The following is a 72089-nucleotide window of genomic DNA, read 5'->3' as shown; positions in this document are numbered from 1 at the left end:
TTTTCACGCTGTGTAACTGCTGTGTGTACTGTTTAATTTTTACTGTGTATTCACCCAAGCAGTAGTGCTTATCTGAAAAAGGCACATTTGTGCCAGGGAGCAGGAAGACCAGGGCTGCCCCAGGAGGGAGCTGGCTGCCAAGGAGACCCCAGCCTGGCAGTGCCCTCGCGGGTAGGGTGCCATCCCCCACATCTGAGCAGGGGTGGGGTGTCTACAGGACCTGCTGATGGTCCAGTGGTCATCAGAGGAGGGGAGGTGACAAGTAACTCTGGCCCCTGGGCAGCAGGTGGGGATCCTGGCTGAGGGCAGTCAGGGCACCGCAGCCTGCCCGTGCGCTCAGGGCCCCGACAGTTTGGAAGAGGGAGGTTCTTCCAGTAAGACAATACCTAGTGTATTTGGTTTTGAAAGTGTACCTCCTGCATTCTCCCAAGCTGAATTTCATGCTGTTTAATTGCACTGCTGTTGTAATATAACCCATCTATTTCAGGAGTGAGGCTTGGGACGTGATGTGTGTAGGACCATGTGCAACTTTGTCCTGGCAGCCCAGGTTGGTACGTGCCTTTTGTCAGGCAGTGGTCCTTTTTCACTGTAGGCACTTCCATTTTAGCTTATTTGGAATGATTTATCACCAGAGCCAGCCAAAGGAGGCAACTGTGACAAATCCATGTAAATATTCTGAAAACAATCTCCGTTCGGGAACAGATAAAGCAAACAAGATGAGGAAAGCAGAAGACTCCTTGGATCCCTGTTTGGCTGACCCCAGCCAGTGGGTGGGATGAAGTTAATTCTGCCGCAGGAGGCGTTGCACAAAGTCATTAACATCTGCCGTAGGCGGAATGCATCTCCTGGGTTTTGGTAATGTTTGGAACTAATGCCAGACCTTTTCCTTCATTTAGCTTTTCCACTCTGAGGAACAATAAATGTTTAGGCTGTCTACAGTTCTTATAATCCAACCCACTTCTCTGCCCCTTCCTCAAGGAAAAAATATTTGATGTGTCTTGAAGCCAGTTCAGTAACTGCTATAGCACAGGTTGTAACAACATAGCAGCAGACCAGCTGGACATAGCAAGCCAGTCTCTGAAGTATGAGGATTTGGGGTTGGCTTCACCGTCTGCCAGTAGCACAGGCTGCTGCCCTCCACAGCTGACCTGTGGGCACTTGCCAGGGGCTACGCCAGCAGAGCCTGAACCTACTGCCGATTTTCTGGATACTGCGAAAGTCCTAGGCTTCCTTGCCCATGAGAGGGAAAAGCAAGCGGCCCTAGTGAGGGAGATTTTGTAGCAAGTTCATAATAACAAAAGGATTAAAAAAAAAAAGTCTGAAGAGGAATTAATTGTGAAAAACAAAACAAAACAAAAGTACTTGATTTTATTGCTTAAAGTTACTGGGCATCAATTTGATGAAGTCTTAAAGATGCATTCTTTTTAGTGAGTTTTAAATACCATAACCTTAAAGTGACAACATGCAGTAGGATAGTGCCAGTCTTCTTCCAGCAACCAGAGCCCCTCCAAGGGCCAGCCTCTCCTCTTGGGAACTAGTCTTGTCCTGGGAGAAACCTAGCAGAAAAAGGATTACCTGCACCTAAATAGCTCCTTCTGGAGACAGATCTCAATGTTAATAAATCCACTTCATAAGGAGGGGAATTCAGGCAGTATGCGTTTAAGTGTCTGAACATCTTTAATCTCATGGTAGGTCAGCCTCTGAAGTAGAAACAAGTCCAAATCAATGGGTAAAAGTGCCTTCTTGCATTACAGAGAGTGTCAGTCTCTCCACAACTAAGGTTTCACCAGTTCAGAGATTTATTTTCAGCCAAATAATAAACATTATCTGACCTTCCAGTAAAGATCTGTATTTGAACTCCTTGAATGTGACTATTTTCAACATGAATTTGTAACTTGTTAGCTTTACTTTTTTTTTTTTTTTTTTTTTTTAAAGCAGGAACATATAGGACAACACAGGAACAGTAAAGCCAGAGGCTGAGTTTATCTGATTTAGCTTTGTGTCTGTGAGCTTTACCCACAGCGGAACCGAGGTATAGAAAAGGACCACAACAATAACAGTGAAATTTATGCCATCTCACCTATCAATGAAGGCTCACAAATGCTGGATTTCATCAACAGAAAAAAAGCCGGTATCAGCAGTTCCAATTCACAGCTTTTTACTGATTTCCCAGGGTGAACAAGGGATATTCCTGAGACCCTTGAATAAGCCAATGAATTGCTTCTTGTTCAAAAACCAAAAAAAAAAAGTAGAAGAAAGGATTGCCCTTGTGTAGGGAAAATCCTTAGGGGGGCACAAGTTTAAATTTTTTGTAGCAGCGCACTGGGAAACAGCAGAACTGTCTTCATAGTGATACTGGATTCTATCATCATTTAAGGGAACTCGCAGCCTCTACACCCTGCCAATACACGTGATGATAGTTCTATATATACATTTTTAAACAAACCATATTTTTTCCATTCCTAATGCTGCCTGGAATGGTATGCCTTCAAGGAAACAATGTGTGAGTCATCCTCAAGAGACGTGCAGTTGAGGCACCTCCTTTGGAACAGAGTCATGTATATCCACCTAAAATATCCAATTATAAACACTATTATGTTACTCACATAATTGCCCAATGGCCTTAGAAGCAATCTGGTTTTTTTTTTTGTGACAGTAAGAATTAATGTTGAGTTGTTGATGTTAAAAGTTAGAATAACATCACAGGAAGATTAAAATGCCATTTCAGTGATAGTTTGTTCTGGATTATGTTAAGAAAAGAAGCGTGAGCCTGTGATCATTTAAGACTTGTAAAACTTTTACTCCTCGTTAAACAGTTATTTGAATGTCCTGGTGTAAAAGATACTTTAGTTCTCATGGGAACCTCAGAGTGGATGGAGGACTCGCTATGGATTTTGGTGGGTAAGATAGCAGCACTCACAAACTTGTGTGGATTGTTTTTTTTTCTGTGTACCTTTCTGTATTATGAAAATAGTATTATAGAATAGATTTTCACAATTTTCTGGTCATGCATGGCCTTAATGCTGGCGTGTTTCTCTGCCCCTTAGCTCTAGTTCCCCCACTCTGAGAGGTGTGGTAGGACTAATGCAAGGAAAGAAATGTTTGAAAAGAGGTAAGTATATGTTGGAGACTGCTCGTTGCAGATGTGGGATGGAGTCTCACAGATTGTAAACAAATTATATGGCTTATTTAGGAGGAGCAAAATCGTTTTGCATGAGCTGATGCATGAAATTCAATGAGTACGGAATCCATACATCCAGCCAGTGGAGTCCCCTGCTCTGCTGTAATACTTTCCTGTTATTGCTGCTGTTCCATCCTGCTGCTAGAGTAGGTCCTCTTGCTCTCTTCATTCCCAGGATGGCATGCATGTGCCATATGGAGCTAGGACAAGAGTGAATGATAAGCTTAACCTTACCCACTCTCCAGAGAATTCACAGGACCTAGGGTGAGTAGTAAGGGCTGTAGAACAGAACCCAGATAACACTGGTCGGTTAGCAAAGTAAAGGGACTACACAGTCCAGCTCCATCACTTTGTCGATTACTTGAAGAAAATAAAATACTTAGCCCCCCTAACTCTTGTCTCCCCAGTCACCCACCAGCCTGATTTTTTTTGAGATTTTTTATAGCACAGAGGCTGGAGACCTTGAGAGCCCAGCAGCAGCCTAGACTCTGAGCGACTGCTGAAGGAGTAGTGATCCTTGGTGTCAGTAACATGTGTGCTATTGGGAGTAACTAGCTTTGAGGAATCGTCTTGGAATGACATTGATGTATTCGTCATGTTCATTTGACTGCATGTTTGTTTTGTGGGTAGGAAGAAGCTGGTTTTGAAAGAAACAATGATTAATGATGATTAAAGGAAACTGTTCTGCAGTTGCTTGTAACTGCTTTCTGGAGCAGATCATGATGGCTGCTGGATTGCTGTCTTTCACTGAGTCCTCCCGTGACAGTGGTATCTCCCTGTTTCCCTACCTGTAATATTTTACGCCTCTCATTTTTTAATGTTATTCCTCTTGGATCCTCTTGGAGCCCCTACTCAACAATCCTACCTCTGTAATTTTCCTTTCCTTTACTTTGCCTGGACTTTCTCACAACTTCTGATCACAATCTAGCAATTCTCTTTGAAGTGTGAGCCAAGGTTATGCAGCTGGGCTGTATCAGAGTTAGACCTTGGATCCTTGGCACAGACAGTTAAACCCTTGGCGGGGTGGCAGAGGAGGTGACCAAGAGAGGGATAAAAGACGCACTGGATAGGAGGTTACAAGATGCAGTTGATCTGTTTGGATCCAAGCCCAGATGGTGCTAAGTGAGTACATGTTGCGGGGACGCTGAGAACAGTATGGCTGCTTTCAACAGCATAACTTATTATCCCTTCAGAAAATAATCCAAAGTTCAAACAAACTAATAAAAGTCTGAGTCACTTCTTCAGTCGTGGCAATGTGTTGATATCTCCCAATAATGCACATACACCTGGGATATAGGGAGGTTACTGGTTTCCACTGGGTGGTAAGCAAGGCTATGACAGAGTCACCAACCCACTTTTGTCTGAATCAAACAACCCTTCTCTCCCTCCCCTGCAAACAATAAGACTGTTAGATCCAAGGCCAGATCCATGTTGTTGGATGTAAATCTACTGACATCAGCAGAGCTGTAACCACTTAGTAAAACAGTGAGTCCAGCTCCTGGTGGTGGTTTGGATGAATTTCAGTGGAACAATTGCATTCTATCTATCTAAAATTCTCCTGAGGTTTTCTTTAGATGAAGATGTCTTTCCATGTCCCGTGTAGCACTGGCGCATGCTGCCAAGCAGCTGCTTGTGCCATGTCAGTGATTCTTGCAGCTCTGTACCTTACAAAGCAGATTAGAGTCTGGCTGGATGAACTGGCTACATCTTCAAAATGTATGAGATTGTAAAAGGTGAAGTAAAGCTTTGTGTCTCAAGGGCCCAAGAAACAGGATATCCCGCAACGCAGGAGCTATGAAGCATCCTAGAGAGGTACAGCCCTGCATGGCCAGCAAGAAGCATGACTGCAGTGTTCAGAGGGCTGCTCAAAATAGTTTTACTCTTGAAAGATGGAGTCTACTGTGGCTTGATCTTGCAAAGTGTCTAAAAGCATTAGTCCTATTGACGTAGAGTTACATAGATCTAGGTAAAGCAGAGAAGCAACAGCCCAGAAATTCAAACTTAAAAACAGTCACTGTTGATTGCAAAGACTTTTTTTTTTTTCTGTTTTCCTGAGAAGAAGGGAAACTGTAAATGGGAATGGAGAAAGAGCTGGGAGGACATACTGATCTCCAGTGGCTTCTACCCCAGCTTCCAGACCAATGTTGCTGTATCTGAAGTACAGTGGAGCAAGTTGTTTGACCTGTGGCACAAGAAATTACTTCTGATAGACTGTGTCTACATTAGATCAGATTGTGCTGACCCTATTCACTAATCACGGCAGCTGCACGGGAGTTGCACTCCAGTTCTTCCCATTGAAGTTGTATCTGTCTCAGAAGTTTGCATTCTCTGTGTTGAAATGGTAGATAAGTAAACAGGATCTTTTGGGGGAAAAAAAAATATTACTTCTTTAAATTTAGTCAAAATTAGTTTCTGTACAGATGTTTGTATAAGTAAGAAATTCTGATAGTGTAAGAACATTCACAGTTCTAATCTTCATTTAAGTTATACAATGAAGTATTTACAGACTACTATGGTAGACTTCCTAAGGCTGACATGAGCATAATACAATGTAAGTGATCAGGGTCTATTGATTATCTTCTTTATGGAGGGTCACATTTAGGCTGATCTTTGATCCAAGGAGTGTGAATGACAGTGGTTTGGGATCCTTACAATGCTCAACTGACAATGAGGAGGCATAATAAAGTTCTTAGCACTGAGATGCCACAATTTGATGAAAGATACATGTCTGGATCACGGAGGGAAAACACTTTATGCACAGGATGATTTTTGAGTGTCCTGTCTTCATGCAGCTTAGTCCAAGGCTGTGGGAATAGCAAACAAAGAACATGTCATTGTTCCCACACAAGAATAGACAAGCTCACGTAGAAAAGATAATGAGTGAAACTAGCAGATTCAGGGACATCACATTCTCCAAGGAGAAACAAACTTCAGTCTGAGACCTTGGAGATCAAAAGGAGTCAAAACATTTATAAACCCTTCGACACAGGAGAGAAAGACACAGGAGAGAAAGATCACCTTTCAGAAGCTCCCTGTGGACACAAACTGACAGAGACAGAAGGAGAGAGATTGCAAAGAGAATTTAAATACATCCAGCCTTTCTAAATCAGGAGAGTGGCAAGCCTAACAGTTGTATGTGTGGACAGTTTCACGGTTTTAGAGGTGTGCTTTATATTTCATATGTAAGTAACAGATAATACAATTTAAGCTGGCCATTCATTATCTCTGTCATTGATACTACAGAAAACAGAAATATAGTTATGCATGAAGGACCAGGGGAATCATAATTAATAGTCTGGAAAAGGCAAATGGGTCCCCAACAGAAAGCAGAAGCATTATGATATTTCATCACACAGAGAAAAAAAAAAAGATGATAGCTAGAGGCCTGGGATATGGGAAGAAACCTGCTCAGACTGAGGTCAGAGGTATTTTTCAAATACGGCAATACTAATAAGCAGCTTTTCCCCATTAAAAAAAAAAAAAAAAGAGTATGTTCTTCCCTCCCTGTCTTCTTCCTGCTCCGTATCTGTGACTTTACCTTTTTCTGTCTCCTCCTTTTTGATACATATAATCCTCCTAAGGGTAGTATTTTATGTATGGGGGTGTTAAATAGCTGTGTGTACTAGTAGTGCTTGTAACTACTACTCCAGCTATGTGGGAGAATCCGCCAAAGAAAAGGCACTAGTGTTTCCTAAAAGTGTGATTTAACTTAATTGTTGGCTAAGGGGAGTTGTTTGAAGAGCCTTTTGTCAAATCCTTTTGAAGCATCTTTTTTTTTTTCTTTTTAATAGAGGTACATAATTTGCTGGGGGTGTGGTGGTTGTGTGACTAGTACCTTTCAGGACGTTTCTAAGCTGCCAAGCATTGACGGCACATTTCTAGTCTGCCAGCCCTAATACCTTGGGCACTAGATGGCTGGGCTGCTTTTAGCACCAGCCATCTGCTGCCAAATTCCTTTGCCCGTGCTCTTCTGATATCTAGACGGCTTGAAATCCAGGACAGGCATGCTCAGGAAGTTTGGCAAAGGGCACATCAGGCTTCCTGCCATTTGTAGGGTGAGCAATTCTCAGCACATGTAGAGCACGGTTCTCTTCCTTGGTGGCCTCACAGCCACAGACATTGCTTCTTTCCAGTTTCTCCTGCATTATCTCCCATTGCTGTCAGGAGCAAGAGCTAATTTTGCACTTTGAATCCTTCAGTGTGTCTTTGCCTGTTGCTAAGTTTAAGATCTAGGGCCTTGCCATCAAAGCCCTCCATGATACCCATGTTAGTCTGCCTCCACTGTCTCATTTCAACTCCTCTTGCTTTCCGCTGCATTTCTCTCACCACTGATCCTTCATGTTCTTTTGTCTTCACGTCTCTCCGTTATTCCAGTGAATTTCCTTCATGTGGAAAAATTTCCTGATTTTGTATATTTTGATTTTCTGAAGAAGTCATTAATTTCAGACCACCCACTCATCTGCAGGCACCTGTTATTGTTTCTCTTCCTGCACTAGAAGGAAAGGGGGACTCCAGGAGGCAAAGAACCTTCTTTTGTTAAACTAAAGCCTCTTTTTTTTTTTGTTAGGTTTTCCAGTGAGTCTGAATTTGTCCCCTGTTAGGCTGCAAGCTTATTTGACCAGGACTGGTTTTGTTTGGTTTGGTTTTGTGGCAAAATCTGACCTCGTTTCCCAGGAAATTCTTCTATAAACATACTCAGCAACAGCCAGAATCCACATGCACCCTTTCCGTCCCAGATGCAGACTGAGCTTGCAGATATCACCCACTAGCACATGGCATTTGCCCCACAGCAAAGTCTCCATGAAAAGGGACTGAATGGAGTGAACAAGAGAACAATAGATGGATTTGGCACCTGCTGTCCCTTGTGCAGGCACTGGACCTCCTCAGGCTGGGAGGAGGCTGTAAAGGCGAGGCCATAGTCTGCGGTGATGAATGGGTTTAAAGGAAAACAAATGCACTTCCTTGCAAAACAATATTTTGAGAAAGCATCTGGAATGGTTGGCAACCCCAGTTTCATTTGAACAAATTGCAGAAACTAATTTTCAACAGAGGTTATATGAGATGCTGCAGAAAACATACTCATTCTCAATCATTCTTTTCAATGATTGTGAAGATCTATTTGCGTTTGCAAATATGAAGTGAAGATGTAGCAAGAATATACACTATTTTTTTCCATGTAAATGTGGTATTTTAGTTGTGGAGAAAATGAAAAACCGCACATGTAAAGCATTGCATGTATTTGCTTTTCAATTTATGCTGTTTTGCGTAACTGATTTCTAATATCTCATTTGTTTTAAGAAACTTGTGTTTCAGATTTACATATCTTTGGAGTGCCACAATAGTAAGTATTGTTCTAAAGTTAATGCTCATTTGTAGCTTTCAAGGGATATTTAACAAGTTTATTTCCTTTTCATCTAATTATTTAAAGATGTGGCTGGGCCATTTTTGTTTACACATAATAGACGAGGTTTGAATCATTTCCTATAATCTTTTTTTTTATCATGTGTCTTTTGAGGGAGTTAAAATTTAAAATATCAGGAACACTAACAATGTCACATTGCTTTCCACACATTTCAATACTGTAGCACTTCTCAAGTAGGTGAATTTGCCCCAACCCTACTGATGTTAGGAGCATTAACACTTGAGAGAGAAATCTGTGTTCAACCCTGTCCCTTCCAGTAGATGTCATCGTGACAACAGAGAATACTACTGGGGAAACTGGCGATGAGACCTCCTGTGCCAAGGCAGGAAAAAAGCTTGGCTTTAGCAGACCTGGTTTCTGTCAAAACAAGGTAGTTCTCTCAACGGTTAACATTCATAGAGAGCTTTTATTTTCTATAACGCTTTGAAAAACATGGTGACTATTAAAATGCAGTCACCAGTCAGACCACGCAGGGCTGTGGTTCATGGTAGTGGTGTCTATATGCTCTGAAGGTGGCCATATATATATATAGGCAGACATGCATGTGCAATACTCAGTTTGTCAACTGTCGTTTTTTTTTTCAGCTATGTATTTTCATTTATATGACACCCCTTCTCAAAGCCATCACATCCTTTCTGTTATACTTTTTTTTTTTTTTTTTCTCCCAGATCCTCTTTAGAAGTAATTTCTCCATAGGAAAACCCAAATCCTCCTAGTACATGTTTACCAAGAATGAATCTCTCCACACCCATCAGTACCTGAGCTGCTGGGCATCCAGTCAGTTTTAAGGTTCGTAGCTGCCTGAGTGAGGGAGGGATGGTTATCAAGTGGTGAGTAAATCCACAACCCTATATTATTACTAGGTATAATTTTAATCTCTCAAACAGAGAAAAAGTCCCCAGAAAAGGCAAGAGACAAGTCAGTCACTGGCAGTTTTACATGCACAAGGGCTGCAAGGCTGCAACATACACATCTACAAAAGAATTTGAAAAACATGTTGAAAATATATTTAGCTGTTGTTACATAGCTGATCTGAGTTTCTCAGGCGAGATCATGGAGACCTGGCTTAGGGAAAAAAAAAAAAATCAAACACATTTTCCTGCCTTATAAGTCCCAACAGTTTTGATTGAATATGCAATGCGTATCTAGTGTGGGTTGTCCCTTTTTAGTTTCAGCCAGTGCTGTACCTGTGTTCCTCATGACAGAATGATAATTTGTAAGATGTCTTTGGATAAAATAGAGCACAAGCTGAGCCAAGTGAAGTAAGAAAGCTGCTGAGCTGAAATGTGACTTTCTAAAAATCAACAGAGTGCAGTTATATCAAATAATAAGTCCATAATTTAAATGTTCTCTTTTGTCTAGATAATAGCCCTATGAATAATATGCTTTTCTTCTTTAAAATGTCAGGCTTTGGGAAGTACATGGCAAGAAAGAAGAGTGCTAATGGCCTGATTAACTTAAGAGTCTGCTTCTCCTCCTTAGTCCAGTCTTGGAGACTGAAGCAAGTCTCTGCAATCAACATTATACATTCTAGGGAAAATGGCCAAATGATTAGACCAAATCTGTGACCTCTCACACTAAAAGGAAAGCAAGTCTTATTGGCAGGATTTTTTTCATTGTTCATGTTCTTAAAAAAAACCTATTGGCTGGAATTTTGTCCTTGACCAAGTGGAAAGCCTCTCTTCTGGCAGGAAAACAAAATATTTAATCAAAACAAAGCAGCTGATGCTCTTGACAGAGCAAGAACAGACATCTGTCTGGCTGCTCTGAGTAAGCAAAACCATCTCAGATAAAATATCAGAAAAGCCCCACAAAATTATGTTAATATAAATGGAGTAATGAGAGGGGTGTAAAGAATGCACTTGTTTATAAGTTACCATCTCATTTGGGCACTGTCAAAGTAGTATAGAACCAGGGAAAAAAAGCATGTCTTTATCCTCAGGAAATTTAGAGTGTTTTACTATCAAAGTTAATAGCAAAAACAAACTTAAAAAAAACCCCCACAGTAACAATTTAAGAACTGGGAAGATGTAGCTAACAACTATAAAAGCAGGAGACAAACTTAGCTGTGATCTATCAGAAAAGGTAACAAAGATAACTACCTACTTCATGTTTGCTTTGGATTTTGCTTCAAATATTTGAGTTTTTTGTTACACCTATATTGCTCTTTAAGAATATTTATGTTCCCATTAACACTATTCCCATACTTATTCTAAAAGCGTGTCATGGTAATTTAGCACTCTGAGTTTCACTTAAGTCTTAAAATATTCATTCTGTAACCCATTACTTTGAGAGGAGAGAGTACACATGGCTTATAAAAACCTAGAAGACCAGAAGATAATAATCAAGGGACAGCACTCAGTTCTCTGTATCTGTCTTAAAGTGAGGTCAAATATACCTAAACTGCTCATAAAAAAACTGAACTGATGGTAATTCCACATTTTCTTCCAGCGATCAGCTCCAGTTGCAGTGCCATCTGTACAGTCAGAGCAGGACTTCCAAATGTCTACATTCTGTCCGCCTTGTTGCAATTTAGGCCTGTAATTTGTCACCCTATATTGTTTTAAAATAAACATTATCCTCTCTCAGGATTATGAACCTTAGTCATGTAGCTGAAGCCTTAGCTTTTCCCAGGGGAACTGCTGGAAACGTGAAGTCTTCAGACCAGTGCTGGTTCTTGTACCCTGGAAGAGGTACAGCTGGGAGTAGGATGGGGTCATGGCAGCTGGGTTGGGTCAGGCCAAAAAGATGTTGCTGTACACTTAAACAGTGATGCTGCTTTTTGGGGCTGCATCCACTGGTTCTGCATGGATCCAACCACAGTAGATGGGCCAAGGGCTTACGAACACAGGCCAGAGTGTCCAAGCAGGACAAGCCTCTTCTCCAGGCTAGCAGAGACATATGCACTTTGTAGACCTGGATCTAGCACCCTATTTTTCAGCCTGATGGGATTACATCAGAAGGGAGGGCTTCCATTATAAAAGTGCATGTGTGTGCTTCTAGCTCCTGTGATTCAAAGGAAAAGCTGACAAGCATAAGCCAAGAGCAGGCAGTAATGAAATGTCAGCTGGTAGCTCTGAGCCCAGCCGCAGCTTCTTCATCAGCTAACCACATGCCAAGGAAGGAAGTGGTGAGCACAACTCAGTCTTGGGTTTTGGTGGCGGGGGGGCTACAGGGGTGGCTTCTGTAAGAAGCTGCTAGAAGCTTCCCCTTTGTCCAGTGGGGCCAATGCCAGCCAGGTCCAACATGGACCTGCCACGGACCAAGCCTGTTAGCAACGGTGGTAGTGCCTCTGTGATAACATAGTTAAGAAGGAGGAAAAAAAACTGCACAACAGCAACTGCAGCCGGAGAGACGAGTGAGAATATGTGAGAGGAACAACTCTGCAGACACCAAGGTCAGTGAAGAAGGAGAGGGAGGAGGAGCTCAAGGTGCAGGAGCAGATTCTCCTGCAGCTGGTGGTGCAGCCCACGGTGAGGCAGGCTGTCCCTCTGCAGCCCATGGAGGCCCAAGAGCCTTTCATTATATTTTCTCTCCCCATCCACCTAGGGAAGGGGAGGGTGAGCAAGCGGCTACGTGGTGCTTAGGTGCCACCTGGGGCTAAACCACAACAACCAGGCCAGGCTTGCACACTGCAAAGCGGCTCTGCCTTGGCCCCAGCCACTGCCCCAGGGGTCAGGGCTGCTCACGGGACAGCCCCTGGGTCCCTTGGGAGGCAGAGTGGGATACGGGTTGGTTTGCTCATTGGGAGACAACTCCTAAGCTAACTTGAATATGACTGTAAGCATCATCTGGAAATAATATGGTTCTCGGGCTGGTCAGGGTGTCTGACAGCACTTGTAAACTGAGCTGTTCCTTTTCTATAGTCCAGCAGCAAGACAATAAATACACACACCCACTATACTGTCAACATGCCCAGGCACGCATGAGCCGGGAGAGAAAAAGAACCATAAAAATGTAAGAATCCTTGGATTGCCTTACATCATTTTTTCCTCTCATCTTTCTCCCTCTTAATTTCACAACATCACCACCAGCCCTTCCTGCTCCTCCTTGTTTATACAGTCAGGCACCACAAACCGTTGTGGTTAGGGAGAGGAAATCCAGCTCAGCTGTGATAATTAAAATAGCTGTGATACTTTAATTGAGCTGCTAATACCAATGTAGGGATGTTGCATAAAAGGCCTGGTGGTTAGCAGCCTTTCTTTTGCTACTTCCTTGAGCAGGAAGAACTGTAGTGCTGCAGAGGGAGTGGGCTGTAGGTGGATCATGGTCACCTTCTTCCAGCTTCCTCCTCCCAAATGCAGCCTTACCCGCTCTCAATTCTGTTGTGATGCTAGGTGTTTAGCTGTACTTCTTATGACAGCAATCTCCATGTAGTTCTCCTCTTTCCCCTCATTACCTCAAAGGCTCGTTTCTAGGATTCTGGACTACATGGGCTTTGGTGCAATGCTTGTGTCTTTCCCTTCTAACAGTCTTGTCAACTCCTGTGCTTTTAAGGTGTAAGAAAGAAGGAGCAATAGATTTCCCAGGTTTCATGTCATAAGGATAGTTTATGAATTTTTTTAATGTTTACTATGATTTGATTCCTATTTTTTTAAACTTTGGCTTACGTTAGTGGTACAATACGAATAAGCTTGTTCTGTTATCAGATCCTCTGAGTAGCTTCTCCTTAAAATGTAATAAAAATCAGGAGCTATTACATTTTATTTTCTGGTGTTGTAAGCATCATCTATTAGTGCAAAATACTGATATGGGACATGTTGTTTAGAGAATTGGCCTTCAACAGCAAGTCAAACGTGTTTTAAAATTTGAGTTAGATTAATTTAAACTTTTGGAAATAGAACAAATTAATTATTTTGTTTTTAATTCTACTGTAGTGTTTTTGTAATAAGTATTTCTCTATAAAATTAGCAAATCAAGGTATAGTGTTAAGCTAGCGTGTAAGGTTTGCCAAGAAAAACTATGAAAGGAAACCTAAGGAGAACTTCAGGTCAGTAAAAAGCATAAGATAAAAGCTATCTTTATTTAGAATAAATAAAGCTTGTCATGAATTATGAAGTAAAGTAAATGGGGTTTTTTTAATAGTTCTGTGCCAATGTATGATTTTTTAAAATATGAAGTTCTGTTAAAAGGAGTTTAATCAATTGATGAAAAGTGTTTTTAGAGGCCTTCTTTCTTGAACATTTTCTTTTAAGTGTTTTGTGGTAATACAAGAAATCTGAGACAGATCTTCACTGTTTCGGAGTCAAACAGATGTTAGTGATTTTTCACTTTCCTGGAAGATCTGGTAAAGAGCTTTCTGCTAGAACAATTTTCTGTCAAAACATGGATTTGATAAAACACAACTTTTTGTAGGAAGATATCAGTTTCAGTTATGTTTTCAAAAGAAAGTTATAAAAATATGTTATTGGTGGTTGAAACTAGAATATTAAAAGGTAAATCATAATACAAAACTACACATCTGACACCATCAAAATATTTTATTTGTCAGTTTTTTCAGAGCTCTCAAAATAAAAATTGCAGAATTTGTGTTTTTGCAGGAAGTATTGACTTCTTATTTCTATTTGAAAGGAAATTTCAGAATATCTGTTTTTTGTTCCTAGTCAGCATGATTTTCTTACTTCCCCCCACCCCCCCACTCCCGACTTTTTACATGCTTTAGTTAATGAAACTTTTTCATGGAGGATGTAAGAGCCAGAATCTCCAGAGCCCTCTGCATTTGATACAAAGCTCTTGGAACTCTGCTGACTTGAAGAACAACTTAATGCTTGCTCGTACTCCCAATTACTGGAGTTAGCAAAGGCTCTGTAGGGGAGCAATGTGAGTTCTGGGCGTCTTTGAAAATTCTAGCTGAATTTCTAATCAAGACTACGGACCGCTCTTAATTCTGCAGCAAGCATTGCTCCATCCTGGCTGAAACAGAAGGGCTGCTTCACAAAGGCGCTACTGTCTGCCTAGCAGCATGTGCAGTTGTTACAGTCAGAACCAGCCTGGCCTATGCTGGGACTGAGACAGAGGACCAACAAAATGTCATTTCTGGAGTTCTGTCCCTTTCCCTAAACCGTACCCTCCTCGGTTTCTTACAGGCTACAGATTTGCTATGAGATCAGATGACTGGAAATAACTGCTATTTTTTTCCCAAGGTCCAGATGGACTATATTTTTAAAATGGACTGTGTGTTGAATTGAGCTTTAAGAACGTGGTCATATGACAGAGATTACAGTTGTTAAGTATTTATTTATCAAGGATTTCTATTTTTAAAGAAGCTTACAACTCCATTATAGTTCACCATCTAAATATAAGAACTTATAATGAAAAGGCGCAGACAAAAAAAAATGAAGCAGGCTGAAGCTGTAGGTTCCAAATTATGTTCCTGAGCAATGAGAATGTTTTATGAAATCCAAAGGAAACTTCTTCCTGGAAGTACTGTTTTTTTGAAACAATACTGCACAGCACTGACTGCTGCTGGGGAAGTGGAACAAAAGTTTTGATTCTTTGTAGCCCCCCTCTTAGAGGGCAATTTGAAATGGATTGCTAATGGCAAAAAACCTGCCATAAACACAGGTCTAAAAGGCAGTAAGTTACGTGGACATCTATGCACAGAAACATAAACACGCTAAAAATGTATTGCATGTGGTTTTGTGCTTTTACAATATTTAAGGCTAATGTGGTAAGAATGCCTGAAACACTAAAATAATTTAGGAGTTATTAAAATCTGTGGAAGTAATATAAAGTGAACTATTTTATTTTGATAATGTGACTTGACACTGCAGAACAGTTAATATATGTCATATGCTGCGTGTGAAGAATTTGCCTGCCCTTTGTTTGTGGATGATTCATTACTTTTACTAATCATTAGTCATAACACATCAAAAATAGTAAAATTAATAACTAATGACAGTTTGATCTCACAACATCTCTTTGCAATTATCAGGGCTACTTAGTATGTCACCTGTGTCACAAGCCGCAGCAGTTCCCAGCCTCCCTCCTGACGCTGTACATGTACTGGGTCTGGTCGGGGGATGCAGGCTAACAAACTCCTCCTGCACTGCTGTATCTTTGCTCCCATTGCTTGTTCTCTCAGAGCTGTGGGACTGAGTGGTAAACTAGCTGAGGGAACAGAATAGTCTTTAAAAACATTGGGGTTTTTTGGTTTTTTTTTTGTTTTTTTTTTTTTTCTGCTTGGTTCACTTCAAATTGAATTGATTTGTTTTTGTGTAATTGTTGGGTCACAAAACCCAAAAGGGCCTCAGGATTAGGTACGGGCAGCAGGTGGGAAACACATTGTGATAGGAGCTGAGTATGCCCGCGCTGTTGTTGGCAGAAGTAGTGGCGGAAATGCAGAGAAGCTCCGATAAAGAGCTTAAAAAAACCAAACCCGAACAGTATTCTATCTGTGATTCAGATGTATATTCTTCCTAAGGTAGAAATTTATTATCTCAATCATAAAGTTCCATTTGGTTGTTCCTAAGATTATGGCATTTAATTGTCTGTCTTCATCGTAGTAAAATAATAAAGCTCTCTTACATCTTTGGAACTAATATCATCTTTCTTTTCAGGAAAACAGACCTATTTTATCCAGTGTCATAGAAACTGATGCCAGAATGAATTTAGACGGTAACACAGTGGGAGTATTCTAAAGACAAATGGCTTAGTAAGAAAGACATTTATATTCTAAAAGGAATTTTTATGTATTATCATTTGTATTATAAAAGATCCTTGAAAATAACCCATACATTTTATTGTCAATAAATTAAAATTATATACTAGATACTGATGGAAATGAATGGTACAATAGCACAAGTCCAGATGTAGCTCAGACAGAAGATACTGATGTACATGCACAGGATGGTCAGGAAATCTTGAAGAAATGCATTGAACCTGCCATTTTCTCAGGTTCAAGGTTCCAGAGAAGTCAACAAACTTTTGTGTGAACACAGATTATCTACCTGGACAGAGTGATTTAGAAAATTAAGGCTAGTAAGGCATGGCTTTTAAATGAGTAATTGTATGGGACAACGCTTTATGATAGTAAGCGTTGGTGGAGCTAATTCGGGCTCTGTCATTACATGGTATTTGACACTGGCCAAATCACAATCTCCTTGCTTCGGTTTCACCACACAGCAATTAGATTACTGATTAATTTAATCTTTATTAATCCTGAAGATTACCGTAAGCATGTGCTTCTGAGGATTAAAACTTAATCCTCAAAACATACTTGCAAATAAAGTCTGGTTGTAACAAAAAATGTAAACGGAACTTTAATTAAAACAAAAAGTAGCTAATTATGCAGTGTTCAGTTTTGTTTCACGATCATTCTTCAGAGCGATCCAAAGCTGAAGTCAGTAGAGTCAGAAGTACGTGTAATTGGAAGAGGCCTTAGACTGCTGTGGAAAGAGGCTTGCCCACAACTGTTCCACTCTGGGCCGGCTGATAAGAATCCAGTATCTAAATAATAATAAAGACACGCCTGATAAAAATTAAGAGGCGTTCAGTTATGAGGCGTTCTCATTCAGGTGCCTGGAAACATCCCTTGCGGGGCTGTCAGCCAGTATAATCGTTTCTTTGTTACGGCTAGGGAAGTTAAAGACTTTATTTTGCTTTATGGTGTCATTAGTCAGCCTAGCGCTGGCTCTATCGTTATTTCTAAGCGATGGCACCCGGAGGGCTTGCGGGGGGTGTGTGTGTGGGGGGGGTGTGTGTGTTTTCGGACAGGGGTAAAACACACGCGCCTGGTGCCGGCTCCCTCAAACCCATCCCTCTCGCTGCCGTGCGTGTTCCGTGCTGTCTGACAGCTCCCACCACCGCTCGCAGGGCAGCTACGAGAGCGAGGGCTGCCCACAACCCCGGAGGCAGCATCGCCCCTCGGCGCACGGCCCGCCCCAGCGCCCTGGGCTCCGCCTCACCTTCCCCCGCGGCGGCGCGGGGGGGTGCCCGGCGCTGCACTCACGTTCCCTAGTCAGCCCCGGCGGGGAAACGAGTACTTGTTTTCCCCCCCGGGGCTGCCACCGCCTCTCACATTTCCGGGCCCGAGGCGGTGCCCACCCCCTACCGCCCCGCTCCCCGGGGCGCCCTCAGAGACCGGCGGCACCCAGCCCCGCCACCGCCCGCCCTCGGAGCGGGGGGCAGCACCACCCATTGGGGGAGAGGAGGGCGCGGGCGCCCGCACGGTCCGCTCTGCCATCCCATTGGCTAGCGTGACCGCGCTTCGCTTTCTCATTGGTTGCAGCCGCCGCCAGGCAGCGGCGGGGTCGGGCGGTGCTGGCTCTCCGCTGCCCGCCCTCGCCGCTGTCGCTCCGGGCGGGCGAGTAAGTCCGCGAGCGGCCGCGGCGGCGGAGGAGCTGCCGGCCGGGAGGGGTGAGTTTTTGGTTACCGGCCGCTCGCTGCTGAGTCAACTTTTCTCGCGCGGGGCTTGGGGCAGCCCTCTGTGCCGCCGGGACGGTTTGCGGCCGTTGGGCAACTAACGGCCGGTTGGAGAGAGAGCTCCGCTGGCTCCGTGTCCCGCGCGCGCTGACTCGGCGGCGGGTTCCCCTGCCCCGCCCTGGGGCAACCGTTACCCGCTCGGCTCGCGCGCGGGGGAGGGAGAGAGGGGGCGGTGGCGGCGGCAGCGGTTGAAGGGCGCGGGGAGGGAGGGGGCGGCAGAGTTGCCGTGGCGGGGTCGGGGGGAAGGGCCGGTGTCGGGGGCTGTGACGGACTCGGCGGGCCCGCTCCCGCCCCTGGCCGGGGAGAGCAGCCGGTCTGTGTCCGTGGGGCAGGGTGAGCGGGGCCGCGGGGTGGCGCTCCGGGGACTGGCTTCAGCCTCCCCTCGCTGCTTCCCGCCGGTTTCCCGGGAGCGCCGCTGGCATCCTGGCCGCATCTGGCCTCTCGCTCGGTTCCTGGGCGGCGACCGGGGAGGGCAGGGGGCGGCCGGGGAGGCGGCGGCCTCGCCGGGGCGGCTCGGGGCTGGCGGGGCAGGCGTCACTTATGTCGCTTGGAAAAGGCAGCTGGGGGTGCGGGCAGCCGGCTGCGGGCGAGACAAAGGAGCTGCTCCCGCTCATCTCCGCGGAGCAGGGGGCGGGCAGCGCGGTGCCTGGTAGCAGGCGTCCTCCGCCTTGGGCAGGGCTGGGCGCGTATGCCTGCTCCTGAAAAAAGATTCAGGACGTAGTTTGGCGGCATGCGGTGAAATACATTCATTCTAACCCTTCTCTTCTGTATGTTTGGGGTTTTTTTTTTTTTTTTTTTTTTGGTTTTTTCCTGCCGCGTTGACTTCGGTGTCCGCGAGTAGAGATGCGAGAGGTGGCAGCAACAGTTACAATCGCTGAGAGTTGCGCTTGAGGCTCGTAAGTAGGAAGTGGCGCAGAGTGAGGGGGGTTGTGCCTGTGTAAACTTCATTATTTAACTTCACGCACATTAAATGGAAGTAACTTTCTATGTGCTTTGTATTTTGAAAGTAATGGTGAAAGCAGAGGTAATGCCTGTGGACTCGTCTTGTTCCCTGTTATCCAAAAGCTATCACGTTTGTTTCCCATCCAATAGAATTGTAACTCTATCCCGAAAAAAACTCCTGAAGTCTTAAGTTCACCAGGAAAAGATTTGTGTAGTCGAGGATTATGAAGTCTTGTTAGTATTGATCTTTCATGATTTTTAATATACGCTGCTAATGTGTGAAAAGATGACTGTAGAAGAACAAAATAGGGAAGTTTCTGTTAAGTGCTTGCTGTTACTTTTGTTAGCTGCAAATTCAGATTTGGTGATCAGGTTTTTTTTTTTGTTTTTTTTTTTGTTTTTTTTTTTTAAAGGCAACTTGGACAAATGACACTGCAAAGAAGCAAAAAGTAGTTTTATGTAGCAAGTGTAGAGTGACATTGGTGATTGCTTTTCTTAGCATCTAAAGGGCTTTTCTGCAGATTTCCCTCCAGTAAGGCAGAGAGATGGTACAGTGTCTTTTCAGAAGCTTGTGCTTTTCACAGAATGCCTCTATGACAGTGCCTTGCTTTTATTGTCCTCTCTGCCTTCCAACAAGTTCTTTTATGTTGTGAGAAGTGAATAGCATTGTAAATCTTGACCAAATTAACTTCCAATCTATTTTACTTTCATCAGTGAAATACTTTCAGTAAAAGTAACATAGTTTGAAGCAGAATTTTAGATCCATCTGGCACTGTTTTTGGATGTATGTTTCCCTGCAGAGTAATAAGATAATATGAAATTACTACTTTTGAAATGCAAAACTGGGCTGCTTCTCTTCTGCCATAATATCTTTGTGAGACAAGGTGTTTTTAACAGGCTTTTTTATCAGAGAGGTGGCAAATTTGAGGAAGTTCAGTAGTATTGCTTCGGATGATTTATTAACTGTAGCAATTCACTTCCTTTCAGTGTTGAGCTGTTTTAAAGGTACAAGTTAAATTTATTCAAAATGCTTCTTACAAGGCTTTCATGGGCAGAATCATGTTGAACTTCTGCCATAGTCTCTTGAATGGAAGGGTTTTCTTTCACTTGAGAGAGTCCATGGTAGACATGTTCACAGGCATAGCTGGGTAGTTAAGTCACTTGAATTCTAATTTTGCAAGGACTTGTATTGCAAACAAGCATGTGCGTGTGATACTGCAAGGCTAGTCACTACAAATGGTGTGTGTCATCTGTATTTTACTTGGAACAATAGGGCTAAGCTGTGAGAAGAGACCATTTACCGATGCGTGTATTATGACTGTATCAAACCTAACAGTAAATTGCTGAGTTGAAGCCCAATTTTTAGTATGTGTTACTGTAAAACCGCAATATCTTGAACCTTCTCTGTATGTTCATGTCAGGAAATGCATTTTCCTTAAAACCTGCATTAAGGTAAGTATTAGGTTCTCTCTTAACACATACATGACTTTAACACGTGCAATGTGAAACTCCCCTTGTTCATTCTGGGAACTTATATTATTAGTTATCAAATGTTGACTAATGTCTGTCTGTTTTAATTAGAAAACAAACATACATTTTATGGCTGGAGATTACACTGGTTTGTTTTGGATTGTGTGGAAGATGTATAGTTTGAGAGATCTGAATGATTTGTAAGAGAAAAGTTGCAATTCCCAGGCTTTCCTTTGGGACTAAGAGCCTGTGTAGGACTCTTTATATTTGAGGCTTTCAAATGAGGCTTAAATACTTATGTTCATGAGAATGTTAAAATGCAGTAGCACTTGTACTCTTAGGCAAAGATAACCTAGGCACTCAGCAAACATACAAAGCCTATATCGTGAACAGTTTAGACTTAAATCCGTTAGGTGGATCACTGGGTCGGGTTTCATTCCCAAGCCCTCGCTTATGCGGAAAGTGTATTTGCCTAACCTGGCGTGCTTCCTCTCTTGCAAACGCAAGATTGGGTACAAAGCTTGTACCTAAGTCTGCCATAGGATTTGTGTGGGTGGTTTTGTTAGCATAGATGGAGATTACACGTATGAATCACTGCACTTGTATATTCCTTACAGTGTTACCAAGCAGTCAGTCTTCCAGGAGCAATATGCACGAAGTTTAAGCAGGAGATCCTATGATACTGTATAGGAAATGAGAAGCCTTACGATAGGACCTTCACTGTGTGTATACTCTGTCTTCTTTGAAGTTAGAAGAACTACAGTCTGAATCTCTTAGACTTCAGAAAAACTGAAGACTGCAAATCTGTATTTATCTACTGAGGTGTAATAGCTTGATGACTGGAGTGATTCTGTGTAATCTCTAAGACTTCTTCCATAGTGTGATGAAAATACAATGTGCTTAAAACCTGCATTTTATGTGCAGTGTTTTTCAGTGTGTTGATTTGTACTTGGTAGGATGTACTTGAAAATATTTGTTGTTTTAGTGGAATCAGATTGTAATTTTGTTGAGCAAAAAAGCTGCTTTTAATTTGTTAATGCTATTCTGTTTAATTATGCAAGTATTAAATAACCCCGACACCTTAATTAGAATTGTAGGCATGATGTCTTTTCTTTAAATCCATATTTTCTTTCTTTTCTTGGAAAAGTGGCTCTTTTGGTAGTTTGCTCTCCTCAGTTGCTAGAATTGAAATGGTGATATATTAAATGCACATTTGGGAGTGGAGAATGTGTTGGAATTAAAGCCTTGTTTTATTAGCACTAGTTAATTAGGAATTTTAATTGGATTAACTTATTTGAAACGCTTCTTGAGATAATTTTGGAAGGCAATAACAAAGTTGTGTCAGGATAAGGACTGAAAGCTGTGTCAGATCAGTGTCATTAAAGACAGAGTAGTAACGTATGAGAATTATGTGAATGTGTAGCAACTGCGTATTGCTGCAAGGCTATGTTTAAAGCTTCTAGACTCTTCAAGCTCTGCATGCCATTAAAATGTTTTATTAGCTCCTGCATTGACCAGAATCTTCCCTATAGTCTATAATGTGTATAGTAAGTGTACTCACACACTTTTAAGGTGAAGTGCTTCTGCGTGCTCTCAAGATTCTCTTTATAAATAACAGATGCTTAAAATATTTCAAGTTATTTGAAAACATTGGTGACATTTAAAAGGTTTCCCATGAGTCTGAGGTGTGAAATACTTCTACATTTGTTCTTATTGTAAATCATCAGATTTCTATCAGAATTTGTGCTGGAACTCTGTTAGCATGAAAACTCAAATACTCCTGAGCTATGTTAAAAAAAACAAAACCAAAACAACTTCTGAAACATCCAACAGCTAAAATAGTTTGTCAATTTATAGCTTATCTCAAATAATGTAGGATATGAAGTGTTTTCTTGTACTTCTGGTGAAACTGTTGTGAAGCCTTTGTCCTAATTAGGACCATGTTCAGGACCAGTAGAATAAAAATAGAATGTCGGCTTAGTCTGGGAGGGCAACTGTTATTTACAGCGATTTCTTTAGACGGATCCCCACATGAACTTACATGCTTTGGTAACAACTGGAGGGGTAGTGGATGAAAGCAGCAGCCCAAGTGAGTACTGAAATTGTCTGAATGGAACCCTTTCTTGTCATTGCAATGCAGAAATGGGAGGATGTTGGTGTATTTGTTTCAGGGTGATGAATTAAGGGCTCTGTTTATAAGGCTTCCGTGTAACTTCTAAATGGTGTACAAATTTAGTACAAGTGGGTTCAACAAACAGTTGCTACTAGGAGTATTATTTATTAGTTCTGGAATCAATAAAACATGTGGAGTTTGGACAGATACTTAAAAATATTCACTCTTCTGTATGGAGAATGCCATGAAAAGCAAGGGTGTACATGAACACATTTCTTAATTTATTTTAAATGACCAGCATTGCTGAAGATTCTTCTGATTGTTGAGAGGAAGACTGGAAACAGATTATCTCTCCAAAACAGATGTATGTTTGTGTTTTTCCATCTCTAACCTCTAATGATATGAAATGCTGTGTAGCAATCAAAGCATAACAAAGAAATTTAGGGAAAAGCAATACTAGCTGGGTAGCAAAGCATGCCTATTGCTGATGCAAAAGTCGCTGGGTATTTGTTTTACATCTTGATTGGCCTAAGAGCTCTCATTCTAAACTTAGTGACAGAAACTGTATATTTTGGGCACTTTTGATAGCTATTGAAGAGGGCTCTCTTAGGTAAGAGATAAGATATCCTTTACATTTTGTTACTTTTTTTCTGTTTGGAAGCTAACCTTTAATTAAAAATAGCATAGTATCTAGCATGGCTTCAGAGCATACTAATTAACTCACTTCAGTGCTTAAAGCCATGCTGCCTCCTAGGGTTTCCTGCTGTTTGCTGGATAAATATTTATGCTTCAGCAAGGCATTAACCTCAACCTGATGAATAGTGCATACAACTTTAATATTTTTGTTAATACTAAACACCTTGATTCCATACTATTACTATATTTTATCACAATTCTTTTTTAGAAAGAGGGGGGAAAAGCCTGTTACACTTTAAATATGTGATAGAGAATTAAATCTAATACTCAATAATTAAGCTGTCTAGCAGTCTGAGTATTGTACAGAAGCTAGTGCTGGATAATAGAAGGTCTTCGTGAATGTCTGGTTAATGGACAAGGCTATACTATATCATTGTGTTTTGCTTCCAAGTACTTGAATCTTGTTGGCTTGTATCTTAATTCTTTTTAATCCTACAGTATTTACTGTAGAAATTACTCAAGTATGTGTAAAAGCATTAAGTTGACCTAATAGATTTTTTAAAACTGCATCTGAGAGGTTTTAATACAAGCCACCATCTCTGAAAATTAGGATACTGTGAATATTTTTGAACAGTCTATCATGGAAGACATGCTGGGTATGCTATAGTAACATCTCTGAGGAAGCAGACTATGGGATCTTCAGGTACAAAAATGAAAATTTTTTTTCCCCAGTAACAGTCATTCTCAGTGTTGAATGGATGAAGGAAAGTATGATTACTCTTCCAGAGCTGAAGTATGTTGCAAAATCAGACTGCAACATCATATATTTTGTATTAGGCTGATGAAGGGAGATTTTTTTTTTTTTTTTAAAAGCATGGGGAGGAGTGGTGTTAGGAAATTTCTTAGCTTTGGTACTTAGTGCTAAAGCAACAATTTTTTTTGTTCCTTACAGTAATTTTACACTGGATTTTGTGAGTGAAAGTCTTAGTATTGCCAGTTTGAGTATTGCCACAAACTACAGTTTGTGGTTAGTAGCGCATCTGGCTGAACCAATGACTATCTGCTCAGTTAAAATTACACCTTTCTTATTGACTTTCTTTAGGTTGTGCCAAAATACCTACCTGCTTCATGTCACATGCTGTGGACATACTACTGCTTTTACTCAGTTACAGCTTTTAGGCTCAGTAGACTGCAGTCTTTCCTCTTGCATCTCACACTCTCAATTGACTCCATATGTCAGGAAAGACTAATAGGCATTTTTTTTTCCTGCTTTGAACTAAATTTCCAGTGCAGCAGCGAGAGGAGCAAGTGAGAGGCTTTTGACAGTAGTTCTGCACGTCAGCTTACACATGCATTATGTAGCTTTGCCAGTGCTGGAATTTCCCAATTCCTACCTGTCCTAAGGGAATGTGATTTACATTCAGTTGTAAAGCTGAGGGGGAAAAAGTCAAGTTTATTTCCCCCCTCCCTGTTTTTTTTTTCGTTTTTTTTTTTCTTTTTTTTTTTTCTTTTTTTCCTTGTCCATTCCGTTAGTGATGGGTATTTTCACCACAGTGGTGGTGTGATGAGACACTGTACTTAAGACAATCAAATTTGTCATGTTACTTAGTGAAACACAACAAAGGGAACATCTGTTTTGTGGAGTACTTAATGATACTGCTTGAAATGTCTGAACGGAAGTAATGAAAATCTTTGATTCACTCCCATTTTAGCGGAATTTAAAAGTGTCTTAGATGTTTTATTCTATTCTGGCAAAGAAGTGGATGATAGTTCACCTATGTTCACAGAGTTACAGCAATCCAGTGAAACAGTGACGAGGACTAACTTACTTAACCATTTACAACTGCTTTTCGGGGTGGTAAAATAAGTCCTGTATAAATTCAGTAGCAGCAGTAGGATGTGGGTATACTTAATGTTAAAGGAAAAAGGAACACCTAAAAGAAGCTCCCTGCTTGTACAGTAAACAAAGGAACTGACAAAAGTGTGAATAGGAAGTTAACTGAGTGATGAAACAGGAACGAAATAATGCCACATTTACCCTTCAGGAGGTTCCTTAAATGTGTTGACTGATTTTAAACAATATGTATATGATCCTTTTGTGTTGTGCGGTTATTAATCCCAACTCTCCAAATGCCATACTGTTTGGAAAGTGGCCATTCACTGAGATTATGTTTGTTTTTCCTCTCATGCAACATAGCTTGCTTTGCTCTTGGTTCATTGCAACTCCTCTTTCCTGTGGATATGAGCGTTTTTATGAACATAACATGTTGCTTCTTAGAGTTGTTAAGCTGTATTGATGTTGTTAAGCTCTGGTTCATTTGAGGCAACTGTGTCCCAAATACATGTGTAGTCGATGACCGATTTCCACGTATTGTTGTAATTGCATCTGCCATTCAAATTACTTTTCAGTTGCTGCTTGTAAGCAAAATACACTAAATCAAGTTCCAAGTTCATAGACTTCGGATTATTATAGAAAGAAATGTTGACTACTTTGTTGTTAGGCTATAGAAATACTTGTCAGGCTCTAAATTGTGAAGTCAGGGCTCTGGATTTGTAACTGAATATTGAAGTACCACTCACTTATTCTAGAAATAACTAGCTGTGAAGATCTTCAAGAATGTACTTAGAAATCAGACCTGTCTTAAGCAGAAAACATCTTGAGATTTAATGAAAATGCAAATAAAAGAAGCAGGAAAAGAAAATGAATGCGTGCTCTGTTACTTTTATCTTAAACTGTTTTCTACTGCCTAAGTGATATCAATATAAATTCAGTAGAAACTTTTTGTTATGGCTTTGGAACAACGGCAGGTTACTTGGTAAAATTTACTCTGGAAAACTGTACATGAGTTGCTCAAGTAAGAGTCCCTCCAGAACCTGCGTAACTTGAGTTTCATTAGATTTATATTTTTTTCTTGGAGTAATTAATATTCTGAGCTTTAGATGCTTTCATGAAGTGTGAACTTTTTACTTGAAGAGCTTTTTATATGGATTCAACCTAAATCAATATGCCATACAATATAAGACAATCATGTTTTTGGGATTTGATTTTTTTTTTTATTTTTAAATGACAATGCAGAGCAAGACATACAGGGTAGTAAATAGTCTGAGACTCCAGGATGTACGCACTTTATACTACAGCATTGAAATAATATATGACAATAGAGCATTTAATGTGTTGGATATTTCTTTTCTGAATGAGACAGAAGTGTGGGTCCTGCTGTTACTTTTAAAAAATTTTAATTAAAGAAGTCATATTTTTCTGTTGCTTATAAAGTATATAAAAACTACAAAGTTGTTCTTAGGTTCTCTGAAATGTTTTTCAAATTAACATGTCCAGTCTTGTGAGTATAACAGGCTTGTGCGGGAGGGCTGTTGGGGTTGAGGGGGAAGGGAAGGAATGAGGAAGAATGAGAAAACTGCCATGGAGAGATAAAGCATATTTTTCCTGAAGCTGTTTAACACAGCATTATGTGCATGTATTGATGGATCACTTTAATTCTGTAACTTAACAGGGAGCAATCATCAACCACTCAAAGCAAACTAAGTCCTAAGTTATTTTCAGTATTGATGTACCCCTCCTTGGGAAAATGCACAATTATACAGCTCTTTTACATCAAAATGAGCTACTAAAACACATATCAATAGACCATCATAAACCTCTTTTTGCTGTGAAATCTGCTGTATATTCCTAATAGCAAGGTTCCTGCTTTTCTCTCATGATCTTAGAGGAAATGGTAGAATGGTATACTGGAGATAATATTTTGCAAATATTAAGTTATCAAGAATGGTAATACTGCTGTGTTGGTACAGTTAGGATGATGGGATATATCATAGCACTCATTTAAAATAAATGCTCTGGAGTAAAAGTAAAATCAAACCATTCCATTGCAGTCATATTTGATCTAGGAACTAGATATCACGGCATTGCTACCAAAATAATGCTCTTGAAAAGACCAATGGTTGGTTCAAGACTTGTATGCAACACTGAAACAAGAGCTGCAATGTAATTGTACTCTCTGCATAGTTTATTCTATTTCACTATTTTAAATTGAAGTTGTCTTTGCGTTCCGGGAAGACTTCCTGACTTCACAGGGATGTAGCGTACTTTGGGCTTAGGGAAACTAGAGCATATGAGAACAGTAAGTTTATTTTGCTAGAGGTTCTGTAGAGAATGTTTCTTGTAAGTGGATAACTTCTGCACCACTGCTTTCCCTTAGAGAATTGGTAAGAGCATGGTATCGTGTACTGCGGTATTGCCTGCTCAGAGACGTTCTTGACACAAGTTACAGAAATGCTGATATGTAGAAAACAGACAAGATTTTTTAAAGCTTTTTAGTTTGTTCTTAAAAGAGCATAAAGAAGATACCTTTATTTTAATACTATGGAATTCTGTGACTAAAGCAAAAACTGGAAAACCTATGTGGATTAGGTCACTTTTGTAATATTAGTATACTGTTCTGTTTTATACATTGCTTTTTGTCATTTCAGTTATGTTTGGTTAAGCTTGTGGTTGTACTCACTTTAATGTTACTTTAATTTAAATTCTATTACCTTATGATACATATAGTTATTGCCTTGTTTTTTCTTTGTATATGTTAAACTGTTAACTATATTAATCCAGAATAAGAAAGAATATACTTTAGGATGAGATTTTTCAACTACATGTATTTTATTTTATCTAAGACTAGGCTCATTATATCTGTTCTTTCTTGAAGATTTAATAAGATGTAAACAATAGTGTTTGCATGGAGCAAAACAAAAGAGGAAGTAAATATATTTCAGCTGCTAAGAAAAACTGTTTTGAAAGTAATGCTCTTATTTTATTTTCCCATAATTAATGTAACTATTGGTATATTATAGATTATAGAAAAGCTCACACTTGGTGATATACTGCAAATGAAATAGCTTGAAAGAGAGTAGGGCTTCTGCAAGCTAGAGGACAGAATGTAACCTGTAAGTTGGCTTACAGGTAGTCAGTTTTGACTGTTTTGACTGACTGTGGTTGTCAGTATGGCAGTTGTACTTTTGTTTAGAAGGCAGCAAGGAAGAAATAGTAAAGTAGTATTTAAAAAAAAACAAAACAACAGTGGAAGTTACTTCATCTTACTTCAGTTTGGCACTTCAGTACTGCTAGGGCTGCTTTTGTACTACTTTAACAATAGAAATCTGACTTACTATGACTTGTATAAATTCAAGTGAATATATCAATGTGTAATCTTATATCTCAATCTTGGTGAGTTTTTTAGCTGCCATGACTCATTTGGTTGTCTTGAAAGAGTTATCTCCTTGCTGGTAAAGGGCAAGTACAAGATTAGTTGCACAAAGGTGGTTTGTAATTTTTGTTTGCTAATCTGAAGTTGAGCAAATATAATTGCCAGGAGTCAAAGATCAGAATTAAAATCTTCAAAAGGCTGTGCTTATAGGGATCTTATCTTTCACTCAGGACTCTTTGGAAAGCTTTCATCACGAATGTTTTGGGTCATGTGTGCCCATGTGACTATTTACCAGCATTGTAAATGACATTGTGACCCCAATCGTTGGTGTGTGGTTTGTTTTTGTTTTTTTTTTGTTTTTCCCCTCCTATTGACAGAATTGATAGATTGTAGAAGTCTGAGTTAGTTTGATATGCCAAGTATTTGTGTTTAGGTTTCTGGGCTGCAAAGTATTAGTATTCCGTGGTGCTGGATCCTTCACACATGAAACAACTGCATTTAAGACAGTCATTTATACTTTATATACAGTCTAGTTAATGTACACTTTCTTTCTTTAAAGTAACTATTTTTTTTTCCTTATTTGCTGTCATCAGAATTGAATTGAGGTCTGTCATCTGTGGCTGAATATTATTAGCCTTATGATTTAAAAAATCTGTAATGGTTATCATTCAGGAGGACTTTTCCATTTGATGGACAAATTTCTATCACTTTGTCATATCCCAAGTGTAAACTGTTAAAGAAGCATATGTGCACAAGATCAGGAATTCTTATTTAAGTCTGTATCATGGAAAAGTCCATTGACCCCTGACTCTTCAAGGCTGACGTTCCACATTGTGATCTAAAGTATAAGCCTGCAAATAAGGTGGTCGCTTCTAGCGCTGACGCGGATGGGGCAAGCAGCAAAACTGAAAAATGCCCTTGGCAATATGAAATTCAAATTGATTGCTATTTCAGTTCTTAAGGTTCAGTAACCTTTACAAACCACTGGGAACAAACATGTTCAAAACAATTATCTTTGTGTAGATTTGCTGCTGTGTTGTGAAGAGGATTGCAGTAATGACCATACTGAATCAGATCAGAATGTCTGAAGCCTTATTGTCTAAGAGTGGCTGTTAGTAGAGGCCTAGAACGGAACTGATGGGGGAAGCTGCAAGAGTGTTCTTGGGGAGCAACTTCTGACTTCAATTTTCTGAACTGGAAGAAGTGCTTATGTATTTAGTGTCTGTGGATGGAAGCTTCTGATAATGTGTCCAGGCTTCTTTTCTTTCTGCATTTATGTAAAGTTCATGTACTTGGACTTGAGACTCAATGCATACTTCACTTTGATTTTGGTAACTCCTTATGTTTGTTTTGAGCCTGTCACCTGTAGTTTTATCTAATGCTTGTTAGTTTTCCTGTTAGATGATGCTGAACGGCCATATCTTGTCATTTTAGGAATTTACTTGAGTCAGAGTCAGTGATGTTTGGTGCACTGTAGCTATCTTTATGACACTGCCTGATTTTACACTGAAGATAGCGATTATCAGAGAATATTTGATACTGGGTCTTTGAGCACTGCTTGCATTGTATATTTGAATAGAGCATGTGACTGTTTCAGACTTAGCACAACAGCGTTTTTGTTTCTTTGTGCAAGTTTGAAAAATGTCAAGACCTTAGACCTGGTCTTTGTGTTTCTGAAACGTAACAGAGTGAATTTTTGACTCCACGGTAGCATTGGTTTCTTTTCTTGAGAGACTTTTGAATGATTTGCTACCCGTTACTGCACCTACAAGTATCTGTCAGAACAGGATAACTTGACTGTATTGAAAACTGTATTGAAATGTGCAGATTACTGTATCACTACAGTGAGTTATGCATTAACATCAGGAAAATATATTCTCTGCCCAGATGCTATTTCCTGTTCTAAGGCTAACCAAGGAATGTGTCTTTCTCTCTGAAATGTGTTGGGAGAGAAAAGGGTTAAATTAATTTTAAGTATAGACTCTAGTCCTTAAGTGGACTTGATGTATGATGTACAGCTGATTAAAAAGTTTTTAATACTACTTGTACCACTTCAGAGGATAAGAAAAGTTGAGATGTAATTGGCCCTTCCCTACTTTTGTATACAAACTGTTATAGAATACAAGACCAACATGTACCAAGGACTTAATCGCTTATGAGTCTGGTACATCCTAACAGAATCCTGAAAAGTTTACTCTGTTCCTCTTCTGGGTTGAGTTGGCAAATTTGGCTGATGGTTCACAAAACCCTTAACTTTCTGCTCCGTGTTTCCCTTAGGCTAAAACATTTTTTCGTAGCTAATAGTACAAACTTCCAAGCAGATACTTTTCAGATTAGGTAAGGACACAGTATGTGCTTTCTCTCCTCTTCCAGCAATTCCCAGAGGATGGGACTTGAGCAGCTTTTGGCTCCTGGTTTTGTTTTTTCCAGTTCTGACATACACTAGCAAATGCCTAATACTGTGGTTCCAGAAGGTCAATTCTGCAGAACTCAGTTTCATTCTTCATCTAAGTCCAGCCTCCTTGTACTCAGTCCATATTTCATGTACACACACGCGTTCTGTGGATGAATTCTGCTGAAGGCTGGGTGGCTTTAAACAATAGGAAAGCCACTTCTTGTGAGAATTTCTTTTTAAAGAACAACCTGTGCTTGTGTTATCTTTGACTTCATTCAAGGCTGTGATTTGATAATATTGTATTTTTAAGTCATGAGTGACAGGTCTGAAAAACTGAAGCCATTTAAGTAGATGGATCCATTAGTAAGTTTGCCAGAGAACACATCTTAATTTACGTTGGCTTGCTCTCTACCAGCTCAGTACATAGCAACTTTTTCTCCCCCTGCTTCTATTAAGAACAGTAAGTTCCTGTTGTATATGTGCTGTGATAGAAAAAGAAATTGCCTTTGTAGAAGTCTCTTACAAAAAAGACTTGCTTTTGTTTGCTTTTGTCAGATAAACTTGCTTGGTATCTTATTCCAGTTGTAGTACTCGTGTTGAAACAAAGGAAAAATTGGTATCTCCTATGTAAGGAGAGTTTTATTATAGTGTTAGAATAGAGTAGATCAATTTACAGCTCTCAGAGGCTGCTTATTACTTGGGAAGAGATCCAGAGAAAAGTCTTACCTCAAGGTATTTCAAAATTGGATTGCAGACTTTGAGTGGAATGTAAGGTAGACTTATTATCTTGTTGATATTAGAGCTCAAGTTGCATATAGAATGGTTAGGGTTGGAAGGGACCTTTAAAGGCCATCTAGTCCAACCCCCCTGCAAGAAGCAGGAACAACTCCAACCAGATCAGGTTGCTCAGAGCCCCATCCAGCCTGGCCTTGAACATTTCCAGGGATGGGGCATCCACCACCTCTCTGGGCAACCTGTTCCAGTGTTCTACCACCCTCATTGTAAAAAGTTTTTTCCTATCGTCCAGTCGGAATCTACCTCCCTCTATTGTAAAACCATTACCCCTCATTTTATTACAACAGGCCCTACTGAAGAGTGTTGTTTGGCTTTTTTTGTGTGTGGTGTTTTTTTTGTGGTTTTTTTTGTGTTTTTTTTTTTTTGTTTTTTTTGTGGCGGTGTTTTTTTTGTTTTTCTCTCCCCCCTCCCCCCCCCCCATCTTTCCTGTAGGCCCCCTTTGGGTACTGTAAGACTGCTATAAGGTCTCCCTGGAGCCTTCCCTTCTCCAGGCTGAACAGCCTCAACTCTCTCAGCCTGTCCTCTTATGTCCTAGGGTTCCAGTGTTAGAGATTAGTAGGGGCCTTATGGCTTTATATATGCTTACTTTAAATAGATATTCTACTAGGAAAGCTAGTTTGTTAATTATTGTTTAGTATAAATCCTATTTCTTGCTACTAATCCAAGTTAAGAGTCTTGTGGAGAATACTGCAAAGTGCTTTTAGCTCACAAGGCATAAACACAAAGATAAATTTGCTGTGTGTTAGCTGGGCTGCAGTAGCCATGCATTCTTTCATCGTGTGGCAAATGTCAAGTAATGTGATAAGACCTGTAATAAATGAGTGTCACATAAAGTTGCTTTACTTCATGTGTGATGTAAGCTGAGGATATGTATGTGTCTAATAAAAGTTCAACAGCAATGTGACAACCTGACTGTTACTGATATCCATCACAAATAATTTTGTGGCATCATTTGAGTCTTTGAGACTTCTTCCTCTTTCTTGCAACTGTCTTCTGTCAGGACATCTGAATGACTCTGCTTCTTAATCTCTTGGAATGAGGAGCATGGGGACATATGAAGCTACTCATTAGTTTTAGTCAAAGTATTGTTTGATTTGTGGGGAAAAAAGCCATTTGTTTTTAAATAAATTATCAAACTCCACTCATCTGAATTCTTTGGAGGGATTTAAGAGGAAGAGACCAAGGAAAAAAGTCTATTCAAAGGGAATTACATGCTAAAGTACCTTAAAACAAGACTTTTTCTGGGGAAATGCTGTGTAATGCTTACTGTATTGTTTCAATTTTCATTACAGTTTTGGTATTTATAAAGTACATTCTCAATATAATTTTACAGCTTTTCTTCAAAATAGCATGTATTTACTTTATCCACTTTATGTTGCTTTAGTTCCAGTTGACTCATGCTTACAGTGACCTATATCTTGCAGTTGAATCCACTCAAGTGGAGCTGTAATTAAGGCATGCTTTTTAAATGATTATGGGATTTTTTTTTCTGTAAAAAGTTAACAGATGATATAAATTAGGTCTTGTTTTGGCCTACTTTGTGTTAAAAATTCAGTTTTCAAGTTACTTTTTGTAAACTTTATATGGGGTTCAGAAAAAATTGTATTGTTAACTGAAATTTGTTAATCCTTGCTTTAGAACTGTATTGAATTTGCTGTCTCTGTACATTATTGCAGTCCAACTCGATCTGTTATTTAACTAGCAAAAAATGTGGCAATCCTCAGCAAAACAGCAGTCTGTCTGCCTGTTTTAATGATCCGACATACCTGATGTGTGGATCAGGTATGGGAGAGATCAGTCTAACAGAATCTTTGTCTCTACGGAAAGTAATTATAAAATTAGATTTCTTATTTGTGACGCTCAAATGTGTATTGCAAATGCATATGTGCTTGAGGTTAAAGAGCATATTCAGAAGGGTATATGCATTTTTTTCATGTGTTAGACTGTCCTTATTTTAGCTTATCTTCTCTGCATCTCAACTGCCTTAACTCTCAATGGAATGCCTCTGCTACTTTAAAAAGCAAAAAACTTTAAATCAGCAAAAACTTAGTCCTCTTTCTTTTAGTTCATCTTTTTATAGATATAATTTTAAATGTTCGTGCTTTTGCCAAAGAAAGACTTGCCTTCACATACGCAGTCATAAAAGCTTGAAGTATTGTCTTTAGTCCAACGGATAATGCCAGCCAAGGATGCTCTTACTGTTTTTACTGGTCAAATGAATACTGTTCTCTAGGAGCCCTTAATCTGAAAATAATGCTTGTTGGATCAGTAGAAGTAGGTGAAAAAAATGCACCTCTTGGATAAATGTGGTGTCAGTAATGGACTGGAGTATCCAGGACTCCTCTGAATGCTTTTAAATAATGAGTTTCTTGTTTTGAGCAGTCAATATTAGCACAGACATTTGTGCTATTAATAGGGCTCAGTAGGGAATGGTCACTATTGTTAACCCTGCTGAAACATGATACACTACAAAAGTCTCTGCCTTCACAGGAAAGAAAGTGGGGCTAGTAGATTGTGTGATTCTGTAGGAACTGATGAGGTCCTTGCTTCAGTAATTGTAGTAGGAGTAACCTTTGTGTTTGTTAGCACACAATATTACACTTAAAAGCCTCACTTCAGAGCAGAGTTTGACACAAAACCTATACCATTCAGAGGCCACTAATTTGTATTGTTACCATTATACCTTTAGAGACCATCAGTGCTGGTCAGAAAGAGTTGGTATTTAGCTAGCTGAGTTTCCTTCATGACAGTCATTCCTATTTCTTTGTTGATACAGGATGACAAAATGGATGAGGCTTGAATGGATCTCTGGAGATCATCAAGTCCAACCTCATTTGCTCAAACTAGGGAAAATTGGAACAGGTTGCTCAGGATCTTGTCCAACTGGGTTTTGAATATCTCCAAGGATGTAGACTTCCCATCCACTCTGGCCAACCTGTTGCTGTGTTCAACAACCCTTACATTAAATTACATTGAAACCCTTTTTTAGTGTATTTCAATTTGTGCCCATTGCCTCTTGCCACAGGCCTTTTGTCACCAGTGAGAAGAGCCTGACTTTCTTTACTCCTTTCCCTCAGATAGTAAAAGCCCCGTGGACCTTCACTTGTCCAGGTTTAACAGTCCCAGCTCTCTTAGCCTCTCCTTATGCGAGATTCTCCAATTTGTCTATTAGCTTTTTGAGCCTTTCCCAAACTCTCTCCAGTGTGTCCATGTGTCTGTGCTGGGGAGCCCAGCACTCAAAATGTCTCAGCAGGACCAAGCACAGGGAAGGATCACCTCCCTTGACCTGCTGGTGATCTGGGGGCTGTTGGCTGTCTTTGCTACAAGGATGCATATGGCTGGCTCACATTCCCCTCGTTCATGAAGCCCCCAGGGCTTTTTCTGCAAAGCTGCTTTCCAGCTGTGTGGCCCCTGTGTGTGCTAGTGCCTGGGGTGATTTATCCCCAAGGGCAGGACTTGGTGTTACCCTTTAAACTTCCTGAGATTCATGTGTCGGCTCACATCTCCAGCTACTGCTGCTGTTTTCTGCAGAAATTAAACCTAGCCCTGTGTGACTTAGAATTCCTTAGCCCTTCGTTGTTCCCCTTTCATCCTCAGAAAGCACTGTTCTTGTATGCTTTGTGCAGACTTGCATTATCTTTCTGGGGATTTTAAGAGGAGATTGCCCTAGCTGGTTTCACCTGACCAGGTCATTTATTTAATGACAGTGCTAGTGAGAGGTTGAAATCTCTGGCTACTTACGCTATTATTGTGTATTAAAATGGTTGAAGAAGTTGCTGAACAGCCTGTTCAGTTTTATTCCTTTTGCTGTGCATGTCTGAATTGTCGTCTCACAACCATTATCTATGCATTGAAAGATTTTGGTTGCTTTCTCTATATAAGTAAAACCTTACTGAAGGTTTTTTTTTTTTTTTTTTTTTTTTAATTTTTCCCCGTGCTTTGGAGGGTTATAGTGAGCTCTTACTATTATCATGTCCACTTCTTCTCCCTTTAGACTTCTTAAAATTCTCTGGATGTATTTCATTACAGTCTGGATTTCAGAACAAAATATTTTGTATTTGTATTATACAAGTCAGTTCTTCCCTTCCCCTCTTTTCCTTGCTTGTCACTCATCAACAAGCCTATACTTGGGTATTAGTACTTCATAACTAATTTTCAACTGGCAAAGCAAAACTTAATGGGATATCTCACATGACTGAACATTTCACCGAGTGAATTTTTTTCCTCAGATGAGTTTTTAATTTTGTCATTGGAAATCCGTGGTCACAATTTGGACAAGCTAATTTGTATTGTTGCATAGTTTACCTGTGCGTAGGGTATGCCCCACATCATGCTCTTTTAACTGTTTTGTTATCTTAATGATGTGTGGCTCTTTGTTTCAGAATAAGCTGTTACACAGGACAGTTGTTTTTAAGTGTTTTCTCAAAAATTGAGAGAAACCAGAAATGAGTTTCAAAAGCCACTCTGCATTTCTTGTGTTCAAGCCTTAGCACTGATGGTCTTTCTCTGAGATTCTGCAGAATGTTGGGCAGAGGAGTCCATCTTAGGCTATGTGCTGAGGCAGCAGGCTCATTGTCTTGCAGTTGCCGTGATGGGGGAGGATTGAAAGTTTTTCCATCAGCCTTTATTTCAGTGACCTTTTTCAAGTTAGGAACAGCAGTTGAGTAGGAAAAACCTGAACAGTCATTTCTTTTCAGTGAGTGCATACAGTTTTCTCTCGAGTTCTGTAAGCTGAAAAATAAATTGCAATTTAGAAAGTAGTATTTTCTGTTTTCAAAATGCCATTTCTGCAAATCTTTGACTTATTTAGCTTCCCACGCAATACATAGTTGGAATTTATTAAACTGCTATACGTGAAAACTCCCATGCTTAATGCTTCCAGCAGCTTGCATAAGTGAAGTAGAATAAAAGTTCAAAGTAATGTCAGCATGTGAAATGTTAGCAAGTAAAAGCATGATAAGATTCTTTAAATGTTCACAGGGACTTAATTTTCATCATCTGCTTAATGCTGTGACTACATAGTTTTTCACAAACTGTTTGCTTATTCTTTCAGGCTGAAGGTTTTGGAACGGATGTTGGAAGATGTTAGCTGTGGATACTGGGGTCGTGGAGGAGTGGTTATCAGAGTTCAAGGTAGTATACTCTCAGATATTTAGCCAGTAGTGTTTGAATCACTGATGGAGCAGTATACAGAAGTGCTTGATTACTGTAGAAAATTAGGAAAAATAGTAACCTTTGATTTTGCTGAGATAACATGATATATAAACATGTCTGCTTGAAGGGATTCTTTTCCTTGTCCTCTTGGAATTATATACTTCCTGATACAGTGCAGTGAAAATGTGTATCTCGGATGAGTGGTCTTGTTGGTTTGAGTACGAACTAGACTTGACTTTCACAGTACTGAAATTTTCACAGTAAAATTTCCGTGGGGTTGCACCTGTGAAACTCCTGGTTTTTATCTATTTCCCATCTCCTGTCACTACCTTCTGTATGCAACTATCTGCAAAATGATCATAGAATCACAGAATCATTAGGGTTGGAAGGGACCTTTAAAGGCCATCCAGTCCAACCCCCCTGCAAGGAGCAGGGACATCTTCAACTGGATCAGGTTGCTCAGAGCCCCATCCAACCCGGCCTTGAATGTTTCCAAGGATGGGGCATCCACCACTTCTCTGGGCAACCTGTTCCAGTGCTTCACCACCCTCATTGCAACAAAAAATTTCCTAGTATCTAATCTGAATAAAATGCACTGTGTCTTCTGACAATTTTGTTGTCCTGAAAACATGGTGATTTCTGTAGTAAGAATTTCTTTGTGAAACAAGTTTCAGTTTATAGTAAACGCTGATAAACAGTAACTTGTAATGGAAAACTGTTGTTGAAATAGCTGTTCTATTTTAATGATAAAAATTGCTTTTTCTAGTAGTTATAATATTTTTATTTCAGACACTGCCAGAAACATCCATATCCAGCTATGCTACAAACTTGAAAGACAAGAGTACTTTGATTTCATCTCTTTACAAAGTAATTCAGGAGCCACAAAGTGAAGTGAGTATATCAGATCTCTCATACAAAATGTCTGACATAACACCAGCAGAATAAAATAAGACCTTGCATGTTAGTTCATTGTGTTCTAACTATGTGAACGACAGAACTGTGTGAAGAGTCTCTGTCAAAATGTTTGTTCTTAGCAATGGCATACTACCATGGGAACAATTCATAAGTTTTGTAACCTACTGATCATAGCTAAGCTTGTAGATCATACTCGAGCTTCAGGATGTGAGTATAGAATTGAGAAATATGTTAAGGAATTGAAAATATGTTTGAAACTGACAGAATTATTTCTGTAATTCAGTATCGCTTGAATATGAATCTGTAGCTGTCAGAAGACTTGTCTGTTACAACCCAGGAGAACAACGCTGGATGGGTTTGCAGTCTTTTTAAGTTGTTGCTTAGATTTTTAGGTTTTTTGTTATTTTTAAATACATACAATGTAAATATACACATTTATACAGTGGATGTACCCTTGCTGAAATGATGGCAAAAAAAGAGAAAAATGGGGAGGAAGGGGGCAGATTTGCTCTGTACCTGTGCAAGGAATGATTCCATATCCCATGATTGTGTTTGTTTTAATGTCCAGGTGAGTTCAGAACATACTGAACTGGTTTTAGTTGTATCTTGTTAACTGTATTGTCCCACTTTATACCACACAGCAAACTTCTGTGTATTATTGTAAAACTGCAGCAAGTCCTTAATTCCTCTCTGACAAGACCCAGCATAAGGAACTTCCTGAAATTTGGGATGATGCCAATAGTGGTCAGAGGATAAAATGCTTCCAGTATATACATTTTCAGAGAGAATACTGGGAGAGTCTTCAGTAGATGTGAAGATTTAAAGGACTTCTAATTGACTCAAGAGTCCCAACAGTAAAAAAGAAAAAACATTCTGAGGTTTATTCTTCACAAATTCAATGTATTTTTTTTTCTTTCTACTTACAGCATTATTGCTGTCATCTTAGATAGCAGCCACACAGGTATTTGCATGAGGAAATACAAAGTGTTTGGAGTGTCTAACGTGTTTGGATGCAGCTTAAAAGGAAGAGAGATGAAATTGTTTAGACATTCTTCTGTTCCAGCTTTAAAAATTGTTTCAGTCTAGTTTTCATACCTTTTAGAACTATTTCCGTGTAAAACAGTATCTTGGAACAGCAACAATCATTAGTGTGTTTTGATATTAGGTTGTAGCATGTGGTGGCATTTTGAGGAAGAAAATCTGTTTTTGTACTGATTACGCATTTAAATGTGCTGATGTAAAGCTGTCTCAACTGCGATAACGATGTGAACATGGATACCTGTCATAGCTATTTATGTGCCTTTTAAAGTTCAGGCACATCATTCTGAACTGATACTTCATTAAAGGAAGCATGCAAATTGTGTAAAATATGTAAGCTGAAGCGAGAAGGCACTTGTGCTGGTAAAGTTTTCTAGAAGGATCTTTGATACTCTGTTCTTAAAACTGACAACTAATTTAGCTTGACATTATTTTTTTGCCTTTGTAGATTTTTCACAAATGACTTTTACAAAGAGAAACTATTTCTGTCAGAAGCTAAAAGTTCCTCTGTTTTTGAATGGATCACATTGTCCCAAATTACTTTTTAAAAAGAACCAAAACCTGCTAAGATCCTTTGGGTTCAGAAGTAACTTTGGGGAGTGAGAAATGTTGACTCAACTTTCATTGTATTCAGGAAGAAAACTTGGGAAAGCAAGGAGATTTTTAAAATTTGCTAGTATGCTTATCTGATAGTGTTGCCTCCTTTGCTGCAGTAAAGTGAGGAAAATGTAGAATAATGTATTTCTTACCTTTTTGAAAGCTTGTTCCATTGGAAAACTGAAGGTGTAACCTAGACAAATAGCAGAAGAACTGAGTGTTGTAGTTAGAATAAAAGGGAAAATGTGATCTGCATGGTACTAGTGGTAAAGTACATACCTGTATTCCTTTTTTTAAGGATTTTCAGAAAGGCATTTAGTAATACTTTGCTTTCTGAACTGAAGTGCAGTGGCAATTCTAATGACTGTGGTATCTTCTCTCAGTGCAGTCTCTAAAAGACTATAAAATGCATGTCTGTTTGGTTTAGGTTCCATTATTTCCAGGTTGAAACTTTGGGGGTTTTTATGCTGGAATACGTTTCAGTGAATGTCTGTTACTATCCTGAACATCTCTGATTTTGAAATGAATTCACGTCTTTTTCTGAGTGTCATGTGGAGGAATGGTTAAGATGTTAAATCTTGAAGGCAAGAAACAAGGTAGTAAAAATAGTTCTTTAGGTATGTTGCATTTGAATCCTCTCTGTAAGAGATTTGTGATGGAAGAATGTCACATTTTATGTAATACTTTTTTTTTTTAATATACTAGCTGGAGCTTATAAAAATAATTCTGAATAGCTGGACTCTGATTTAATTTTGTAAAGTTTAGTGATATAAATGTGTCAGCTGCCTAGATTGTTTGTTTTTTTTTTTTCCGGGAGTACTTTCTTAGATTGTATCGTCCTCCTATTTGTTAATACTTGCAAATAAATTATTTAGAAGTTTTAATTAAAAATCTCCTTTCCCCCCTTTCCTATTCCACTTTTTTTAGAAAAAATCTTTTTACAGTTGCAAACTCTTATTGATGATTTGCTGTAGTTGTTGCCAAAATATATTTTTGAGTATGTGCTTTTGAGTTCTTGTTTGAAAGTTCAGTGTACAGTTCAGTTGGCTTTGAAAGTGCCTGCTGGCTTTGACAGTATTTTCCACTTTGGTTAGGCAATCTCCTATCTAGGTGGCAAAATAAAAATATAATTTCCATACATTGACACATGATGGTTCAGACTGTTTCATACTCTAGCAGAGATAGGTAGCACAAGAATGTGCATTAAATCCAGAAACACAGTGCAAGCTGATTGCTTAATTGTTTTTAAGTCTTTTTAACTTGTTCTAGCTCAATATATTACTTTCAGTTCAATGTATTACTTCCATTTGTATCAGCTTAATGAGTCTGATTATAAAATTGCTCTTGAGACTGCCCATTTGTGTCTCAAACCCGTAAATGCATTGAAGTTTCTAGAAGATTTTACTAAGTGTGGAAAAGTGAATTAATTCTGCTGTGTACTAAGTTATTGTAATACTTGGAATTTGAGTGTTATGCAGTTCTTCTCACTTGGTGGGTAGAAGCTTCTAGCAATTTGTGTGTGCACTGTTGATGCTCCAGAATAGCAAGACCTTTTGTTCAAGTACGTTTCCTATATGGTATAGTATGAGGTGTGGTGATAACAAGTATCCTCTATTTATGCCTTCTGAGGCTGGAGGAAGTGAGTCAAAAATGAGAGAAAGGAGCTGTTGGAATTTTTTTCTTCACATGGAATGGAAGGCTCTACTTTTGTCATCTGAAAGTGTATTATAAGGGATGAAAAGTGTATAAGGTGACTTGAGCAGGTATTGCGTCAGTCACTCACTAATAGCTAAAATGTAACACCTCTGTACAGTTTTGTCCAAAGGACTGATCCACATAAAGTCGCATCTTCTTGTAGTGATTTATTCATTCACAATTATAATTTTTATTTCAGCTTCTGGAGCCAGTTTGCCATCAGCTCTTTGAGTTCTATCGCAGTGGTGAGGAACAATTGCTGCGATTTACGCTGCAGTTTCTACCGGAGTTGATGTGGTGCTATCTTGCTGTCTCAGCCAGCAGAGATTTGCAGAGCAGTGGATGCATAGAGGCTCTTCTCCTAGGAGTTTATAACTTGGTTTGTATTTGCATGTAATTATTCAGACCTAAAAATATTAGTGTGCTTTTGGGGGATACTACAGAGCATTTTACTGGGGTATAATTAACAATTTTGTTTCAGAATTGAAATAAAGTGATTTGAGTATCTCAGTTTTGGCTCTTCAAATTGATGTCCTTGTCAGAAATTTGCAACAAGACTATTATTCTTTCATTTTGGTGAATATTCTCTCCGCTCTTCTTGTGGTTCCTGGGAAGTATTAATGCACCAATGGCTGAAGGAGCCCATGGAGTTCTCTTAATTTTTTTATTACTTAATTCTTGGTAGGGTGATTAAACTTACATTCTGCTTGAGAATGTGCCTCTAAAGGGGCACTACTTTTGAAGTGATTGCCCATATTTTCTGCAGTATTTTGACTGTCTTCACTAGAAAACACAAAAAATAACTTTGAACAAATTCTTAGTACTCAATTGCTGAACAGATTGTTTAGCTTTGAGAAATTAAGGGTCTCCTTTCATTTTGCAATAACCTTAACATCTTTTCTGTATTTTGTATGAAAAGATACTCTTTGTTACTAAATTACTGCTTTGAAGAACTGAATTATGAAGGAACCTTTAAGAGCACCATATTTTAGTTATTACAGCAAAATGCATTCAGTCTTTTTATGGCTATTATAAAAAAGCTTAGTGTTATTATGTCTATTGGTTTTCTCATCAGTGTAGTTTGTATGTTCTGGAGATTTTAGGAAGACTTTTTGGAAAGTGAAACAGTGATGAACTTAAAGTCTCCTCTTGCCATTCTGATAATCTGGAGAAGGCAGCTCCTCCTTCTTCTAAAAATATTCTCAAGTGTCATTACCAAGGGAGTGAAAACATTTTTTTCAGCCATGAGTCTATGTAAAAAGATCTGAGTCCCTATATTAAACTTTTTTTTAGGCAGAGTACATGCTTCATCTGCTTTCTGTGTACTTAGTTGTATCTGTGAAGAAAAACATTCCTGGGAAGCATATGGTGTATCTTATGCCTTAAGTAAATTCACTCCTTTATTTCCATGATGGAGTCATCTAGAATGATTGATGGATATGACTTTAATAATTTATCTTTCTCCTAGAAGAGATTACATTTACAGTTAAGCTTGAAACCAGTCCAGTAGCATCTTCTCTTAGCTGTGAACAGTTTCTTATTCAACTAGTAACATAGCCATCCATCTCCAGCTGCTTGATGTCCTAAGAATTTTACGGCAAGCTTCTGTGGGAAGCTGCAGATCAACCTAATTTTTGGAAACTTTTATATTCCCCCTGCCTCCGCTTTAAGACATGAATGCTTATGCTGCAGTAATGCCATGTTACTGATGCTGACTTCTTCCTCTCTGTTGATGTTGTATACAAATTGTAACTTAACCTATCAAGGTGGTGCTATTCTTCAGTATACAAGGTTGAAAAGGTAGTAGGTGATCTGCTTAGACATTTATTTTCCCTTCAAAGCAAGTGGAAAAATGTAGCCTAATACAAATAATAGTCCTTCTGTAAATATGTACAGTCGTCTCTTGGAACCTGAGGGAATTACAGGCTCGACAAAGTCCTGCAGTTTCTTACTGAAGGAAGTGGAAAAATTAAGTATTGCTCAGGGTAATTTTAAATTCATTACTTAGTCAGGAGTATGGAACTATTGTGGCTGAACCTTGAGATCAGGAACTGGTGTGTTCTGCCTTCAGCCTGGAGACATACAGTGGTAGTGCATGCAGTTGGTTTTTGGCTTTCCTGGGTGTAGGTATCAGTTTTTTCTAACATGCTTCAGATCTTGAAATGCACTCCTGAAACTTAATTACAAATCTGATTAGAATGAAGAGTCAAAATATTGGTATTTTTAGATTTTTAAAGTTTAGATGTAGCCAGTTTCTCTTCCCTTCTCCCATATATGGAGGAAACTGTTTTCCATATTGATGCAGAAATAATATTGAAAACTAAAGTATTGGTGGTTTATGTGGAGAGTGGAGGAGCTGTATAATTCTTTAGATAGAACAGCTCTGTATGCCTTTTTAAATACTTCTCAGTCTTCCTTTACCACTTCATATTCTACTTCAAGATCTGAGTTTTAGTAATTACTATGTTAAGTTAGTCCTTCAGCCTTCCAAGGCATGGGTGTTAGGTCACACTGAAGCTCCTCTCTAATCTCCACCTTTGGATATATTAAATCTGCTGCTGAAATTCAGAAGAAAAAGACCAGAAGTTCTTTTGTGTATGGTGTTGGTTGGAACTTTGGAAGTTCTTTATTTTAAGTACCTCAGTGTTCCTGTGTTACACAGGCACATCCTTTTTTTTGCCTTAGCCGTTAGTCTTAGACTAACATACGGCAGTGAGAAGTCTGCCAGCGTAGTGCTGTGGTGGTATCCTGTAGGAAAGTAGCTTCTCTGAAGTTTTGCATCCATGCCTCTTTTTAACTGTAAGTGTGGAATCATCCAACTTGAGCTTTTGCAAATACTATGATGTCTGCTACTATCAAACCATATGAGGCTGCAGTTATTCCAGAACTATAATATTTCCAAAATAAATTACTGATAGAATTATTATTTGATGGATAAGTCGTTTTCAGAATAGAATTATTGAGCAATAACCTTCACAATTATCAAATAGTGTATAATTAAAAAAAATAACACTGTTCAAACATATTGAGATTTCCAGTTAGTGTTTTTAAGGTGCACTGCGTACGCAAATGCATGTGCACTTTGCTAAGTCCTTTGAATAGTTTTCAGAAATAAAGGAAATGCACTGTGATAGAAAGCAAATACAGAGGTAATTTCTTCCTGGTAGCTCGGATTGTTACAGTATCCCTACCTGTTCCTATAACAACTTGTTTGCTTGCTTTGTTCTTTCAGCCCTATCCATCATTTAATCTTTTTGGATGCCTGGTTTCTGTAGTACAGCGTAACCATTGGTATCTTCTGTCTTTTTCAGGAGATAGTTGACAAAGAGGGACATAGCAAAGTGCTGAGTTTCACAATTCCGTCTTTGTCCAAACCTTCAGTCTATCATGAAGTAAGTGACATCTACAACATAAAGTTGTTACTGATTAAGAAAGGCAATATGCTTTGGGGGCCTGTTTGTTAAGAAAAAAACGAAAATTGGTTTTAATGCATTGCATGATGACATAGGAACATCTTTCTCAATCTTCTGAGTAGTACTGGGTGGTCTCTGAGGCCTCTTGAACACTGAATAGTCATAACTTCATAATATCCATGCACCAACTATGTGGGTTTTTTCTGTTCTGAAGCCATATACCTTATCTGGTGTAAAATAACTTCTCAAATCTAAGACAGCTAAGCAGATACCCTTAAGCCTGTTGAATATTTATGTACAAATACAGTGATGCTGGTCAGTGTCTATTTTCACTTGCAATGTAGCAAAACTTCAGGTGGACATGTTTTGAATGACCCTTTTTTTTCTTTAGCCTTCCAGTATTGGCTCCATGGCTCTCACTGAAGGAGCTTTATCGCAGCATGGTTTGTCCAGGGTTGTATACAGTGGACCTCATCCTCAGAGGGAGATGCTAACAGCACAGAACAGGTGAAATTGTATAATAGGATTTTGCTTGAGAATCTCTAAGTCTTAACTTCTTCTAATTTTTATTATAGGTATATACTGAAGGTGGGTAGATATATGCTGTGTTTTATGGTGGTCTTTTTTTTTTTTTTTTTTTGTTTTTAGACATGTGTAAATGTAAATGCAGAAAGACTACAGAACCAAACAACTCAATTGTTAGTTTTATTGAAATGAAATACCAAATCTGTTCAAATAACTCTTTCAATTTCTGTGTAAACTCATTATCTTTAAAAAATAAAATTGATAATGTAATTTTAATGTTTCTTGTAAATCCCAGGTTTGAAGTGCTGACTTTCCTTCTGCTCTGTTACAATGCTGCCTTAAGCTACATGCCTGCAGTTTCTCTTCAGTCATTGTGTCAGATTTGTTCAAGGTAATTTCTTTAGGTTGATTACACTTAAAATGGTATTTTCAATTTGAAATGCAATCAGTTTGAACTTTTTTTTTAAAGAAAAAAAGCTTTACGTTCCCAAAAGCTGCTTGTAAACTTGACTTTTTTTCCATAAGTGTTTACAGCTGCATTATTTGCTTTTAAAGTATCTGTCTTAGCACTTTGGGTTGAAATCTCAAAATGGAGAAGCAATGACCTGGCTTATATGCAGTGCTCTTAAGTGGAGAAGTCAAATCAAGGGAACTGTTTGTTTTTAATCAAAGTAGTGTTAGCTAAATAAAATCAGAAATGTATTCTAAAATCTGGGTAAAATTTGCATGCAAACCTAATAAATATGTTTGGATGCTATGCAATTTGAAACTCTCTTGAAATTACAGCAGATCTTGAGACTAGAAATACATCCATTCTTACAGATACTTTAGTATTTCCAAAATCTGCTGTTACTTCAAGAGACAAAACACCCCTCTCCCCACCCCACCACCCCCACCTTAATTTTAATTACAGTGTCTATTTTGATCCATTTATTTTTTCAGAGAGAAAGAACTGGTAGTAAAATGTCTATCTCTAGATTTTTGAAAGTGGGCTTTGGGTTAAGAAAAAGATTAGAATGCTCTTGTTAACCCAGGAAACCCAGGAGAGAGCTGGAAGTCAACTACAGCAACTTTTTACCAGTCAAAGGTCCCAGGTTCCTCACACAAACAAAACACAGTAATGGATGCCTGTAAGATCCTCTCCTCTTCAGAGGAGGTTAGCGAGCATTGGAGCACTTGGCAATTATTTAGAAGGGTCTTTACAAGATATGGTCTAAAATTTAAGGTAGAAAATATTTAGAAGCTAAGGATTGTGAATAGGAGACTGATGTTGCTTATTCTACTTGATTAGGTTTTGGCTGTGTTTGGAACAAATAATTCTTTAAAAGCCTCCAAAAAAACCCCAAGCAAATTACCAGTAGATGCAAGCAAGTCTTTCTACTTCAAAATGTTGAATTTTTGGGTACGGAATTATTTGATACAATTAGACTTTTTTCTTAGTTCTTCATTCCCTGCTGGTTTTGGCATCGCTGTTTCTCTGCACACTGAAAATCTTACCCTGACAGCATTTTAGGGATTCAAGGGAACGTATATCAGAAGATTGGAATATCTTTCAGTATCCTCTTTGGATGTAGTACTGACAAATTTCTCGGAAGAATCTATAGTATAACTCCTTTAATTGGTTTGAGCAGTGTTGAATTTAGGTTACTTTTGGAAGATCTGTGTGAAAGCAATCTACAATTAATGTGCTTTCTTCTAGTAGGTCTAAGTAAAGTTTTATGACTTTTCTAAAGAAGCAAAAGGTTTCAGTACTTCTTATTTACAAACGTGAACTGTAAATGTGACAACATTTTGTGCCGATCTCAAGTGTTGTAAATCTGTGTTTTTTTTTATTTTAGCATCTTCAGTTACTATCTCTTTTTATAAGAATAGCCTCTTACTCTCATGTAAAGCAAAGCAGTTCTGCTGATGTCATTCTAGCCTTTTTAGAGGAAGTAACTGTGAAGTAACTCCTGTTACAGTAGGGCTTATTAAAACTAATCAATGCTGGCATTAATACACGGTCTATATTAAGGTATTTTCTATGTAAACGTCAGTGCTAACTGATCACATTCTTACTGTGAGTTCGCTCTTTTCTCCCCAAAATACTTTCTGTATCCCTATACAGTAGCATCTAGTAAATGCATAAATATATACATTGGCATAAAAATGACCTGATTAGATGGTTTGTATGTAAACTAGCATTTTTGTTTAAACTGGACACTTACTTGCAACTGTCTCCACAAGTCAAGCTTTACACAAAACTGAAATGCCTTTTATATTAGTGGATTATAAGTGTCATCTTTGGACAAAACCATTGGTGGAGATTAGGGGCTGTCTGGAAATAAAGTATGGCCCAAGTTGCGTAATAATATCCTCTTCTGGGGGATAAAGAGGAGGAAAATGGGCTAGGATTTTTGTGGGGGAATTATTCAGCCTAGTTAATTTCAGTAACTGGCTCATATGGTTGAGGACTAAGTAAAAGTTTTGGGTTTTGTTTTTAGTTTTTGGTTGTGTGGGTTTTTTTTGTTTTTTTTTTGTTTTTTGTTTTTTTTTTTTTTTAAAAAAAAGGGCTTTCATGCTTTAACTTTTACCGTGTATGGACAAAGTATAAGAGTGAAGTATGAGAGGATCAACTTGTTTGGTTCCAACATCTTAAGCGTATTTAACAGAAGAGTCAATTTGATTCACTTTACTGGAAGTAAGATTTTTGTTTTAGCTAGCTGTGTGCATATACTTTGCAGGTGAACTCAACATATTTTAAGATACAAATTAATTTGCATTCTGGTTTCTAAAAAATTAAGACTTTTAAGCCATTTGAATAGTAAGACACAAATAACAATGGAATCTGAAGTAATGTATTCCTAACAATAATAAAATCAGACTTTAAAATTTGAATGAATAAGCAAGGAGTACTTAAATAGTCTGTGCTTCTGGTAAACAACAGTATCAAATCTAGGGGAAAATTTGCAGTTAGTTACAAATTAACATATTTGGCTAATTTTGCAAACAAAAAATAAAACTTAAGCAGAATAAATTCTTTATTTTAGAAATATGATTATTGAATTGTTAAATTCAATCACTTAAATCTTGGTTTAGGGCATTCTGAGAAGTTAGTATTTAGGATTATAAATGTCAGTGAGAATTATGACTGAGTACTGATGCTCAGAGCAGCAGTTGACCAACTGGTAGCACAAGCCTAAGGTTTATGGAATTACCTTCAGTAAGTGTAGAGAGGGTAGGTATCCTATGCCTGTAAGTATCTTAAGCTCATGAAGTTCAAAAAGGTGCAAGGTCCTGCACCTGCGTTGGGGTAATCCCCGATATCTGTACATACAGAGGGATGAATGGATTGAGAGAAGCCCTGTGGAGAAGGGCTCCGGGATACAGTGCAATGTGTACTTGCAGCACAAAAAACCAATCATATCCTGGGCTGCAGGTCAAGGGAGGTGATTCTCCCCTTCTAATCAGGTCTCATGAGACCCCACCTGGAGTACTGCATTCAGTTCTGGAGTCCCCAGTAGAAGAGAGACACAGACCTGTTTAATGGACCTCTGGGTCCAGAAGAGGGCCACAAAAATGATCGGAGGGCTGGAACACTCCTCCTATGAGGACAGACTGAGAGAGTTGGGGCTGTTCAACCTTATTGCAGCTCTTCAATATATATAAGGGAGACTTATGTGAAAGATGAGGGAGGTTTTTTTTTACCAAGACCTATAGTGACAGGACAAGGAGCAATGGTTTTAAACTGACAGAGTCTCGACTTAGATTGGACATAAGGAAGAAATTTTTTGTGCCGAGAGTGATGAGGCACTGAAACAGGTTGCCCAGAGAAGCTGTGGATGCCTTATCATTGGAAGTGTTCAAGGTCAGGTTGGACAGGGCTTTGAGCAACCTGATCTAGTGGAAGACGTCCCTGCCTGTGACAGTGGAGGTGGAACTAGATATTTTTTAAAAATCACTTCTGAACCAAACCAGTCTGTGGTTCTTCCTTTATAAACATCTCATATTGTTTTAATTTCCTTGCATGTTGTCACTAGTGTGGCTTCCTGCTGAAGTGTTTACAGTCTTTTTTGTTGCTGTTTGGAGATATGGGATACCAGCTTCAAGAGTCGAATTTAGATCAGAGAGTTGCTGAGCCATAGAGGTCTTGGGGATTCTGTCTGCTTTTTTGGGGTTTTTTTTGGATTGTTTTTTTAAGTAGCCAAAGCAGAAGATGAGTTGCAGGATAGAGTAGAGGAAAAAAGTATAGTAGGTTAGTGGCAAAGTTAGTATTAGTAAAAAAAGGCTCCCGAAATCTTTATTACAGATGTAATTTAAAAGGTACTACAATACAATCTTAACTTGGTTTTTTTGTTGTTTTTTTTTCTTTTTTTCTTCCCTCCTGGAAAGGAACAGATTTAAGAGGAGTCTTACAACTTACACTTGAGGCTGAAGAATTGACGCTTTCTAAGACTAACTCCTCTAGTCCGTGCTTTGGAGAAGGAAATGCTTTGATTCATATCATTAAAGGTCATTCCAGAAGTTCAGCAATAGTCAATTAGTTGAATATTCAACTACCCAATATCTTTGATTTCCAAATTTGACTACAGACCCTGATGTGGACTTTACTTCAGAACTAAATTCTAAAGCTGACTTTTGCTGGATTTTAGAATACTTTTATGAATGTGACACATGTGGTCTCTGCTTGGAAACTTGTATGCAACTTCCATATTATATGCAATGACACATGCTTATGTCTGTAATATGAACAGTTGCTATGCTGCTTTATTTCTTTAAATACTATTAACTTATTTTTTGTCTGTTCTGCAGCAAATGCATGGACCAGAATTACTTTTACTGGCAGTTTTCTTTCATGTTCCACTGTAGTATAAATTTACTAAGAGTGTCTGGGATGTCTCTATTTTGAAGGATTTGAATTCTGCCAGTAGAGGGCATACTCATCTTCCGTAATAGGAAATAGTCTGCTTCAGCACAGGGTTGTTGATGGATACCTTCCTGTAGGTCTATTGCAGTTAAAATGTATACTATACACCTAGCTTTGTAGAGTTCTATACAACGGTGATTCTATATTATTTGCTAATGAAAATGCGTGATTTCTTTAGAATTTGTGTTTGTGGATATCCTCGCCAACAAGTGAGAAAGTACAAGGGAGTCAACAGTAGGATTCCAGTTTCATCTGAATTCATGGTGCAGATGCTAACAGGAATTTATTATGCCTTGTAAGTTGTTTGGGTTTTTAGTATACATACAAAATAAAGAAATGTCAGCTTAATTTCTACACTCATTTAGGCATGGTATCTTTGAAATGTTTTATTTTCTAGTGGACAGATGCTGTGTCTAGCAATCAGCCCCTCAGGAAGAGAACACAATTGTCCAGCTAGTTAGCTGAAGTTACACATGTCATATTGGGGAAAGAGGGCTAGAACAGCACATAAGTATAACTGCTGATGTGAAAAAATCTTTTAAAAAACCCTTTCTAACCATTGTCTTCTGTCTGCATTTTTGCATGCTTAGTTTTGTCGTCAGTCTAGTTAAGGAAAAAGATCTTACAATTCTTTCTCTGAAATGCAGATGTCATTTACCCTTTGGTAGTTGTGTTAATATATAAAGCTTTCTTACTGACTGAAATAATTAGAGACTAGTAATACAGGAATACTCAAAAGATGGAGTAATATTAAAACAATTCTGCTTGCGTTTCAGAATATTTCATGACTAACTGATCAATAAGTAATGATATCATTTTGAAACTGCTCAGGGTGGCCAATGAAAATAAAACCTTTTCTTCATAGGCGCTACTTCAGAACAAGTTCTCTAAATAGGAGACTTGCTGCTAACAAACACAAGTAGTTCAACTCCTCTAAATTGAGCTATCAAGGAATACTAAATCTGTGAAGGTTATGTGACCAGGAAGGTTCATCTCTTTATATAGATGCTTATTATTATGTATATATTTACCTTTGTAGTTATAATGGAGAATGGGATCTGGCTCGTAAAGCTATGGATGACATTTTGTATAGAGCACAGCTGGAACTGTATCCAGAACCTCTGCTGGTAGGTGTTGTATTTCAGCATTTTTTTTGAGTAGAGTTTTTAGTCTAGGAAATACTTCCTGTGAACATGCATGATGTGACATCACACCAGGAACTGAAATCCCATGAGGTCTGTGTAGCTGTGCTGATGTTAATAGCTAGGTCTGCAAGTGTACACACACATGCATGGGTGTTTTCAGTATACTTAATTATTTTGTTATCTTTTCTAGTGAACAAACTATTTTCAGTAGAATGCTTCTAAGTCTTGAAAGCTTAGATGATAGTGCAGAAGCTCTCTGAAGTTCATGTTAAGTAATAGCCACATCATTAAACTGGAAACTTCTGTTTTAAAAAGTGGTGGATTTTAAACGTAACTTAGTTCTAAGAGATAATTGCAACCAGCGTTCTTTATAACCCATGCCTTTTGATCTTAAACTGGAATTGTACACAGTATTGTTCTTGGTGTAGTAAGAATCCCCTGACAGAATTCTTACTCTAAAACTTGGATCTTCATGTTAAGAACTTAACTGCGTGTTTTCTCTTCTAGGTTGCTAATGCAATAAAAGCTTCACTGCCTCAGGGTGCCATGAAATCTAGTAAAGAAGGTACAAAATGCATTCAGGTTGAAATTACACCTACTTCATCCAGAATATCAAGAAATGCTGTGACTAGCATGTCTATCCGAGGGCATAGATGGAAAAGGCATGGTAAGAAACACATTCTGCAATGAATTATCAGCTTTTTACACTTGTTTAAAGTAATATAGAGAATTTTCTAATTGCACATCTTCATTGCTAGTAAGCAAGCAGCAGTTTGGAAGGTTTTATTTTCTTAACTGGTGAATGGGAATCTTAATGCAGTTCAGATCATAGAATCATAGAATTTGGATTGGAAGGGACCTTTAAAGCTGTGAATGTATAGATGAAATATATTCTTTATTTCCTTAATCATGTTTAAAAAAACAACCCCAAAACAAACAAAACCATTTTTTGTTAAAGGGAGCTATACTAAGTTATTGATTCTTTAAAAAGGCTGATGTTCCTCTTTTCTTCTGGAAAATAATGTATAGAACCTGAAGCAAAGCAAGTATTTAGCAACTTTATAGCAGATCCCCATCTGTCTTAAATTACTTAAATAAAAATCAGATTTACGGGTAGAGGGGTAATATATTATCTTTTGGTGTCATGGTTTAACCCCTGCCAACAACTAAGCAGCACACAGCCATTTACTCACTCCCCTCTAGTGGGATGAGGGAGAGAATCAGAAGAGTAAAATTGAGAAACTTGTGGGTTGAGGTAAAGATAGGTAAAGCAAAAGCCACGCACACAATCAAAGCAAAACAAGGAATTCATTCATTACTTCCCATTGGCGAGCAGATGTTTAGCCATCTCCAGGAAAGCAGGGCTCCATCATACTTAACAGTTGGAAGACAAATGCCATCACTCTGAACATCCCTCCCTTCCTCCTTCCCCCAGCTTTATATGCTGAGCATGACATCATATGGTATGGAGTATCCCTTTGGTCTGTTGTGGTCAGCTGTGCCACCTGTGTTCCCTCCCAATTTCTTGTGGACCCCCAGCCTACTTGCTGGTGGGGTGGTGTGAGAATTAGAAAAGGCTTTGACACTGTGTAAGCACTGGTCAACAGTAAGGAAAACATCCCTGTATTAGCAACGCTGTTTTCAGCACAAATCCAAAACATAGCCCCATAGTAGCTACTATGAAGAAAATTAACTCTTTCCAGACAAAATCAGCACATTTGGGCAAACTAATGTAAGGGCTTCCACAAAGTAGAACACAGGTCTGGGCTGAGAAGTAGAAAAAATGATGCTGAATGTACTACAGAAGGAGAAACATTATATTCCACTTCTGCCATCTTCAGATGAGGGAAGAGCCACTGGATCAGCAATCAAAACTTGCAACGGCTGGTTCTGCTGGGTTTGTCACTCTGGCAGGCTAAGTGAGTGAGTGTAGATAAGAATGCTCTTCTAATAGGTTCAGTAAATACTTTGAAGCATTATCATAAAACTTTCTGTATGATGTGTACTGTTTGAGCTTCTGTAGTATATGGACAGTTTGGTTAGAAAAATATTGCCAAGTTACTTGTAAAGGACCGAGAGATAATTCAGGTAAGCATTGAGAAAATTATTTATAAATACACTGGTAGAAGATGACTTTAAAATTATGATAGAGCTTTCTGAGCAGTAATGCTACACATTGGTATCAACGTAGTAGCAATAGTATGCTGCCAGAGGGAGTGAGGAGGAAAGAAAGGTAAAATAACCGAAGTTCTTTTCAGTTGATTAAAAACTCCTTAAAACTATCAGACCAAGCTGAGGAGCAAAACATTAGTGTCTTTAACTTGAGTGAGGTCCAGTAGCAAGTTATTACTGAAATCTCAAGACTGCTAAGGATCATTTTAGTCTTTATTACTTATTTTCCTTTCTTCATGCTTACAGTTTTGTAAGCAGGGATTGTTGACCAGGTGCAAGAAAACTGTATGATAGCTCAGCTTTTAAATGGACAAATGGCCTCTGAAGCTTGGCAGTTTTGTCGCTATTATTTTTGAGTAGTTCTGATGCTTATTCAAATGAGGTGGTGGATGGGAACACAGATTAAGGATAATGAGTGCTAGTTCGTTCAGAAGAACTGAAAGTGTATTTAAAAAACCATTCCTTTTGTCTTCGTGTTTACAGAAAGAATGAAGTAAAAAAGTTACAGGATCAGTATTGGAACCATCCTTATAAGAATACAAATTTTTCAGCAAATATAAAATAGAATTTTTTACAATTATTGCCCTCTTGCAGGGGGTAATGCGTGGTGAAGTTGAAGGAAAAATGGGTGGGATGAGTGTGCCCTGCAGCAGATAGCAGTAAAGTGAAAGGGAAATGAGAATAATAGTAGGAGTCATAGAAATAAGGGGGAATGCAGTGTTTTTTGAGAGTCTAATAAAGCAGGACAAGTTTCACGAAACAGTGGTAATCTAGTTGGTATGACCCAAGTGAGGACTAGTCAGTGTTTAGTGATGAGGATTGAAAGATTAAGAACTCTTATGAAAAAGCTCCTGTCAACACTTTGTTTGCGTTCTTGGGAAGACTTTGGATTTTCCTTGATGGTACAGGATTTAATGAAGAGGAAGAAAATCACTTGGTGTAGGGCAGGGGTGGAGGAAAACTTGTACAGCAGGTTGTGGGAGTAGTTGTAATTTTGAAGGCTATGTAAACATTAGGCCAGTTCAAAGGCCAAAACTATGATATCTGAGTCTATGGTATCTTTGAGTGAGTGTCCAGTTGTTTTATTTTAAATGGTAAATGCTCCATGCATATCCCACTTCAGATAATCTCAAAATTTTCAATATAAAATACTAACAAAATCATTGTTTGTGACTTGAAAAGCTTTTTTAAAGTCGGAGTGGATGGTCTCCTGATTTCAAAATTCCTAATAATGTAATTTAGTACCCCACAATTCATGGTGAAAGAAAGATATGGAATACATCTTCAGGGTCAGTAGGCAGGAAAAAAATAACGAGGCTTGTGCTTACAGATGTTTGTTTGAGTTAAAATAAATACTGGAATTGGTAGAAATCAGATGACAAATGGTGTACCTCCTGACCATTATTCTGTCTTCCATGGTGTAAGGGCCAAAAACATATTCAGGAGTTTTATTTTTGTGCTTCACTATAATAAAAATGAGTTGTACCAAATGAATTAGGAAGCTAGAGGAGACAGCTGAGAAGTAGCTTCATCTTACACGTTACGTGGACCAGAAGACTTAATGAAGCAAACTATCCCTTGGGGAAGCAAGGGCAGCAATTTTCAATCACTAGCTATTTGTGTAAAATAAATAAAATTAAAATAAAAAAATTATAGCCAATCGCATTTCCAGCTGAGAAGCCTGAGCTTTATTTTTTTTTCTTTTAAAAAAATTGTTTACTATAAAAGTTTTCAGATATTTCAGACAAAAGTTTTCTTGTCAGTTTTCTTGATTGAAGTCAGTTTTGAAAAAAAACTTAACATTTAATCTTGTTGTGATATTCAACCCTGTAACTTGTTCACTAGAGATGTTACTTAGAAGGGCTTTTTAAAAAAAATCAAATTGGTGTTGTAAATTTGGACTTCTAAGGTAGGTACTGTAGAGGTGCTAAAGGTGAAGATCATTTGCCAAATGGACTCATCTAGTAAAAAAGGGTAGTATTTATAGAGTCAGTTAATACTAGCTACCACTTAGCAATAAATTTAGTGCTGTTGAATTGGATTGCATATAAATCATAAAGCTTAAAAAAGAGAAGCATTAGCTCTTCTATCTAGCATTATTTTTTTTTGTAGTGTTCATGTTTTAAAAACAAACCTTGAGTGACATTTCCATTTATCTTCACAAATAGAGGAAAACAAAACAAAACAAAACAAATTAGTGTTTAAGGCAGATAAATACTTAAATCACAGCATCATAGAATGTTTGGGTTGGAAGAGACCTTAAAGACCATTTGTTCCAACTCCCCTGCCATGGGCAGGGACACTTTCCACTAGACCAGATGACTCAAAGCCCCATCCAACCTGGCCTTGAGCACTTCCAGGGAAGGGCCATCCACAGCCTCTCTGGGCAACCCGTTCCAGTGCGTCACCACCCTCACAATAAAGAATTTCTTCCTTACATGTAATTTAAACCTACTCTTCTTGTTTAAAGCCATTACCTCTTGTCCTATCACTACATGCACTTGTCAAAAGTCCCTCCTCAGCTTTCTTGTAGGTTCCCTTTAAGTACTGAAAGGCAGCTATAAGGTCTCCTCAGAACCTTCTCTTTTCCAGGCTGAACAGCCCCAACTCTCTCAGCCTGACCTCATAGGAGCAGTGCTCCAGACCTCTGATTGTCCTCGTGGCCCTCCTCTGAACTCCTCTTATGTTGGGGGCTCCACATCCTTCTTATGTTGGGGGCTCCAGAGCTGGGTGCATTACTGCAGGTGGGGTCTCAATGAGAGCAGGGTAGAGGGGCGAGAACCACTTCCCTCAGCCTGCTGGCCACGTTTCTTTTTATGCAACCCAGGATGCAGTTGGCTTTATGGGCTGCAAGTGCACATTGCCAGCTCATGTTGAGCTTCTTGTCCACTATTGCTCCCAAGTCCTTTTCTTCTGACTGCTCTCGATCCCTTCTCTGCCCAGCCGGTATTTGTGCCTGAGATTGCCCCAGCCCATGTGCAGGACCTTGCATTTGGCCTTGTTGAACTTCATGAGGTTCACTGGATGGCATCCCTTCCTTCCAGTGTATCAACGGCACCGCAGCTTGGTGTCGTTGGTGAACTTGCTGAGGGTGCACTCTGTCCCACTGTCCATGTTGCTGACAAAGATGTTAAACAGGGCCAGTCCCAATCCTGACCCCTGAGGAATGCCACTCATTATAGATCTACTTGAACATTGAGCTGTTGACCACAACTCTTTGAGTGCGACCATCAAACCAATTCTGTATCCACTGAGTGGTTTGTCTGTCAAATCCACATCTCTCCAGTTTAGAGACAAGCATGTTGTGCGGGACAGTGTCAAATGCTTTACAGAAGTCTAGGCAGATTTCCCAGTTGCTCTTCCCTTATCCGCCAACACTGTAATCTTGTTGTAGAAAGCCACTAAATTTGTCAGGCACTGTTTGCCCTTAGTGAAGCCATGTTGGATGCCATCAGTCACCTCCTTATTTTCTGTGTGCCTTAGCATGGTTTCCAGGAGCTCCATGACTTTTCCAGGCACAAAAGCGAGTGTCTGGCCTGTAGTTCCTCAGCCTTCCATTTTGCCCTTTTTCAAAGTGAGGGGAGGAGGGGGTTTTGTTTCCCCTTTTCCAGTCAGTGGGAACCTCGCCGGACTGCCACAGCTTCTCAGATATGATAGACAGCAGTGTGGCAACTTCATCTGCCAATTCCCTCTGGACCTGTGGATGCATCTCATCAGGTCCTATGGACTTGTGCACCTTCAGGTTCCTAGATGGTCTCAAACCTGCCCTTCTGCTACAGTGGGTGGTTCTTCATTCTCCCAGTCCCTGCTTTTGCCTTCTGTGACTTGGCAGTGTGGCTAGTGCACTTGCTGGTGAAGACTGAGGGAAAGAAGTCATTGAGTACCTCAGCCTTCTTCATGTCCCAGGTAACCAGGTCTGCTGTTTCCTTCTGGAGAGGGCCCACACTTTCCCTTGTCTTCCTTTTATCCCTGGCATAATTATAGGAGTCTTTGTTGTTCCCCTTGATGTCTCCAGCCAGGGCTTTATCAGGGCTTTAGCTTTCCTGACCTGATCCCTGGCTGCTCAGACAACTTCTTTGTATTATACCCAGGCTTCCTGTCCTTGCTTCCACCCGCTGTGGGCTTCCTTTTTGTTTTTCAGTTTGTCCCAGAGCTCCTTATTCATCCATGCAGGCCTCCTGGCATTTTTACCTGACTTCTTCTTTGTTGTGATGTGTTGCTCCTGAGCCTGGAGGAGGACATCCTTGAACATTAACCAGCTTTCCTGGGCCCCTCTTCCCTCCAGGGCTACATCCCATGGCACTTTACTCACCAGATCCCTGAAGCAGCTGAAGTCTCCTCTCCCCAGTCCGGTGTAGTGAGCTTCCTGTGCGCCCTCCTCGCTACCCTAAGGATATCTCAATCTCCACTGTTTCGTGGTCACTGCAGCCAAGGTTGCCCTTGTGTGCTCCGCATTTCCAATCAGCCCCTACTTGTTGGTGAGAACAAGGTCCAGCATAGCACCTCTCCTTGGTGGCTCCTCTGTCACATGGAGAAAGGAAGTTGTCATCAACACATTCCAGGAACCTCCTGGATTGCTTATGCCCTGCTGTATTGTCCTTCCAAGAGATTTCAGGGTGATTGAAGTCCCCCATGAGGATGAGGGCTTGTGACCGTGAGGCTGCTCCTACTTGTCTGTAGAGGGCCTCGTCCCCTCTGTCTTCATGGTTGAGTGGCCTGTAGCAGACCCCTACTGTAATGTCACCAGTTCCTCTCCTCCCTGTAATCCTGACCCATGAGCTCTTGGGCTCCTCATCCATTCCCAGGCAGAGCTCCATGCATTCCAGCTGGTCGTTGACATAGAGGGCAACATCCTTTCCTCATTTGCCCTGCCTGTCCTTCCTAAAGAATCTGTATCCTTCCATTCCAACACTCCAGTCATAGGAGCCATCCTACTGTGTCTCCATGATGCCAGTAAGATCATAACCCTGCAGGCGTGCGTGCGTCTCTGACTCCTCTTGTTTATTCCTCATGCTACGTGCGTTTGCTTAGGTGTTCAAGTTGAGCCTCCGACGAAGCCGACTTGCTGGCTGGAGTGGCTGGAAATGAATGGTTATTTATGGCAGCTGGGAAAAAAAACCAACACAAGCTCTAGCAAGGCTGTCCTTACATAAAATCTGCCAAACTGCCTCATAAAAGCGTTACTCGGGAAAAACTCCTGTATGTAGAGGTAATGTATGTAAAAGAAATACCCCGATGTAACAGACTGAGTAAGAAGAGCTAAGCAGATGTTGGTCAGATGCATAACACAAAACCAAAGACATAAACTAGAGAAGAAGGACAAGATGTTATTTTTTTCCCCACTGCGGAAATTGACTTTGATGTAGTACACAAGGTTTAGAAATGTTAGTCTTTGAATCACTGTGGAGATAATTTTCTTACTTTTTTTTTTTACTTTCACTAATTCCTGAAATAGTTATAACTTTTTTATATGAATGTTAATTTTGGGATATAAACTCGATACTTTTGTGAATAATTCAAAATGCTAACATTGTTGTGCAGGAAATGCAGCTTGAGCTTGTGGTGGTTAAAATTGAATTACTATCCAAATGGGCAGTTTGCCTGTGCAATCTGAGGTAAATGATGTAGGCAACTATAATAATAAGGTAGACTATGATTGGAATATCTTTTTAATTAATTCTTAGCAACTAGTAATCGTGAAGTGCTTTTATCAAGGTTGGTTGTGCTACTTAAAGCGTTTAGAAATGTGACTTCAAATGCATTTTCCTTCAACTGCTGTGGACATATTTATATTAACTGACATAATTATTCCATTTTGTCCCTACACTTTTTAGCGGTGTCCTTTGTTTTCTCCTTTGCTACGTTGCTTTGTGCACTGGCTATTAATATCTCTTTCTCAAAGGATAGACCCCCAGAGTTGTTCAGCTTGAAGCAGTATTATCTTCAAAACCAAGCACTATGAAGCTGAAGGTTTGTTTTAGGTGTTCTTCAAAGTTTTAAAATAAGGAAGGAATGCTGCTATGAAGGACGTGGATTGTGTAGTCTTTTCCCTGCCAAGAGACTGTAAATGCTATGGTAGACAGGTTAATAGGCGTTGAGATACCCAATATCCCATTTTTTTCATTAATTGCCTTTTGTAGTTCAATGTTAAACTCAGAGAAAGGTATATTCCCTTTCACTAGAAGTAGTTAATAGCACTTAACTAGATGATTAGACGTAATTACATGGAGCAAAACTCTCAAGTTTTTTTGTTTTTTTTTTTCCCCAGTTCATTGTGGTAATGGTTACAGAACTGTGGGAATGCAGTAAAGTGCTGATATCACAGTAGGATTTTACATTTAGAAATGCACACCACCAGACACACTAAGTATCGCTATTATACCAAAATCTGTAACAAAAATATTCTTCCTCTGTTTTTCTGATTTCTAATGTGCATTCTGAGTCTCCTTTCTCTGGAGCTGGATGCTGTTAATTAGCGCTTTTCTGCCCTTAGTGGGGAAGGGACTGACAGTAAGCTCTGTTCCGCCTTGTCCTCTCTCTGGTGTCCTAGCTCTAAATGAAGTTTTTAGCAGATTCAACTTGTGCATATCAAGATCAGTGGATTCTGGGAAGAACTTACGCTAAAATAACTTGCCTGTGGTGCACTGACAGGATAGCAGGAAGGGATTTGAAGATTGCCGTAGGAGAGGCACAGGTACCTCACCCTAGTAAAATCAGACCAATGAGGCCAATCAGAGCATTGATTTCTCCTCACTAACCTTTCTACTGCTATATTTTTAGAAAAAAAAAAACAAACAACTATATTTGATGGTGAAATGACTTATTTTTTTATTATTATTATTACTACTGTGATTCATGGTGCTCAGTTGTTACCTTTGTTACTTGCAATAGAATACTTCTGCAGAAAGTGCTCTTAGAAAAAGTAACACTTGGAAACAGTTCTAACTTGAGTTGCCTGCCAAACATCAGGAAGTTAGCAGCTAATAGCAGCAATTATTAATGCCATTTCCTTTGGATAGTACAACTTGTTAAATAGATACTTAGAAGGAATCATAGAATGGTTTTGGTTGGAAGGGACCTTTAAAGGCCGTCTAGTCCAACCCCCTTGCAAGAAGCAGGGACATCTCTGACCAGATCAGGTTGCTCTGAGCCCTGTCCAACCTGGCCTTGAATGTTTCCAGGGATGGGACATCCACCACCTCTCTGGGCAACCTGTTCCAGTGTTTCACCACCCTCATTGTAAAAAATGTTTTCCTTATATCTAGTGTAAATCTACCCTCTTTTAGTTTAAAACGATTACCCCTTGTCCTGTTGCTACAGGCCCTGCTAAAGAGTTTCTCCCCTCTTTCTTATAAGGCCCACTTTAAGTACTGTAAGGCCGCTGTAAGGTCTCCCTGGAGCCTTCTCTTCTCCAGACTGAACAGCCTCAACTCTCTCAGCTTTTCTTCACAGGAGAGATGCTCCAGTCTTCTGGTCATCTTTGTGGCCCTCCTCTGAACTCTCTCCAACAGTTCTGTGTCCTTATGTTGGGGGCTGCAGAGCTGGACGCAGTATTGCAGGTGGGGTCTCATGAGAGCGGAGTAGAGGAGGAGAATCACCTTCTCAGCTTGCTGGCCATACTGCTTTTGGTGCAGCCCAGGATGTAATTGGCCTTCTGGGCTGCGAGCACACACTGCTGGCTCATGTCCAGCTTTTCATCCACCAGTACCCCCAAGTCTTTCTTGGCAGGACTGCACTCAATCCCTTCACCCCACAGCTGGTATTGATACTGGGGGCTGCCCTGGCCCATGTGCAGGATCTTGCACTTTTTCTTGTTGAACCTCATGAGGGTTGCATGGGCCCACTTCTCAAGCTTGTCTATGTCCCTTTGGATGGCATCCCGTCCCTCAGGCGTGTTGACTGCACCACTCAGCTTGGTGTCATCTGCAGACTTGCTGAGGGTGCACTCGATCCCACTGTCTGTCGTTAATGGAGATGTTAAACTGTACTGGTCCCAGTATGGACCCTTGAGGGACACCACTTCTCACTGACCTCCATCTGGACATTAAGCTGTTGACCACTATCCTCTGGATGCAACCATGGTACTTAGCATTTGCAGGTAAAATCAGGGATAGCTCTTACACCAGGTGACAGCAATGTCCATCCCTGCTAGAATAACCATCTCGCTCTGACACGTATTTCATTGTTGTGATAAGTGCAGACAGCACAAATGCCAGCAAAAAGCCCAGCGCTGAAGCCCCCTCGACCTAGAAGTACATTGTGCCTGCACAAGAGTCCTTAGTGTTGGAGACAGGGGGAGGAGAGGAACCCCTCCTGCTGAAAAGTGTTGGAGCTTCCACTTGAAAAATTATCTCATAAATTCCTCTGATTTGGGACTTCGCACTGTCAGTTAAATGCCTGTACTGCCAACTTCTGTCATGAAGCAGCAAACTGGCAATGTGATCTGGACAGTCCTTACTTAATCCTCGGGTCTGAAAGAGCTCTGTTATGAATAAAGCACAGGGATTCAGTTGAGCTTTGTTCTGAGCTGTGCTTTTAGTGGATTTTTAGTCTTGTCAAGTTTGTGGCCATAGTGTTTGCATATAGTATACATATATAAGACACATAGAATATATAACTATAGCATATGGTGTAGTTCTTGCTCTTCTTCACTTGTATTTCCATGATATACATCTTCATGGAGAGTGTGCCGTGACTATCTGTAACTGATGGCTTTTTTTCTTCTCCAGGTCATCTAAACACAGTTTTCTGGTTGTAGAGCTAGTGCTGATAAAGCAATTCTGAGTACTTTTAAAAAGACCTTCAGACACTGAGAGTACTTCATACACCGTGGAGGTGACAGGTTGCTAGGATTTTAACTTGCTGCTTACATATACTTGGAATTTCCCTAAAGTTTCAACTCCTGTTTTTATTTTCACTTTTTTTCTTCTCAACCTGTCTTCAGCTAATGCAGACAGGCATCTTTTGAGTTGTGATTTGTTTTACCCTGTAGGAACTATAGCGTTCTTTTCAGTAAATATCATTATTAAATCTCTTGTACTTACACACAGCCATCTTTCTAAGACTTTGAGAAGGTGTAGAGTTTTCTGTTTGCTTGGGGATTTTTGGCTATGTCTGCAGGAATCTTTGACTGTCTTGAAATAATTTTTTGGCCAGGCTGAGCTGTTGATGAGTAACAATAAAAACAATATATCTCCTGTTGACAACTTACTCAAATAAAATGAAGTAATCTTGGAACTAAGCTGCATTGGTTTTTGCCTTTATTTATTTATTTCCCCCCCCCCCCCCAGTGCTGCAGAAAGTTGTGGTACTTTCCCTCCCCCTACTTTAATCTATTTTCTAAACTGTACTTTGTAATTGACTTGTGTGACACAAATAAGTTTATTGCAAGCTAATTTAGTTGTAAGCTCATATAAGAAACTTAAAAAGGCTGAGGAAATCAACATATATGTTATATTACTATTAGGTGGCAAAAACTGCAGTAAAAGTCCATAGGTTTTATCTGAATAAATTGATTTTATTATCTGGAGAATTTTTCTACTTGTAAATATCGTTCTGGTTGAAAATAGTTATTTGAAATGAAGAATGAAAATGGAAGTCAAAGTGTGCTTGAGTTGGATTAGTTGTCTCACTGTTAGTTTTCAGTGACCACCGTGCAGCATTGTGATATTGTATGTATAGTATTTATGGTCTTACATGATAACACATGAAGTTGCTATGCCATTTCATTGTAAAAATGTTTCACTTTCATGTGGTGATACAGAGAATGTAGTCAGAACAGTGAATGATGGAGAGTTCTTTGATTTCGGAATCATTCTCTGAATGTTCGTTTCATGATCCTCAGAAATTGCAGTTTTGGAGGATTGAGCATGGGGCTTTCCAGAATGTAGATAGATACAGGCCAATAATTGGAAGATTGAAGCCTACAATTTAAAAATACAGCAAAATTTCATACTCACCAATGTTGCTAATTAACAAGAGGTTAATATGTGAACATCTGCTTTAATTCATAATGCTTTGGTTATCTGTAGCTGTTGGCTTTTGTTTCATGTTTTGTTTCAGACATCTTTTGTTTTGTTTTTTTTTTTTTTCTTATCCATCTTTAATTCTAGAACAACCAGAGAATGGTAATGATGCTACTGAGTTGGGCAACTTTATCATACCTGAGATTAGTGTCACAAGTGTGGCTGGAGAGAGGACCGGGAATGGGGAAAAGAGCAGAGCACTAGCAGACAATGATGTTCAGCATTTACAGGGAGTACAGGAATCAGCTACTGATCCTAGAACTGACAGCAAAGGCATGCCAGAAATCAGGAGGCAAAAATCTGTAAGAAAAATGATGGAGGATGGAATAAACTCATCTGGCAGAGTGCAGTTTTAGCACAGCACTTGTAGCTGCACTCTAAGGTACCACTGTTGATTGAAAGGGTCACTGCTGCATGTTTGGAGAATTAAAGTATGCAGTTAATATATTTGCATGAGTAATAACACAAATGCATGTATTGCACACAGCTTCGTCTGTGCCACAGACAATGGTGACATACTTACACATAGATTGATTTAATCTCGAGAAAATACACTGAGAGCCAACGTACCTTTGAGTTTATTAAGCATATTTATTGGGTTTACAAAATCCAGTGATCAATTCTATGAAGAATCCATCAAAATGGATGTGAAAAGTATCTCGCTGTGTACCTCAGATTTCCCAAATTCCACCTTTCGTGGTATACTGGAGATCTCATTTTGTGCTTGAGTTTTCAACTCATACCACCAGACCTATGATGCAGAAGGTGACCTTTCAGTCCTAAAGCATTCTTTGGTTGCTAAATGTGCAGATGCCATATTGGGTGTCCTGAGGTGTTGATCACATACCCTATAATTAACAGGCTTTGCAAAATCATGGATTGGAGTGCTTGCTCAAAATAAGTGTTGCACTTTTTCTTGTTCTGTGTGGTATCTTCTAATCTATAAATTTCTAATCTCCTGCATGAATTAACAAGACTGCATTTTTTTTTTTTTCAAAATCACTACAAAACGAGATTATGGGCATGCTTTTTGATCTAGTTAATGCAGCATTATTTGCTGTAGCTTTATATCCTAATGAACTTTAATTCCAAAATGTAATGGAATAGGTAAGTGTTTTGTCTTCTGAACTCTGTTCTGTTGCTTTATGGCTTCGTGCTTGCAAATATCAAAATGTAGCAATACATAAAATCAATAAATATGAGAAAGTCAAGTGCTAATTCTTTATTTCTTTTTCTACCACACAGGTAATACTGATTTAGCAATTCAAGAAGAACTGATAGAAGTGTCTGAAACTGATGAAGGGTTTTACTCTAGGGCTACTTCAAGTACAAGTCAGCCTGCCCTAGCTAACAGCAGCAACATGAGCAGTAAGAACCTTTTAGGGAAGAGCCAACGAAGGTCTGGAGGAAGCAAAGCTGGAGGAAAAGAAAAAGAAGGAGAAACCTGCAGAGAACACTTGTCGCGGAAACAAACTCAGAGAGCCATGAGTGAGAATCTGGAGCTTGTGTCTCTGAAGAGACTGACACTGACAACTAGCCAGTCCCTGCCTAAACCTGGCAGCCATAGTCTGGCCAGAACGACCACTACTGTGTTTAGTAAATCCTTTGAACAGGTCAGTGGCGTCACAGTTCCAAGTAATCGTGGTGGTGTATCTGGTTCAGAGGCAAACAGGTTTTCAGCTTGCAGTCTTCAGGAGGAAAAACTGATATATGGAACAGAAAGAACAGATCTTCCAATTTTAAGCAAACAACCTAATCAGCAGCGACCTCCTAGTATTAGCATAACCTTATCAACAGATTGATTAAATTGGCAAGTATGAAAACCAAAATATTGAAGGTTTATGCTGATATTGGTGTATTGGTACATTAAGCACCTTGATATGCTGTATGTTAGTCTCTTAAACCTCAAGCCCATAAGTTCTTATTTGACACATTTCACAGTAACAGTGAAAAGACAAAAGTTGTAATTATTTTGTGTCAACTTCTTAATAGCTTGGAAAGTTCCTGTTTGACTTAGTGTACTTACTCCTTGTTGCTTACGGCTTCATGTGAAGTTTACAGCTTCACCACTTTAACAAGCACTGATTGGTTGTTTAGCCACTGACCAAGATGTGTGGCTTTTTGCAGATGCACAGTAAGGGAACAAATAGAGGCTCTTTCCCAAATTCTACTTGTTCATTACCACCTGACATAGGCAAAACTGCAAGTACTTGTTTTATTTAAGAGGAGTCTTGCAGCATGGGCATGAAATTTTGGAACAGCATTATAAGAACATCAGCATTCTGTTATGTTAGCCATGAGAAAGCTGTGCTTACATGTAAGGTTAGAACTAGAAGCATCAGCTCAGTGTTTGATGTCTCAGCGGTTTTTGTAATGGTAGTTAGTACATGTTACAATGGTCATACTTCTTTATGCCACCTGTGTGAGTCTGAATTATAGATGCATTTTGGTTTTTCTAGATGTCTTTAAACTGCACCAAAAGTCATACAGCAGAAGTATTTGTGGGTGAGAGTTCTTACCAGTTGCTATAGTAGTCACTCTTTAAACTTACAAATTGTGTGTCAGACTCTCTTTCAGATTCTAAATATCAGGAACAAAGTTACTCATTGCAAAATCACTGTCATCAGTATTTTTGTTATTTATGGGGAAGAGAAGTGCTTATATAGTGATGTTATGTAGGAAATAAGGTATGAGCCCTTTGCACTGAATCAAGCAAATCAGGAGTGTGAATGTGTTTAACATGAACTTCTTACTTGAGACTAAGAGAATACTACCAAAGGTTGTGTACTTTCAGTAACTTGCAAGCACAAAGGGAAATTAAAATGTAAATATAACTAGCACTGTAATTGCTAGTCTTTTGTATCTATTATTTTTCTAGCTTGAAATTCTAAAACAGCAGCTTGTTCTCAAGGTTACCTAACTTTTAACCTTCAGTTAGTTTGGTGACCTTGTTTGATACCAACTTTTGTAACGTTAAGATTTTAATTAAAAATTAACATTAAAACTGCTTATGCAGAAATTTGGAGAAGCAATAGCTGACAAAACCACTCCAGTAGCAGTGATGAGCTGGTAAACAGACAGTATATTATTGTGAGTGGAGAAATAGGATGAAGATCTAAGGCATAGTCATTCCTGAGTGTCCAGATTTCTGCAGCTAGTGATCCCTTATTGTCAAGAACCTTGTAACGGAACAAACACTAAAATTCTGGTGGACTTTCCTGTTTGCCTGGAGAGAAGTTTAGGTATCCCTTTTTGACTTAAACTGAAGCACAAGTAACTTTTAAGCAGATTATGTTATTCAGGTTTATAGCAATTAATAAGCTGGTTAATTAATGAAAAGAGGTTAGGAGACATAGCTGATAGGGACAAATTTAAGTGGTGTAATTCTGTTTCTAAGACTGTAGACTAGATGTGTACATTTCTTAATATTCACCAAAGTCTGTGGAATAGCTGCATCAGTCTCTACACGTTTGTCTTCACCTGAGGGCCTGAGTTTAAATGAACGTGCCACACTCTCACATTCTTCAGTTTGTTTGACACTGTTCAATTCCAGTAGTGCAGTATTTCATCTTTTTACAGTGACGTGTTTTCTTAATTGTACATTGAAACTTACATTCCTAATGTGTAAACTACAAGGTTGTCTTGTTTAGTGTTTAATACCTTGGCCAGTGAAATAAACTGGTTCCTTGAAGCTGTGTGTTTTTGTAAATACTTGTATAGCAGAAACCTTTGCCCTTTTTTTACAGGTGTTTCTGCAATACACTTTAGACAGCACATTTGTTTCAGATTGACTAATACATATGGCTCTGGGAGCATGCATAACCACAGGCAATAGGAGGATTTTAGGCTACTGATAGCAAGATGTTGGCTAGCACTACACATACTGAGTGTAGAGCTCTCCTTTCCTTTAAATTTGTTCTAGGTGTTACAAAGAAATAACCTGTAGAACTTACAGCTGCCTCCTGCTCTGCTCTTGCAGTGTAGCATTTAGGAATACTTTGGAAACACCTTACAGTAATTTAAATCGAAACGTGAACCAGAATAGAGAAATAAAATTGCAACTGACAAATGTTCATTGTGACGGCATTCATTGTGAGTTAGCGTTAAGGGACTAGAATTGTTAAGTATCTGTACTGGTTCCGTTTCATTTAGTTTGTGATTGTTTCGGTTATTGTCACAGACACTCTTTTGAGCTGGGTGTTGGTATGAAAGATGTTTATTATACTGGGAAGATTTAGTCACTTTAGCTATAAATAATTAGCATTTTGAAGGATCTAAAATGCAGATCTGTAAGATGTTTACAGTAGTGTTGGCTGCAAGTCAAACAGTGGTAAAGTAAAGTCAGTTTATCCTTTTATCCAGCTAATTATTCTAACTGTAGTCTGGCTTGAACCCAAGACATAGGCTCATTTTGGTACAATGGAAATTACACAAAGCTTCAGACTTTTTGGAGAAAACAATAAAGTTCTTGGTACTAAAGGCTACTGTTTGTACGTGTGTGTGTGGGTTTATATAAATATCTGTGTTAGCAATGAGCATATTTTTGTGGACTGACATCACACCTTCATACAGATAAAACTTTCACCTGTGCTTCTTTCTTTTCTTTTTTTAAAAAAAAAAAAAGTGGTGGAGAGGGATGTCAGAATTATTTGTTGTCTAAATATCCTGGAGACTTCCAGAAGACTTGTGCTGCAGTGTTTCCATGCAGGACTTGGGGAGAGGTGTAGGGCAGGAAGCAGTGATATTAATTCTTTCATGATATTTATAAAATTGTTGAGCTCTTGGGTTTTGAGCATTATCTGATCATTTTAGACTGATGGATGAAAAATGTGTATGAAGGAAGTAGAGGCCTTCTAACAGTGTAAGGAAAACCTATTAAGACGTCCCCTATTGTAGTCTACCCGGGAGTGCGTAGTTCTGATGAATACACTCCATCAGACGTGGCTGCAACATTCTGCAGAAAAAAAATGTTATGTAGGAGTGAATAATCTCAAATGATAATAGAAGTTGTTTTAATGCTGACGTTTGTAACTGACCTTACTGTTTTAAATCAAAGGATACTGTTACCAGTTATGGTGTTGAACAGCAACATTTTCAAAACTGTTGAGAAGAACTGTGTTTGTTGTGAGAATCTATGTTTGTGCAAAAAGCATACGGCCTCTAACCACTCACTGTAGAGCTGCAATGAGTTTTCTGAAGGGAATGAAATGTCCTTGAATTGCCTTGAATACCTGACAGATTTGACAGGTACAGAAATATATAGCTATTTAGCCACACTTCTCTCTAAGGAGGTCTCTTCTGATGTCAGTGAGGATTCTAGAAATTTCAGACTTAATTGTCTGATACCTTTGTCAGTGTTTGAGGCTTACAGTGCTGTATGTAGATGTGTAATACATTGCCATTTGTGTAATTGTACTTCTGAGACTGCAGACTAGATACGTACATTTCTGAATATTCACCAAAGTCTGTGGAATAGCTGCGTCAGTCTATAGATGTCTGTCTGCACCTGAGAGCCTTCTCACATTTGTTGGTTCATTGCGTGACACTGTTCTGTGTTTTAGTAATGCAATATTTCACCTTTTTTACAGTGAAGTGTTCTCTCAATTGTACATTAAAATTTACATTCCTAATGTGTAAACTACAAGGTTGTCTTGTTTAGTGTTTAATAACTTGGGCAGTGAAATAAAGTTTTTTTTGAAGTTGTATGCTTTGTAAATACTTTGTACAGCAGAAAATTTTGCCATGTCTTTACAGGCTTTGTTGAAATACACTTTAGATAGCAATATATTTGTTCAGTTTTCATTATACACATCTAAAGGTCAGAGTAGGGTTGACCACATTACTTAAAATACGCTGAACACCCATTTTACAGAGCATAGGCTCTGCAGGTAAGACACCATGCCTGAGCCACTTGGCTGAGAAATGCTGGCTGACAGGTGAAACCTGAGTTCGCACAGATGAGTTGTGAAATGATTGATGACAGAAGAGTAGCTTGGCCTTTTCCATATCTCCTGTCAGCAGGTCCTCTGCCCTATTCAGGTATGGAGACCTGTTTTTCCCTGATCTTCCTGTTGCTGGTGGTATGTCTGCTAAACCTTTTCTTGTTGCCCTTCACCTCCCTTGCCAGATTCTACTTCATTTGGGGTTTGGCTTTCCTAATGCCTTATGTGCATGCTTGGATAGTGCCTCTATAATCCTCCTAGGTCCTGCGCTCTTGCTCCCACCTCTTGCATGCTTCCTTTTCATGTCTAAGTTTAGGCAAAACCACCTTGTTTATGCATCCAGGCCTCCTCCTGCCGCTGCTTGATTCCATGTGTGTGGGGATGGACTACTCTTGAGCCTGTTCTTGAACATCAGCCAGCTCTCCTCGGCCCTTCTCTCTAGGATGGTCTCCCATGGGCTTCTGGTGAGCAGATTCCCTGAGCAAGACAAGTTCTGTTCTTTAGGTCCGGGGTTGTGATCCTGCATTTTGTTAAATGTTTCCATTCCCCCTACAAAAGTAGTCTCTGGTGCAGTGCTTTAAATAAACCTGGATGAATTTGAAGAGCTATTGTAGATGGCAGCAGTGGGAGATCTTATGTTTTGGGAACAGTCTGCATTTTCTTTTCTTTTTTTTAAGCTCAAATGTCGAACCTGTTCTTTTGAATGAACAAAACTCTGTTTCCCTTCATAGAAATGAGTGACAAAGGAAATCTCAGATCCCTAATATTTCACTGGAACAAGCTAAAGATTTTCTTTTCTGAAGGGTACAAGCTAGACAATGCTGTAATTGTCCTCTAAGTGTGTAAGGCTTGCTATTTCAGTTACAGTGGGTAAAAGGCAATGCTTAGAATGGGCTCTTGGTTTGGGGTAGGAATTGTTATTGATTAATGAAAGAAAATGTGAATTTAAATACCTCCTCTCTTGCTAAAATGTGGTCGGGAGGACAAAAAGTAATAGTACCTCAAAATACAGCCCTTAGTGGAGGACGCGAGGACTGGAGAGCCTGTTTGCTGGACAATTCACAGTGAGAGGGATGTTTGAAGGTAATGCAATTAGTAACCAGTCACAGAAATGACATTTGATTCTACAGACTTTACAGCTAGTTGCCTGCATTGAGCTTGTAATAATTATTTTTTCATGTTTTACGTTAATCTAGCTCTATATTAAAAGTGACTTCAGTATGGAGGTTTTCTCCCAACCCACAGCTGCCAGGTAATAAATACATCTGAAATTCAGGAAAGTGGGAAAAATGTCACTGTGACTCCAGAAACTTTTGTGAAACAAGCCTTTACATTGCGTGGTGCTCGCTTCATTAACTTGATTCTTAAAATGCAGTTGTGTTTAACCATCTGTTACTGTAAATGTGCTGGGACAATACTGAAATTTAATGGGGCGCAAAGACTTGTGGAAGTCGGTCTGAGTCACGCTGTGCTTCTGACAAGGTGCCCAGTTGTTCTCCTCACCTGCGCTGACTAGTACTGGCAGTCCGCTGCGTAGAATTTCTTGGTCTGGGCTGTGACGGTGGGTTTTTCTGATGAGAGAGGATAGATTTCGTGGTGGTCATAAGAAATATCAGCTTTTACCTCCACAACACAGAACAAAGTAAATAGAGGAGTGTCAGGTATGGGTACAAGAAGTCTTCAGCGTGGATGTGATTTTTCCAGTGTTTCTGCAATACAAACAGTGAACCAAAATAATGAACAAATGTTCAGTGCTTCCTCTGAAAACATGCTCTGCTCGCTCGTGAAACTTGAATTATCATCTTTGATTGCTATCAAAGGAACAGAACAGCAACTCATCTAAAACATACATATAAAAGCCTGTATATATGTGTGTGTGCATACATGTACATATATTTATACATACATACACATATCTATGGTTTCCTGTTCAGCTAGTACAAGTATGGAGGGTGTAGAACTGTCAGGGAGACAATTGCAGCTGGCAAAGACTTGGACCAGCACTGGTGTCAATGCCCTGTGATACCATATGCAATAAATGTGGCTAGGCACTGAAAAGCTGGACTGTCACTGGTCCTTAGGCTATTATCTGCCAAGAGAAATTGATTTGACTGTAAATGGTAAAGGAGCTTGCACTTATTCCTTACATATTTTTTTTTTTTTAAATCACAATATTTTTTTTCTTTTGATTTTTGTTGTTAAAATGCATTGTGGTTTCATTCTTGTTAATAACCTGCAGTTCAGACTTTGCAAATAATTGAATAATTGAATGGGGATAACATTATATAAAATACTACTTTGGAATCAAGTGTGAGCCAACTGTCATACCAAATGTCAGCTTTCACCAGACTGTCCTGCCCCTAAAATGTTGGTGTCTGAGAAATCTGCTGTAATAAATTGCAAAATGGAAAGCCTTTGAAAGGTAACAGCATTTATATTCCCCAGAAGATTGTTTACTTGTTAGTTCATTGGGATTTATATTCCTCTTTTCAGCCATTAAAGAAAACCAATCTAACTGCTATTTATCTAAGCCACTGATTTCTGCTCTCCCTGTATTGACTGGAAACGGTACAGGCACTGGCAAACTGATTTTGAGACAGGGAGATCCTCTCTGACATCAGGAAAGTGTCCATCCCATCTCTCACTTGCTTCTCTCACCCTGAACAACCGGCTTAGCATTGCTGCCTCATTCCTGCTTCCAACTGTACTGAATCCGTACAGCCCCCTTCTTGCTGCGTAAAGTCAAAATAAGCTTTAGCACAGCATCAGTCACTTCAGCATGGCTCTGGCTGCCAGCAGCTGTCCTATTTTTACCAAAGGCCTTAGAAGCAGATGTCTAGGAAGAACAGATCGGGTTTAGTAGTTCTGCTACTAAAGATCAGCTTGAAATAATGGGGACAGGTACTGGGAGCTACGATTCAAACTGCATCTGTTCAGATTATTTGGGTAATCGTTAAGTAGTTGCATTTAGA

General features: G+C 39.3%; 1 protein-coding gene across 4 annotated transcripts; it reads left to right on the top strand.

The window, feature by feature from the left end:
- The first annotated feature begins 17873 nt into the window (after nt 1–17873).
- On the top strand, nt 17874–67452 carry HYCC1 (hyccin PI4KA lipid kinase complex subunit 1). 4 transcript variants are annotated; one of them, XM_086742509.1, is made up of 13 exons: nt 17874–17960; nt 18868–18922; nt 36644–36723; nt 37534–37635; nt 41189–41368; nt 44301–44381; nt 44794–44909; nt 45223–45318; nt 50012–50128; nt 50873–50960; nt 51486–51645; nt 63263–63277; nt 64421–67452. In XM_086742509.1, the coding sequence occupies exons 3-13, from the start codon at nt 36673–36675 to the stop codon at nt 64975–64977; spliced, it is 1563 nt and encodes a 520-aa protein (XP_086598635.1). In that variant the 5' UTR covers nt 17874–17960; nt 18868–18922; nt 36644–36672; the 3' UTR covers nt 64978–67452. The 4 variants fall into 4 exon arrangements, with proteins under 4 accessions (XP_086598635.1, XP_086598638.1, XP_086598637.1 ...); XM_086742512.1 differs by having other exon boundaries at nt 63263–63557; nt 64421–64547; XM_086742511.1 differs by lacking the exon at nt 63263–63277.
- The last annotated feature ends 4637 nt before the right edge of the window (nt 67453–72089 follow it).

Source organism: Chlamydotis macqueenii, chromosome 2, assembly GCF_036417535.1.
Source record: "Chlamydotis macqueenii isolate bChlMac1 chromosome 2, bChlMac1.mat, whole genome shotgun sequence".
In the NCBI taxonomy this organism is placed as follows: Eukaryota; Metazoa; Chordata; class Aves; order Otidiformes; family Otididae; genus Chlamydotis; species Chlamydotis macqueenii.
The sequence above is the reverse complement of the archived record's forward strand: the minus strand, read 5'-3'. Positions and strand labels throughout refer to the sequence as shown.

Coding starts and splice junctions, on each gene's coding strand:
- HYCC1 (XM_086742509.1), top strand. CDS start 36,673: ATGTTAGCTGTGGATACTGGGGTCGTGGAGGAGTGGTTATCAGAGTTC. Junction 37,636..41,188: donor TTCAGGAGCCACAAAGTGAA/GTGAGTATATCA, acceptor TTTTTATTTCAG/CTTCTGGAGCCAGTTTGCCA. Junction 50,961..51,485: donor TGTATCCAGAACCTCTGCTG/GTAGGTGTTGTA, acceptor TTTCTCTTCTAG/GTTGCTAATGCAATAAAAGC.